This window comes from Lytechinus pictus, chromosome 16, assembly GCF_037042905.1.
Source record: "Lytechinus pictus isolate F3 Inbred chromosome 16, Lp3.0, whole genome shotgun sequence".
NCBI lineage: Eukaryota > Metazoa > Echinodermata > Echinoidea > Temnopleuroida > Toxopneustidae > Lytechinus > Lytechinus pictus.
This window is the reverse complement of record NC_087260.1, coordinates 24,524,682-24,585,629: the sequence shown is the minus strand read 5'-3', so window position 1 is coordinate 24,585,629 and position 60,948 is coordinate 24,524,682. Positions and strand designations below refer to the sequence as shown.

At 36.8% G+C, this 60,948-nt stretch overlaps 2 protein-coding genes across 5 annotated transcripts in view; one reads left to right on the top strand and one right to left on the bottom strand.

Moving 5' to 3' along the window:
* Positions 1-446: 446 nt before the first annotated feature.
* LOC129279321 (G-protein coupled receptor GRL101-like) lies at positions 447-34,395 on the bottom strand. The gene is made up of 14 exons (XM_054915410.2): positions 34,253-34,395; positions 28,683-28,817; positions 25,697-25,814; positions 23,630-23,704; positions 17,958-18,035; positions 12,310-12,384; positions 11,420-11,491; positions 10,540-10,611; positions 8,124-8,195; positions 7,357-7,428; positions 5,604-5,675; positions 5,145-5,216; positions 4,235-4,306; positions 447-3,457 (listed from the first exon to the last, which is right to left on the bottom strand). The coding sequence occupies exons 2-14, from the start codon at positions 28,777-28,779 to the stop codon at positions 2,320-2,322; spliced, it is 2,085 nt and encodes a 694-aa protein (XP_054771385.2). The 5' UTR covers positions 28,780-28,817; positions 34,253-34,395; the 3' UTR covers positions 447-2,319.
* Positions 34,396-54,626: 20,231 nt separating this feature from the next.
* Positions 54,627-60,948, top strand: part of LOC129279322 (leukocyte elastase inhibitor-like) — a 6,467-nt gene continuing 145 nt past the window's right edge. Inside the window, exons 1-3 of one of the 4 annotated variants that reach the window (XR_010296119.1) lie at positions 54,668-54,826; positions 56,960-59,126; positions 59,374-60,948. The exon at positions 59,374-60,948 is cut by the window's right edge and continues 145 nt beyond it. Coding sequence is in view for 2 of the 4 variants with exons in the window: in XM_064111450.1 (XP_063967520.1) it covers positions 54,784-54,826; positions 56,960-58,209 (1,293 nt within the window). In the remaining 2 variants the exon portion in view is untranslated. Of the gene's footprint in view, positions 55,494-56,959 lie in introns of all 4 variants that reach the window. The other 3 variants (XR_010296120.1, XM_064111450.1, XM_054915411.2) reach the window with 3 other exon arrangements.

Here is a 60,948-nt window from a genome sequence, read left to right as displayed (position 1 = left end):
TCCTGAAACCTCTCTTACTACATTCAATATAAAGCTTTGGACCACATTAGCTCAACACTTATTATAATTTCCTCCTTACTGCATGCTCCCCCCCCCCCCCGACATCCCCTATCCCATTTTTTTTTTATTTGTATAAGTTGTAATTTGTAGTCGTAAGTTGTTTTGTATAGGATTGATTTATGTTTTCTTTTCTATAATTATGTATTTGTTTGTATATTGTATGTTTGTATTTTCTAAACGTGTACACTGGACCCCTCAGAAGAACAGCCTGTGGCTGAAGAGGGTCATCCAACCAACGAGTGAAGAATAAATAAATAAATAAATAAATAAATAAATAAATAAAATAAATGATTACCTCTATCATTAATGGTTGTCCGTGTCAGGCTGTATCTATATATGTACTCATCCTAATTGAAACAGTCGTGCATGATTACGAGTTTATCCATGGTCTAGGCTCGCTTTGTTTTTCTTTTAAACATTTCCAAACAATTTTCATTTGCAGAAAGTAAAATTAATCGACTCAGTTCGTCAACAGATGACGTCTATTGACACTCATTAATATGAACCTTTGATGAACCAGCCGGAAAGGTGAGCTTGCTTTAAACTAGGGATAGAATTGGAAATTGGGGAATGGGGTGCTTGATTGGTAAAAGAACAGTTAGGAAGCATTGGAAAATCTACATTACTGTACATTACTTGAAACGTAAATTCAGAAATTATTAGAGAGAGACGCGAGTAGTTGAAGCTATTTATTTTTCCATTAGCTTACCCGGTCATTCTAGAGCGGGTTTAGCTTCCCACCGCTGCTACCATACTTTTAAGTGTCTCTCTCTCCATCTCCTGACCCTCATTCCATTTGGAGCATTTGAGTCTGGCTTGCTTCAATTAAAGTTGGAAACAGGAAAAAAATAGAGCGTGCTGTTTTATTCTAAGGGCATTGCTTTAATGATCTATATACCTGAAATCTGAAAAGGGGTATTTGGGGGCTTTTATTCGAGATTGGAAATTAAAAAAAAATGGTTTCTGCCGCAATATTCTGCAAAAGAATATATATATATTGTGGTGAAGCCAAAGAAAAACCGTAAAAATATGGGTGTTTGGGGCCAATTTTGATTAGTACGCGTCTTTGCAACTGTACTAATGGCGGAAAATGATCGTAAAACACGGCTAAATCGAATCCAAATACTGTTTTCCAAAACGTTAGGCCTATGTCCACATCCGTGGGCAGAGTGACGACACCAGGGGTAGTGGTCGTTTCATATCGGTTCAAGATCTTGCTTAAATAGCCAATTGGTGGATTGGAGTACTGAATATAGTAATGGTGATCACTGAAAGGATATCTCTTTTGATCATAATCTATACTGTTATTATGATATCGAGTAATCTATGTGAACAATATCCTATCGTGCCTATGCTATTTTGCACTAGTATAAGGCCCAATATAAAACCTAACAAATTATGACCCGTTTTCAGGACTCAACTTTTCTTTCACAGTTGTTCAAAAGAATTAAACTTTAAGAAAACCCCACCGTTTACAACAAAAGGGCGAAAGGAAAATGGTGGACACAGAAGCACACAAATATTCTTCTTATAGTTTAAGCGTTATTCAAGAATATCACTATCTATCTAACCACTGAAACAAAGATACTACTTTAATACATGTCACAACGGTAATATTGCATTGATTGCAGCCGGAATGTTAAACGCATTTTTTATTTAAGCATACTTACAAAATACATCCTCATCACAAAGGATGTGTACAGGGTTTTCACATATTTATCACACTCACAAGATTATCGGAAAATAGCATTAAGATATGACATATTAAAGCTTTTCGCAAACGAGTTTGAGTGCAGGGCAAAACGCTTGAATGTGTCCGTTTTTAAAGCCGTTTTCCAATCTTGCAGAACCAAACACTTATTCATTCATCATAATTATTCAGATCTCATTCGTAATGACTGCCACAGTCTTCGTCTCACACAATACATCCAATATGTAGCTAAGATATGCCGTCGTTTCTATGCAGTTTTGTCTTAGTAAGATCACACATATCAATCGTCATAACAAACCAAAGTATTAACGTATTTACACAAACTAAAAATTTGTCACTTTTAAAAACAGGCGACAAGGAGTAGGCCAAAGTTTGTCATTATCAATTAAAATAATTGGTTAAAAATGCACAACCACATGCAGAATGATTAAGAAAACATGCAACAAAATGAAACCATTGAGCGAACACTGTCTTATTTCATATCAGAAAGTATTAGGAATTTACGACTACTCTCTGAATTTTGCTTCAGAGACGATGATATTACAACTTTACATTCTTGATTCGTATTCGCCTTTTCTACTCGAAGCCATTGTACTACTTGTCATCATTGATTTCTGACTCACGTTAGCTCTCCTCCGCTTCTGGCCAATAAACTCTGTAAATGTGTAGAGATATGGATTGAGGGTGGCGTTGATGGGTAAGATGAACACTGCCGACCATGCGTAGAGGGAGACTGGAAGCTCCACCAGTCTTGCTTGGGAGAGGATACCCATGATGATGACTGGCATCCAACACAAGAAATCAGTGCCGACTATGAGAGCCATCTTCATGGCGATCCTCACCTCCTGGGGAGATCCAGTGCTTCGTTCCTTGCCGATATCGTTTGCAGACCGCTTCACCTGGATGAAGATTACGATGTAACAGACGAGGATGAACAAAAAACAGGCGAGGTTGATTCCTAAGAATAGTACGATAGAATAAATCCAAGATGGCTGAAGGCTCCCATCATTGTTGGGCGTAAAGACTGGGATAGCTAGGGTGTAATCGTAGACGAGAATTCCCGTTCCTGTTGAATCCACGCTCAGGGGCAGACCGATACAAACGTCAGACAATCCGTAGAACCCTGGCACGAAAGAGCCGATGACGACGGGCCCCAGACTCAGTATGGTTGTTATAACCCACGTGATGACGACACAAACGCGCGCTGATTGGCTTTGGAGTTTAAATTTGCTGAACGGGAACACTACACTCAGGAAACGATCAACGGTGATGATGGTCAGAAAGAACACAGAACTTTCACTTGATAAGATGGCGATGACACCTGCGAATCTACAGAGTCCGGAGCTTCTCCAGTGTGGCGCGTCAAGGAAGTAATACTCTCCATAGTAGAGATCAGCTGATGCGATGATGATCATGAAGATACCCATGATCCAATCAGCGATGGCTAGATTCGAGATGAAGAATACCTGTTCGCGGTTTCTCGTGTTCGTTGCTCGCTTATTACGACATCGCAAGATGATTACCATGGTGTTGCCGAAGAGGGCGCCCAATCCTAGGACCCACATGGCGACTCGAAGGACAGTATTAGGCATGAGTCTGGTGCAGGAATCTAGAGAGGACATCTGTGCTACAGAGCAGACATCGCTATTATCAAAGAGGCAGCACAGACGATAGTCATCAGTGGATCTAAAGAATTGATTATAAGAAATACCACTTGTTACCTATGCTCTTTAAATTTTAAATCTATATCAGATGTTAATTTGTTTTCATTACTACAACCGGTAGGTGTTTCATAAAGCTCGAGTCAAGTTATGCAAGACTTTACGCACGACTGGTGACTTTTCTTGGGCCAAACTATTACTATGTAGCTCACGTAGCACCTAAGACCCAATCGTGCTAAAAGTTGTGCGTAACTTTACAAACCGCTTTATGAAACACCTCCCAGTTCACGTTTGGGCAGAGGTTCTGGCTAAAGGATCTAAGTGTTTGTGAGGTCACTTCTGATCAATGTTCCTCAATGTTCTTTTATTTAGCAAAGACTGAAGACAAAGTGGCGCTATCGAAATCAGTACGGATGGCAACGCAGACGGAAGGTTCAAACAAAAATCGATTTGCGCATGGTCCAACCTAATTTCTTCCGATTAAGCACGCGCAGATCTTTTTTTTTGTCTGAACCTTCCGCCGTATCTTAGTAATAGCGAAGTCACATTTCCCCTACGGCGGCCGCACAAATAAAAATGAATAAAACGGCTGTCTTCGACTCGCCGTGCGACCGCCGTGGGGGAATGTGACTGCAGCATAAGTGAAGGTTAATCTTTCATGAAATGGTAAAGTCCTATAACACATGCATGAATATGTTATGAATAGAGTGATGGTTTTAAGTACTGTACTTATTAATCATAATGGGCACTGCATTAACAAGTTGCGATCAATAATTGAAACGAACGCGAAGTCATATCTTACAGATATTGGAGATTCTCGATCCCTCTGAACATGTCAGGATCCAGGTGGTTTAGTTGAACTTCCACGAGTAGTCTTGCAAATAAAACAAGATAAATAATTCAAGATGAATATTGCAAATTATTGTTTTGTGTACGAAAAAAACATATCTTCTGTTTCACTTTTACTAGGAAAACTACCTTTTCGTTGGCGGCTGTGTGCTATACCATTTATGCCTATTACAACATGAAATTATGGCTTCAGCAAACAACAGACTGTATTTAAGCTCCACACAGATTTATTCATCAGCAATTTGGGTGCGTTTCCTTCAAACATTCATCAATCATAACTTCTAGTATTACAAGGAATATAACTTTGAGATAAGCCTATAAACTTTTGCTTGTTTATTCACATTGAATCGGAGGATTGTGAAGTGTTATTATTGTTACTGTTGTTTTTTTGGCATCATCTGTGCCTGGGAGGCGAAAAGCGAACTGAATCACTATGACCCGCACGTCTCTCCTCCCGATATGACTGATTGGGCGATTGCAGGTCGACCACTAAACCGGGGTTTCCCCGGTGGGTGAGTGGGTTCTTAACGTGCAAAGGTTGTGACTCTCCTCTACTCGGAGCCTCCACTTAACGTCCTATCCGAGGGTATTTTCAACTGTAACTGTAACATAGCCTGCATCTATGGAACAGGAGAGACGTTTACACACAACGCACTGGCTTCAGTCATCCGCCCGGGGTGGACTCGAACCCACAATCTTTGGTTCGACAGGCAGACGCTTTACCGACTGAGCCAACTTCGTTCTGTGACCCTGCTTTCTCTCTATATTCCTTATGAGATGAACATCAATCTTGCTTTAATAAAATGCGTTAAAGTAAATACCAACCTTACTTCTGTATTCAGCATATCTCTTTGTAAACTTACAAGTATTTGATTTGTGTCGTGTTGTCAAATGTACCAGGCTTTATGTACGACAGCGGATTACGTCTAAATGATCTGAAAACAAATACAAAAAATATGATAATGACCATAATGACACTGCTTTGAAGGGCAATATGCATGGGGTTTGAGGAAGGTACGATCATTGCTCGTCATAAATCATAAATCTAGATTATAAACAAGAAACGCTGGTCATAAAATTAATTAAAGGAAAATTATACCATAGCGCGTAACATTTAGATCAACATATTACTACAGCCTATATAATCCGATACTCAGCACATAATATATACCCCTGCTTTAGATCCGGTAATGCATTCAAGAGGCTACCATATAACTAATTCTGGGTTGAGTAAAGCACAATTCTGATTATCTCTTCCTTAAAATTTTTATTGTGCGATGGAACATAACCAAGTCAAAACAATGATGAGGGTATGAACTTACATCCATTCCACACTTGATAGTCCATCAAGCATTCCTTTATGGAGCTCGTTGATCTTGTTATCTGTAAAAGATCTGCAAATTAAAACAAATTTTGTGAAAGGAATTGGTTAACATTGATTTGACTTTTACAAATCTGAACTGCTCGATCCCATCTGTCACCTGTGTGTGTGATATGTTATAAAAATGAAGCCTTTAATAAATTGCATCAGAAAATCATTATTCGATGCTCCCAAAGTTTTTTTTTAATAAAGTGAGCGAAACATCACCCAAGTTTTCATTATAATAATATTACATCAATCTCCATTTGACATTAATTGATTTTTTTTCAGTCACAGTCTCACAGATATCTTGAAAGTGTCTATACAAATTTGTTTTTTATCATATAAGAACAATATTTAAAAAAAAATCACATCAAAGTTCGGATAATTTAAATCGTAAGACCTTTTGTAAAATGTCTCTTCTGTAGCTACTTTAACTGGAAAATATACATAAGTGCTATTTGATAGATGAGTGCCTATTATTTTCAAGTATTGTTAAACTGAATGAGATAAATAAAACTACACTTAACGTTTAAAGCTGCTTATGTTTGCAGGATACAGCAAAACTGATGGCGTAGATTGTACAAAGACACCAATCGTTTTACTCCGATTATGAATGTTGGTGTTGGTGTTGACCTGCAACACCTATACTACAACACCTTTGGCTGTTACTTTTACACTCATTGGCGTGATGTTCAATCTCTACATCCGATTTAATTTTAACACCTAAGAATATCATCCTCTTATGACACCAATGGGTGTCATTACAACACCTTTGGCTGTTATTTTTACACTCTTTGGCATGATTTCGATGGTGTAATGTTATCACCTCAGGATATGATCCTCTTATGACACAAATGGGTGTCATTATACAACACCTTTGGTTATTACTTTTACACTCTTTGGCATGATTTATAGGGTGTTAGAATGTCTAATCCGGCTGCATCCACACCTGTGATCCCCAATGGGACATCAGCTGGTATCAGATTTAACACCCTAATATTCACACTGTATAATATTCTTATCAAGATACCACAATGATCGCAAAATGCGGTTTAATATTTCCTATTTAGTCTCAAAATTAGGTGTATTATACACATACCTAAAAACAAGATTTTTGTAACTTTTTGCACAACTTACATTTTTTACTGAAAATTTTCACAAAATTCAACAAAAGTATGCAAGAAATCCTTCGATTCCACTTTTAAAGGGGCAAAATCGGCCCAATGACAAGCTCGGTCGCTTCGCTCCCTCGTTTTTTTAAAGTTTTTTTCGAAAAAGTTTACGCGTGCTGCCCTCCCCCCCCCCCCGCAAAAAAATCTGCGTACAGCCATGATTAGCTTATCTAATTTGATGGTAGGGGCAAAAATCTAATAATTACGATTGTTGAATTAATAGTACGAATGTGCAACACTGCAACATCAGCGCGCAAATGGTTAAAGATGACTTTTGCCACTTTTCTTGATAAAATGATATCTTCTAATTTAGATCTTCAGACGTTCATTCAAGATCGATGTGCTACAAGTGACACTTTAAGCTCTGTGGAGTTCCATGGGATATTTAATGAGAGATGTAAAGATCGAAGAAAAAAGTTACATATTAGAGTTTTATGTAAGTAATTAAGGGCATGGCATTCTTCCATTGTCTAACGGCTGATAATTAGGGATATCTTAAATTACATTTTATGAAATATTACGAGGGTTCAAAAGACTTACATTCCGGTAATCTTGTCGAGACCTCTAAAAGCTCCTGTCTCAATCATGCTTATGCAGTTATTCCGAAGTAACCTATTGTGGATTGTGTGACAGAAGATCGATAAAATGTCACTTGATTAAAAATATTCATAGTAATTAATAGGAAGGAGCTTATGAAATTGTGACCTGAGAGAAATTATGTGGACATGAGGGAGAGAGAGAGAGAGAGAGAGGGGATGGAAACGGGAATGGGTGAGATCAGACACATCACACTTAAGGCAAAAGGTTTATCTGTGTGTTTATCTTCCTTTTAATGTTCTATCAATTATTATTATTACAGACCAATTTTGGGTACATGTAGCTTGGTCGGGGAGGGAGACCCTCGGGTCACAGTTATCAAGTTAGCTTTTCCCATACCCAGGCAGCTAAGCTACATGTACCCATCTACGGCTCTGCTTTTATTCATATTTTGTTGAAATTTTATTGTATATTGTAATTGCCGAATTGATAATAAATAAATAAATAAATAAAGGAAAAAAAATATTGTTCTTCGTTATTATTGTACAATTATGAAATAAAATGGCCATGCAAATGACTTATTTTCAAGACGAGTATACAATATTAATAACAGCCTGGAAGCCAGAGATTGTAGCAAAAGTTTGTTTTTAATTCGGATCTGTTGACGTTTCAGAGGATCTTGAAAGGTCATTGAAAACAAGTTTAAATGGTACATGTATATATAATTATTTATTTTAAATAATAATCCGATCGGAAGGGGGTATACTCACAGGTCCGTGATGTTTCCAAGATCTTGAAATGTTCCCGATTCAATCGATTCTATATCATTGTGACCAAGATCTCTGTGAAATAAAACAATTTATTATCACACATCAAACGTATTTCAACTCAATCGAATTCTGTTCTATTCTATTAATGAACGAAAATAAAAAGCATTAAACGTAACATAGTGATCATAATCATATATTACAAACTACCTTGAACAAACAAATCGCACAAAATGTTACGTGCAAAGTGAAATTACGTTTCAGTCTTTTGACGACAGGATTGCTTGGTGACTGTATGGTCCTTGTCGCCCAGAATCGACACCAATGGCGAACTCTTTGAGGATCAATGTCTACATGTGGATGGAACAACTAGGTTTTAAGGATGTTGTGGAACCACTCAGCTGGCGGATCCAGAGGGGGCACAGCCGACCCGTGCCCCCCTTTTGAGTGGCACAATTAATTTTTTTACGTAAAAATGCCGTTGAAACACAAGTATGCCTTTTTTTTCTTCTTTTTTTGTTGTTGCTTGTCAAATGTTTTCGTGGACGAAATTTCCTTCATTTTTGGTTGAAAACTTTTTTCTTTGTTTGTAATTTTTTTTCCTCGGGAAAATGTGACCCCCCCCCCCCTCCTTTGGTCTTGGGAATTATATATTGATTAAATAATTGGCCTAAACCCTCCCCGAAATACTAATGAATAACTAAATAAACGAATGTTTGCAAGCAAGACAATGCCATACTAAATAAGCGAATAACGTTGTTTAAATGCCATAAATTATGTTGGCTATAAGAGATGGTAAGACTGCATAGAAGAGAGAAGCTGATCCATCGGAGAACTATGAGATGGTCAATTTACAGAAAAGCAAAAGAAAAAATATGAAATTTATCTCAGCGTATGCGGTCTCATTTCTTTCTTTTTTTTTTACATTTCGGACGAAAGGTTTAGAAAATATGAACATTTGTTTGATTTAAATTTGTGGAAAATTTTCAAATTTATTATAGGCCTATTGATTTCATGAAAACAAGAACTCATTGAATAAATCCCTTATAGGGTAAACGAATATGTCCTGTTGAATAAGGCTCCATCTTTTATATTATTGTTATTCAAACTAAGGATTGATTGTAATCATTTCTTTATTTCAAAGAAAAGCAGCGTACAAATGAACAAAGTGAAACAATGAAAGAGTAACAAGCGAAACCAAGTCCATGAACCTATACTGGTTCAAGGCAGGTTGAAATGTACGTAAAAAGTAAATTACAAAGACATAAGATGTTGATTGCGAACAAAAAGCAATCATATAATAAAACTGAGTAGGTGAATTTGCATTGACATTTAAAATAATTGCAAAAAAAAAGTGCAAACAGAAAGTACATCAATATAACATGTATAATGTGCCATATAACTATGAAACAAAAATGAAAACATCAATGCAGAGATTAATTAATTGATAGAAATTGAAACAAAGAATAAATAGGCAAAACAGTATAGATGTATTTCCATGAAATAAAAGAGACTTGCGTACGAAAATATAGTGAAAAGAATGAATAAGAATGAAATCCAAAGCAATCTAAGTCAGCACTGTTTCAAGAAGATTATTGTGCTTATCAGCAAATCAAAAGAAATGTTTCTCTGGAATTGACAGTAATGAAATGAAAAATCGGTTATCACGATTTCAAAGGACTGATGCACTTTTATACACAGCTAAAACTGTGGTGTTAACCGGTGTGCATAGGGGACCACACCAGTTATTTTACACCGGTGCTAAATAACAGTGTAAGTTTAACATCTAGAGGTGTTATACAACACATTTGGTTGTTACATTTACACTCTGGTGTTATGTTCACTCTAGGGTGAAATTTTAATACCTCAAGGTGTGGTCCTCTATTAACACCAACTGGTGTCATTTTAACACCACAGTTTTTACAGTGTACAGTTATACTTTGCATTCGATATGGCCATGCTGGTGTCATGGCTTTGGTTATTTTAGTGAGCTATATCGGATCAATAATATGAATACAAATATTGCAGAAGATGTCGCTTTTGGCATCGTACATGCAGGATCGTCATATAATTTTCTACAAATATGTAACATCGAAAGAAGTATACACAAACAAACCAAAAGAAAAAAATATAAAATATGAAAAAGAAAATAAATAAATAAATAAATAAATGAAAAATACATGAACAGAGTAAGAATACATGAATATAGTAAAATATGAATAAATTTAATAAATAAAAATTAAGAATACATGAATGAATTAAGAATAAATGAATAGAGTAAGAATATGTCAATACATAAATAAACATAGGATAAATGAATGAAATTAAGGATACATGAATAAGTCAAGAATATATCAATAAACCAAGAATTAAAAAAAAAAAAATAAAGAATGAATGAATGAATACACAGAATACTTACAACCAAGCAAGATTTTTCAAGTTGCTAAAATAATTTCTGTGAACCACAGTGATCTCATTTCTGTCTAGATATCTGTATTCAATAATACAAGTGAAATTCCAGACAAAAAAAGTTGATGTCGTGCGTCGTGAGAACGCTGTTTTGAGTCCGTCACTCTAATAAAAAGTTGTTTGAACTATCTTTTAAAAGTTTAAACTTGTTTGAAACTTTAAATGATTTCTATAAAATTTTAAAAATATTTGTTAGAGTGACAGGCTTATACAAATGCCAAAATTTGTATCATATATATATATATATATATATATATATGTATGTATACACTGTATTACACTTGCTGGTAAAAGAGGTAAACTATTCTGAGCCCGCATAAAGCAATGAAATCACTGTAATAAAATGTTATCTATAGAAAAGGAAAATATCAAAGACATTTCATGCAATATTGATTTAACTATGAATTTGAAACTGTAATCTAAATGAAAAAGATCGCAAGAATTAAAGAAGAAAGGGTTGAACTTCAAAAGAAAATGTAATCATTAAAATCTACATAGCACTGTACTCTATAGCGACTATTGCACCAACTGATCTGTCTGCACAGATATTCAAATTAAAGAGAGAATTTTTTCACAGAAATCATGCTAAAATAAATCGAATATATATTGAAAGAAAAATCACCAACCAATAAAGGCAATTTGTAAAATCAATATTCTACAAATATTAATACTTTTAAAAGAAATCATGGTAACTGACTTTCCAACTCACAATCGTCGTATATGCTTTTGATAAAAGTGACTTTGATTCTAACCGAACTGAAATTATTTGGAAAATCAATATTCAAATGTAAATAAATATAATATAATCCATTCAGGTTAAACCAACTCACAATCGTTGTAACTTCGGTAGACCAATGAATGATCCATCTTCAATAGATCTCATGTCATTTCTCCTGAGATACCTGAAATTTTAGGGGGACAGAAATAAAATTATATTAAATCACTCGAAAGAACTATACATCAAATGTAGTTGTTTCCAGTGATTTTATTTTATTTATTATATAAACAGATTGTTGCCATTCAAATTTTTTGAATGGTAACAATCTGTGTATATAATTACACATCTGCCATGTCTGCAGTAAACTGAAATTTTGATTTCAGTCTGTTCCTGTATGTGTTATTATATGGATCCGAGTTTGTGCTCGGGGATGTAATAACTATTGAGAACTTTGTAGGTTGAAACCGTTGAATATTATTAAAGGTTGAAACTGTATTTTCCGTCAAATACTCACAAGGAAGTGTAGATTCAGTACTAAAAACAAAGATGGACTAACCAGACCTTTCTCACGTTGGTGCTTCATAATAGAGATGTTATTCCACTTAGAATCAGGTCCTATTTTCTAAGACATTCGAAATCAATGCTAATGGAAATCCTTGCGTTTGTAATCATTTAACTATTCCTTCTACCTTTTACATTCATTTACCGCATGAACATGACTTGTGAGTGTCCGGGTAAAAAAAGGGTGCACATTCTAATCAATATATAAATGAATATAATACTATAAAAAATGAATTATTCTGAAAGGTCTTTTTATTTTATTGTTATCGATGTCTTCTGTATTATAGCAAAGATTTTCTGCAAGGAGTTGATGTTATACCACGTACCAGTGGTGTTACTCACTATTAATTGTACAATAATATTTTAGGTGGTGATTCAATTATGAGGGGCAATTAATAAAACCGATTTTTAGGATATTTAGGCCATATTGTTCTCACTCACAAGTATTGAAGTCTATGCAAGCCTTGGTCAAACGTTCCCCTTTCCAAAGAGGTAATGTTATTCTCGGAGAGATCCCTGAAAGGAAGAAAGAAAGACATAAAATGTTTGAAGGTTTTTTAAACAAAAAATACTAGAAATTGAACATTGTTATCTGAACTTTAAAACTACTAGCACAAGATTTATACGGGTAGGGGCATATTGAGCCCCCCCCCCCCCCAGATAGAATGTCGATGACCCTTTTTTTCGTCAGAAATTTTTTTTTTCTGACGACAAGTTCCAAGTACGTCACTGGAAATTCATATCTAAAAAACAAACAGGCGTAATCTATACAATACACAGCTTTGCACCCGAAAAAATTCAAAAGTGCCTAAATATTATGAACCGTTTTATAAATAATGACTTGTTATTGTTTTTATAAGAGTCAGTTGAAAGTGGCGACACTCAGGAGAGCAGCCAACAGTGCCGAGATATTTTTTCTCTCAAAACAGTTTAAATTGAACAACCTTTACACATTTTAGAAAGCCTGGTTTGAACTGTTTTATTATTCTTTAACATTTCAAACAATTATTTTCACATTTTAGAGAGCAATGTTAGATTTTCAAACAATTAACGTAAGAAGTTGCATTTTACTGTTTTATTTTGTTTTAATGATTTAATGTTCATTTCCTGTTCAAATGAAGAATAAAAAGGAAGTCAGGTTTATATATAATGCAAACCAATTTACAGGTTAAAAAAAAAAGACGGCATGCCGTTTTATTCAATCCAAGTTTCGTTACAGTGCAACAACAACGATGATAGTATAATTGTGATAAAATATCATTAATGAAATGGGGATTGCGATAAAAGACACAAAACTCTTCCCCTATAAAATAAGTGAGACTCAACTGACGCAACAAAATCTAATCTGGGTCCCGTAACACAAAGATTAGCGATTGATCGTACGCTTGATCTTTACGATTGATTGTACATTGTAGTTTATGGAATTAATCGTAGAAAAATTTTCTACGATCATTGCTAAACTTTGTGTTACGGGCCCCTGGTCTCTAAATCACATTCCTCTCAGAGTGAGACGATGGACCAGTCGTATTGGAGTGGCATTTACATATTTTAAGAGTGCATTATAGCTCCAATCTGGAGCGAAAATGTCTAAAAATATACACTTTTCACTCCAGAAGGAGCTGCAATGCACTCTCAAACGATGTAATTCCCACTCCAAGATGACTGGCGATCCCTCATCTCGCTCTGAGAGGAGTTTGATTAGATTAGCTCTTCTGCATTTAGAGTGTAAATAAAAGAAATAACACACATAAGTTTGTCCTTTGACATTCTTATGCGTGATATGAAACACAATGACACACCTATGTGCATCACAATACAACTTACAAATACAAATTACACATCACAAATTTTTAAAATGCCATAAAGACAAATAAATTGATTCACTTGATTCATAATTTGACTCGCATGACTCAAAAGGAGGGTCACCTGGGGGACAAATCATAACTCACATAATTGAGTCACTTGGCAGGTGGGTGGTGATGGTCATAATTATAAGCCACAAAACTATTATTGCAAAATAAAACAATTCATTCATACCAATTTTGACCTTTTGTCTACTTCAAAAGCATTCACAACCGTACGATCTTAGATTTCAATAATCTCTCATTGTAAAAAAAAATGTGTCTGTCCCCGTTTTCAATATACAAGGTATTGAAATTAAAAACCCGCAAGGCTATTGAAAAAAGCAAGGCTAATAACCTATGCACCAGACCGTTTCTTTTGTCCTGTAATTATTGCATTCATCAGCTTTCTTCGCTACATGTCAATTATCTTTAATCATTCCTATCGTATACAATACAAATTATAATTTTAAAGGTCATCAATGAATACAGACAAATTGTAAACTGTTATACACATCGCGCTGATCGGGGGGTGATCATGTGCCCCCTCCATTTACATGAATTTCAAATTTTGCCCTATATGAGGTGCCTTATATAATCGATAATCCAACCCCCTTTCTCTTTTTTTATCTTTCTTATGATTGCTTGTCAGGTTTGGGGACAATATGTATTTCTGTATTCTCTGGTACAAAATAGGCCTACTTGATAAAATCATGATAAAACACACGAATCATGCATGTTTTAAGCTAACATTTTTTTAATCCTTGATATCTGCCCCCCTTCTTTAAAATCCTTGACCCACCCAAGGTTACACAAGATTTTGTTTGTGTGTCTGTTTTAGAAAATTGGTATTCATCTGCCCTCTATCTCTCTCTTTCTCTTTTCACACGTCATTAGGCCAGTAATCAAAATCAGAGCGTACATAATAGGTATCACTTTGCGCTTTATTTGTTGATTTTCGTTATCCAAGGGGACCATTCAACTATATCACCGCATATACACGCCCAAATATAATGAAAATGTGGAAATTATTGAATTCAGAAATGCACTCTTTATAGGAGTAAACAACGTACTGGTAAATATATGTTCCACCATAATTAATGATTAAACTCAACCAAAATAGATCCTAACCAACAATATACTTTCAACTATTAATCTTTTGTCAGCCGTGTATTTAACGACAGATTATCAAATCTAAACGGTTAAACTGAATGCTAAATGCTAACCCCGATATTTAACCAATCCTTTAAAATTGTAGTTTATTTAGCATCCCAACTTAGGGCACTATAAGAAAAACAAACAGTATTTTCCATTCCTTCTTGAAATTAAAACGAAGTAAAAAGTTATTCTAAAATTTGAAAATAATATAAAGATTTCATTGATTACACAATAATCCTGAATCTTTATGACGAATACCATATAACAACTTTTTTGCCGACAGCAAATCTAATTTTGGAAAAAAAAGTTATTTTATAAGACGCCTTTCTCTAATCACTGAATTTAAGATTATTTAAGAAAATGAACGGGTGTTAGCTATTAAAAAAGAAACAAGAACATTAAATGCTTAAAGTTTTTAGTCAAGATCTGTATATATTCTGCTTTGAAAAAAAAGGGCATAAGCAGACATTTTTCAACTCGTGAAGATTAGTTTAGAACTGAAGGCTTTAATGTTAATAATCATCACTGGAATAACCAGTACTATACCCTTGATGACATTTTCATTTTGCTCCAAAACATGTAGCATATTTACTTACATATTGCTTATTCTAACATAATCCTCTTAGAGTGCGTAGTATTTGAGCCAAAATGGAAAGGAAAAGGGAAAAATATTATACAGAATTGTTGAGATTATGTCAAAATCTATCACAAATTTATATTTTTATTTATTTTAAAAGGCTCAAAATTTTTGCTCGCTCGCGGTTCGTTTTTAGAACTTTTTAGCCAATTACGCTCCTGGTTGCAGCTGCGCCCATCTCTGACCACGACCTCATGTACTAGGAAGAACAGGCCTAAATCGTGAATGAAAATTATGGAAATCACAAAAAATGAACGGAATATCAAATTATCTGGGTTTATACCCCATTCACACACCTCATCTACCCATAAAACAAAAAACATACACTTACGGGTCTACTTAGATTTCATTGCAGAAATTTTGATCAAATTATTGTCAGGATCACGAGGCAAGCTATAGGTGAACACCTACTTAAAAAGTCGGTGCGAAAATTAGAGGGTAGCGAACGCGGTGTAAGCTATCAGTATGAAGTGGTAATATAACCTCGCTGGAAGAACACTTATTGGATACCAAATATCAATGCAACCTGTTCTAACTATAGGCCTATATAAAAGAGGTGATGTCTATAAAATATATATTAAAAAAACAGCGGTTGATCCCCAACGTTATGTGAATTTTTTCTTCGATGGATGTGTGTTGAAAGGGGGATGGGTAATCATTTTTTAACATCCTAAACGAGTTGGGCTCTTTAAAAAATACTCTCATGTAGTTTTTCAACGAACAATTACGAGAAATGAATCGAACTACTATGAATTTGATGTTTATCGTGTGTTACACTAAAATTTAAGGTTAATGGTGGAATCATCCTTATTTTTATTAGAAGATTATTTTATTGGAAATGTGACAGAGATGACATTTGCAATGCAATTTTTCTTGTGCCTCAACGGGCTACTCAACTTTTGGACCGAGGAAAAAAGTTATCTAGGTCGATTCAATAAAAGCTCAAAAACGTTAAACGGGGGAGGGTTGGTTCTATGTAGCGTCACCATCCATTAACTGCATTTCGACCGAGAATTATGCCCAACCATTGTTGATCTTGTTGATAAAAAAAAGATTGACCACTGTTTCGTATGTCCAGTACCAACATTAGTCTTTAAAATTCCTTTCTTGGTAGTGAATAAGTATTGCAACATCCCAAAATCGTTCTTAACTAATATTAATTAAAGCAATTTTTATTCTATCAATGTATTAACGCAGGGGCGGATCCAGGGTCTGTGCCCCCCCCCCCCCCCGGCCCGCTGGATCCGCCAGTGATTCGACGTTATTTTCACTTTACGATTGTAAATATGATAAAATCACTTTTAAACGGATGGCTTTTCCGGAGGATGTATAGGCGATAATCGTGCCCTTTATATTATTCCTATCCTTATTAAATTTCTGGTCAATGTGTAAAACTTGACCAAAGCCCATTTTAGGCCTATAACTTATTTCGATATTGATATATTTCTTAAAGCATGCACTTTTGCCCCGTGGTCAATTTGTATGATATTCAATATTTAATCGGTCTGGCTTCGAATAGAAACGCATTTCAGTGGTAATCACATTGTCCAACAGAATATAAAACACTGAACAAAGCGAGTATATTGACAACGCTTGTTCCGCTTATGAATGAATTAAGATAAATGGAAATTCCGTCGCTTTCATCACTTTGCATTAATCTAAGTGCGCCATATGGGCACTTGGTTGTCACTTTGACCGTTAATGCAACTATAATAATTTTATAAACAATTAATGCAATGCGGATGACCGGTGTATAACGTCATTCTATAAGTCAGGCGTAGTTTATTGTTGTGGATTGTGAACCCTTAAATGGAATTCACCATCATAATCCATTTGTTACTTTGCTGTATAAGCGAACCTTTTCATAATGAATTATTCGACGGAGGTGGGGCGGGGGGGGGGTCTTTGCTTTTTCAAAACAATGAAACACAAAGCTAGACTGATCAGTCAGAGTGGGATTAGAACAATGTTATGACCGATCTCATCGGTTGATTCAACGTCGCGACCTTAATCCATTTGAAGTAGAGACTTTAATTCGGAATTTGCTCCACGTCGTAATTATTTGACACATGTAGAAATTCAAACTACGACATGACTAATAACACAATTGACATGTATCCACTCGATTTGCCGCATGCATGGCCTTCGTAACGACATTAATTAATTAACGTCATTAAATTTAATCGTTGCACAGTAATTTTGTTTTAGGTCATGTCGTAATTCGAATAACTACTTGACGTGATTCCGCGTGTGTTTTTGACGAGCCCACCCCTACCACGGATTCGAACCCACAACTCTCGGATTACAATATAGAGTCAAAACTACTACACCACGACACAGCATATCATTATAGGCCTATACCAGTAAATCAAGTCGCTTAATCTGAGGAATATTAATGAAAAGACCGGCAACTCGCTTTGAAGTTAGTATAAACATTGTCTAGATATACTCACAATGTCAGTAGCGACGTCATGTTTTCAAACAAGTTTTGTCTAATGGCGGATAGAGTGATACCATTCCCGGATAAGATTCTGTGGAAAGAGATAATGAAATCATATCAATCAATATAAATCATCGATACATCCACCATCATATGAATACATATATGAGATTGAAAATGAAACAGGATGCGCCTCCCGCTAAAGGTGCCATACAGTTATGGTCATCTTGAGCGTTCTAGACCCGTAGTACTGCAGCAGTACTGCCGTAGTACAACCGTAACACAGTCGTTCACCGTAACACGGTCGTAAAAGACTTGCAACCGAAGAACAACCGATCTGTGTATAAATGATTCCAGGGGTCTGTTCCAAAAATAGATGCAATCAAACAACACAAAATTTCAAACCTAAAATTGTTTTCAACCAATCAGAAATGCGTATTGGGACTTCAGTCATACCAATGAAGCTGATTCCAAACCCATCGAGTGTATGACATTGGGAATAACGTAATAGCTTCGAACGATCAAGTGTCAATGTCGTGCATGACTGTGTGACATAACATGTTTGAAAGCCACCATTTCTGCAACAGCCAACCACAAAGGTCAAGGTGCATGGTCGGTCATCCAATCGTCACGAAGCGTAACTGACCGATTCAGAGAGCACCTAAATACTACATCGTTGTATCTTTTTTTTTTTTAAATACCCATTTAAATGACTTTATGCAAAAGCTGTCATCTTGTTGTACTTGAGTTCAAGTTGGTCTATAGGTCTACTATTTTTAAGGATGTTTTTTTAAAGGAGGCTGCACCAGGCTTGGGCTGCACTCTACAAGCTCTGCTTTCTTGACAACCTCCTTCATTGCTAATCTGTTTTCATTATAATCTTGGTTAATAATATATTATTAATAATATATTGTTAGAAGAATTTGCTATATTCTTTGCTAATTCATATCAAGGAGTACGAAACCAAAATTCCTATTATAATCGTTGGTAATATGTTTTAAAAAACGAAATGGACACATAATATCAAATAGAAATGTATACAAAATAACAGACATAAATATTAGCATTATTAGGGCCTTTGTAGAACAAATGCCTTTAATCAAGGAGATAAGTGCAACAGCGGGACTCAAACCCCGAAAGCCGACTATACACCACCTTTTCACTTCCACATGCTATACCCAATATAATCTGATTATTCCATGCGTTTTCTCTGAAGAATAATCGGCTCAGAGTCGTAATCCGAGTTGTTATGCGATTATCTATTACGATTCAGAGCCGATTCCGCTTTTATTCCGGTTAGAACTGTAAATAATTATATATAGGTTTTGTCTATTTGGAAAATCACTTCGTTATTTTTTATTTTATGGAAGCTAATTCAGTGGCGTAACTACGGGGGGGCATGGGGGGCACGTGCCCCCCCCCCCCCCCATCGGCTGGCCAAAAAAAAAAAAACGGGGAAGAGGAGAAAAAGAGGGAGAAAGGAAGAGAAACGTAGTGGGAATGAAGAAATTATTGTTCATTATAATGTTATTTTATAATAATGTTATGTTATAATACATAAGAAAAATTTTTTCATAACTTTATTTTGCTCAGGCCTAGATGTCTTCATTGTTCCCGGTACTCGCATTGTCTGTTTAACGTTTTTAAGTCAATATACACCAAATATATTTCCTCGCACTTCGACTTATTCCCGACCTTTCGTTTGAGGACGCGCACGCTTATTTACGACGGTAGTTGATTTTGGAAGAGACTTTTTGGGCTTGTCATCATGGTCGTAAAACTCTGTCCTGCAATGCAAATTGTGTGACATGAGATTATTTTTTTCGTTTCGCATCTGCGACGGAATCATTCAATATGCGTTTCGTGTGCAAAATTCTGGTTGCTACTATGGTAACAGCGATATATCCGATTGAGGACGACTTTCCAAAGCCACATTTGACTCCTCCTAGAGCTCGAGAGGCCGCCCGGGGGGCCCACTTCCATTGATTAGTGGATACCAGGAGCGAACACGCGTTAAAGGAGACAGAGTGGGCAGGTACGTTACTTATAGGCCTATGTAACGTAATAAGGGTGTCAAAACGATGTTTAAAATGCTGAAAAAAGGGATATATATCCAATACTTGTAGGGTTTCACAAGCCAAATACTTGTTAAGAGATGCATTTTCATAATCTGGAAAAGAATTGCTTTCCTTGTTTAGGGTACTTTTCGAAACCTCATGGTCGTGCCTGGTATCCACTCATCAATGGAAGTGGTCCCCCCGGAATTTGAATCTAATCCCCCATTTCTGGGGAAGGTAAAACATAATGCCCATTACATCGTGTGCGAGAGGCATATCGTTTGTGTAGAAGGAGTAAACAAAAGAAACAAAAGAAACAAAGAAACAAAAGAAACGAGTTCAAACGTATTGCATATGCTGTGCACATATCAACGCGTGTGAAATTTTCGGCTGGAGAGGTTGATCTGACCCATGAAATCAATTGCCAGTGATCCACCAATAATCCACATTAAATGTAATATCGATTCGATGGACTGTAATGATCTATATCTAAGCCTTCATTCAGTAAGTTTTTCCTCACTCAATATGTACTCAATTTGTTTGAAAAACCACTTTCTTATCCATGTCATAATCTATTTTAGGTCCTGCATTTCGAATATCTCCAGCCATCAGTCGTAATATACATGCATGTATGGTGGGTGTCGCGGAAAAGGATTTTGCACACGAAAAGCAGATCTGTAGGGCCTGTAACCCCCCTGTAACACAAAGCTTAGCATTGATTGTAGAGCAGTTTTCTACGTTTGATTCTATTGACTATAATGCACAATCAATCTTAAAAATCAAGTGTATGATTAAGCGTTAAGTTTTGTGTTAGGGGACCCTAATATTAGCGTCCGTGAGGACTGCGAAAGGTCCCAATTATTGTTTTAGGTAGTGACATATGGTTCTTTTTCATGACTACTTAAAGTGATTGCCCCATTTTAAGGGGTTAATATAAAACATTTCCTGTCCGTGCTTACGTTCGCATTAGTAGATTGGTAAGATATGTCTGCTCTTCATGAATTCCTAAAAATCGGTCCTTAAAATGTCCCTTTTTCTGATCTGAATATCAAAAATTTTCAGCTCGCGCTTCGCGCTCGCATCATTTGCTTAGTGAAATACGTATCGTATGGTCTTAGTGAATTCTTACAAACAGGCCTTAGAATGCCTCTCTTCAGGTCTGAATATCCTAAATTTTCAACTCGCGCTTCGCGCTCGCAATATTTCATGAGTGAGATGCGTATTATCATGATTACAATGACTACAAAAAGTGCTTCATGTGTTTAAATGTAGCAAAATCAGCAAGCGCTTTGCACTCGCATTAGATGACTATGGTGAGATATGTATACTCTTAATGGATTCTTAAAATATAGTCCTTAACATGTCCTTGTTTGGGGTCAATATTTACAAAAATTTCAGCTCGCGCTTCGCGCTTGCATTGTTTGTTTAGCGAGACAGGTATGTATCATGATTACAAAAATTTGCTTATAATGTCCTTTTTTGGTCTGCATATAAAAAATGTTCAGCTCGCGCTTCGCGCTCGCATTATTTGAGCAGTGAGATACATATCCGTTTAATGGCCCTGTCCTTAAAATGTCTCTATTAGGTCAGTATACCTGGCAACTGAGCGCGCTTTGCGCGCTCACTAAGAGGCTGTTCACACCGCAAGGGGGGACCGTGGGCGGACCGTGGATCGCGCTATCGTAGCGCGATCCACGGTCCGCCCATTGTCATTCGCCGGATTCACACCGCAGTGAGATAGCGCGGTCTATCGTAGCACCCCCTTTTTTGAGAGGTCCTGTTGCCATGACGCGTGACGTCATGAGGTCAGAGCGGTCAAAGATTTCGCGCGCTATTACGAACCCGTACTAGTTAGTTGAGAGCTCGATATCGCTGTGCCTATTATGCTAGCCGGTCTACGTTTATTTCATGGCGTTGTATACATTGTGCATGTATTTCTAATTTGATTAATCTAGATTCTAGACTCGTGTAGAACGATGACTTCCGGCGTGCTATCGTAGCTCGGGTTCACACCGGCAGAGATAGCGCGATCTAGCGCGCGCTAGACCGCGCTATCTCTCGTGGACCACCCCCAAGAGGTGCTCCAGTGGCACGCCGTTTTGGCTCGCCGTGGCTCGCTGTTGGGCGGACCGAAACGACGTTGTACCTTCCACACCGCAGAGATAGCGCGATCTAGCGCGCGCTAGATCGCGCTATCTCTGCCGGTCTGAACAGGCTCTAAGTGACTCAAAATTTTTTAGAGATTTGACCATAGGGACCGACTCGACTGAATCATATAGTATTAAACAATGCTAATTCCACATGTTCAGGGAGGAATTTATCACCGTTTCACTTGACATTGAGGAGAAAATTAGAATATTTCATATTTCATATAATAAAATACAAAAGAAATAGTGAGTGGGTGACGTCATCAGTCTCCTCATTTGCATACCAACCAGGATGTGCATATAACTGTTTTGTGAAATTAAGCGAAACTTTTAAATGTCATAACTTTCTTATTTTACATCCGATTTTGATGAAATTTTCAGTGTTATGCTTGTTGGATTTTTCTCTTTTTATTCAAATCAATTTTGTGATGGGGTGGACTTGTCCTTTAAGAAAGAGAAGAGGAGACAAAAGTGAAAAAGTAAAGAGGACTGAGCAGAAGAGAAAGGAAAGAAAGTGTAAATGAAAGAGTGCTTGATCGAGTAACTATGCGATACCCATATTCATTAAATAATCGAAATCACGCTTGGATCATTTTTGCCCCCTCACAACCGGCGCCATCACTGGTGACTGATTTATTTTATCATAATGACTCTCGTTTTATCACGTAATTTTTTTAAAGCAAAAACATATTAAAGCAAGCGATAGAAGACTACACAATGGTGAAAGCATTAGTGAAAGTAATTAAATAGTGTATGCCTTTATATTCCTTTAAGAGATATATTTCTATAGCTTTTTAATTAGACGAGGTATTACGCGGATAAGGGCTATTATTGTATTTTCAATAGAAAGATTTCTGAACTCCATTAGATTAAAAGTATCATCTTAACTCTATTTCCGTCTCTCGATGGCCTTAATGTCACTTTGCTCAAACCATTGTAAACAAATTGAAAAGCTGATGTCTTTTTCACGTGTTCCTCTGTGGTAGCAACTCCATGTTTCAATGAGTTTCCTTTTCTTTTTATAGAGGCGGTTACTTTAAATCGGAGTGATCAAGCAAAGTGCCTTCAATAATTTAGAGCAGCCGCATGGCCCTGTGAAGTGGGGGAGGGGGGCGTGCTGCAACACCTAAAGTCGGAATTGTTAATGTATGATATAACGTATAATCAGAGAGGCTTCGTTTACCAAATTATCATATTGGGCTGAGTCACATATCGATAGGGGGTGGTCGTCCAAATTTTCTTGATTAAAATCGCCTTCATTCAGGAGTGAAGACCCCAACCCCCTCCCCTTATTTATTCATTCAATTTTTATTTTTTATATTTTTTTTTTGCTTCTCATTTTTATTCTTGACACTGATTTCATACACCAGCACCCCTCATAGAAAATAATTCGCGGGGGCCTGCATGGTCAATTTACTTTGAATCCATTCATTATCATGAAATTTGATGAGACGTCGTTTATTATCAGTAGCCATACTTACAATGATGTCAGGAGAGGATAATCTGCTTGGTTGATTGGTAAACCGTTGTGGAAGTCAGAGAAATTTGTAAGTTTCCTGTAAGAAGAGGTTTCAATAAATGAAAATAATGAAAATTTAATGATGCTCAAGATACAGTGCGACTTCGAGTCAGTTTTGTCACTGCCTGGGCAAGGGGGTGGCATGAGACCACACTATCCCAATGGTTGTTGTACATTAAATGTTCAGAGGGGGGAGGGAGCATTTCCCCCTTATCAAGATCACACCCAAACTTACAATATTAAAGTATACATGTCAGAACGATATTAATACTTAGTCGTTCGTCATGGCAAACATGGCAAAAAATAGCCAGAATATTATTAAGTCCCCAGAAAAATAGACGATTCAACGAAATGACCGATTTCTTTTATTTGCCGTAAAGAGAGTAATTATACAACAAATAAACTGTAAGAAAATTAGCTCTCTGTCGTTTTGAGATCAGCACGAAAATGGAGCGAAAATTTGAATTTCTACGTCGCAATCGTGTGTTGATCAAAGATTATCCATCTCCAAACACGGAGAAATATTATTGATGTTAACATTTTTAAATCAAGCGAACATTAGCAAGTCCGACCACTCTCCTCATTTCACAGATTTTATCCATCTGACCAAATTTGATGCCCTTTTTGCCCGTTACATTTAGGATCACGTTCCTCAAATAAAGGGCTTTTTGTCAGATTGCCCGCCAGCCCACACATTCTTGCTCTATTTGGCTTGTCAGTTAGCAAAAGTATTAAATTTGCCAAATAACTAAATGCTAATGTAGTTTATCTGATCTCACGGTGTTATGGGTACATTAAGATTTATCTTGAGCTAATGAGCTATTACACTTGGTTCTCTATTTGCCACCCCCCCCCCCATCACGAAAAAAGAGTGAATTAAACGGAGACAGTCGGCCATATTTCCTATTAAATGATGATGATGTCCACAGAATTTATATATCTTTTGACAACTATATTCATGTTGATTTATGTAGGTTTGCATGGTAGAGTTTATAAGGTTGGGAAGGCTTACGATTCACCATGTATAATATGAAGAAGGGAAGGAAATATAGGCAGAAAGATTGAAATTGAAAGGCGATAAAGGATGCAAAAGAACCTACCCGAAACGTCGAGTAACCTCTCTTCACTTCAACCTCCTACTACTCAGACTATCGCTACTCAAGCCATATTCAGCTCATCTCATCTGGTTAACAGTCCTTTTCAGGACTTCACTCACTTTCAAGAAAAGAATACCTCTAATTTCCGCTTTTGCATCCTTTCTTGTCTTTCCATTTCAATTTTTCCTTCTGTACTTCCATTCCCTTCTTCATATTACGCATGGTGAACCGTAAACCTTCTCCACCTTATATTCATGTTGGGTTTTTTTCTGCGCTCTTTCTTGTATGAAAATAATACAAGGCGCTTAACATGGATCATTATGACGATAAAATCCCGAATAGATAGGCCTTAATATAACATAAAAAAAGAATAAAAGATAAAAGTTATTGAAACTGTCCAGAAAAGAGCATGCAAGATGATATTGTGAACCAAGTATCTATCTTATGACAGATTTCGCTTTAAAGTTAGAAATTAATTATTGTACAAAAACTGGTTACCTCCACTGAAAACAAACGCTTTTAATTTACGACATACGAATAAATATAAGAAGATTCCATGTAAAACAAAAAGATGTCAGAACAGTGCTCTTCCAAGTCTGACAAGATTATTAGATAAGTACCATGGTAAATAAGTTTGCAATTTGTGTAATGAATGTGCAATATTGTATTATCTATAATTTTATTTTTATCTACTTTAATTCCATTTTTAACTGCACATATGTAATTATAATTTGTATATTCATTGTTTATCTTAGTAATTTTGATTATTTTTATATATTGGCATTGTGTAAACATGTACAATTCAGTCTGTGACTGCCAATCATGTTTTTTGTTTTGCAATAAACCTGAATTGCTTGAATTGAATTGAATAAATGAATTTTAGAAAATATATATATAAATATCAACATAGGTGAATGATAGCCCTTTCTTACAAATATCGTATAGTAGAAGGGAGTTTTAAAGATCCGAAGCTGCTGAATGATCCGCCAAGGTCACATGATGCACCTAGTTTAGAACAAAACGAGCATGAACTCCCACAAGCTGATGTCTCTATAATAAAGAAACCAAAAGAGGGAGAAAATGTAAATGCATCCTAAATACAGGGGGACAAATTTTTTATTCAAGTAAAAAACAGCAAAGAGGGAAAAGGAAGAAAAAGTAGAGAAAAGTATTAAAAAGAGATATTTGGGTTTACTTTCGTAACTCTCTTACCCCCATGGGTGTCGATCACGGGGGGGATGGGGGGGATATATCCCCCCAATATTTCAAGTGGGGGGGGATGGCCTGTATTATCATCCCCCCCCCAATAATTTAGGGTAGAAAAATTATAATAATGATGATAAAGAAATGAAAAGTTTGATCATGATGATTATAGTGATGATTATAGTATGCAATCAATCAGTTTGTTTCCCTCGCAATTTGTGTATATTGTTATTAAATAAAAACATTCTTTTTCAGGACTATTAAACAGATGGGTGGAGGTTCAAGATGAAAAAGAATGAAATGTTTATGTATATGATATTTTTTAGCACATAACATAAAGGGACCCCAACGAAAAAATACTTTTGGTGTTCCATCCCACCAATGGTGAATAAATTAATTTTAATAAATCAATTAATTCAAAAGGGTGGAAAAATAAACGGGAGTGAAAGGGTGGCAAGATAAATCGTCTAAGGAATGACCATATAGCTATTACAGTAATAGCTCTATGGAATGACGGTAAGCCCGATGGCGCACGAGAAGCCACAAAGTTTGTAATTTGTGCTAGTCTTAATTGGTCCGAATCTGCATGTTATCATCATGCATTAAGAAAAAATATATTGCCAGTCGGGTTAGATTTAAGAGAGAAGTTGTATACACAGAGGCGTCGATCCGGGGGGGGGCACGGGGGCGATCGCCCCACCAATGAAAATATTTGGGGGGAGGATTATCGTTTTGCGCCCTCCCAATAATTCCGCATGTGCATGTGCAATAAGATTGTAATGCTACACTGAAACCAGCAAGCGAGATTGAGATACCAACTCGATTTTGATTTAAAATCGTGCTCAAAATGTCTGCTTTTCAGATTGGAATATAAAAATTTTCAGCTCGCGCTTCGCGCTCGCATCATTTCTGTACCAAACCCCATACTTTTCATGATTAAATATAGGTGAATAGAATGTCCCGTTTTCAGTTCTATACCTCAAAAGAACTCCCGCTTCGATTTGCAATAATCTTTAGTTGGATATATATCTTGTTCTTTATTAAAAGCGTCCATTAAACTGTCTTTTTTTTCCAGATCGAAATTTTCAGCTCGCGCTTTGCGCTCGCATCTATTGTTCTTCTAGATACCCATCTTAATCATTGGTACCAAAAATGCTTAGAATATCAAGCTTTCACGTCAGAATATAAAGACATTTTAGCTCGCTCTCTAGTGAGATACATGTATCTATGCTCCTCATGAGTTACTACAAACAAACCTAAACAGGTACATTTTTCCTGTTTTCATGTCATACTAAAAAATTTCAGCTCGCGCTTCGCGCTCGCATTGTTGGTGAGGGTGAGATATGTGTCTCTTTCTCATGAGTCATATATATATATATATATATATATATATATATATATATAGGGGTGTATGGGTGAGTTTTTTCGTTTTGTATGATCGAGCGCCTTTGGAACGTTGATTCATGATTTTGCCCCCCCCCCCCCTATCTGAAAAATGGATCGACGCCCATGTGTATACATCATGCTCAATAAACAGATCACTATGGTCCAGACAACTTTTTTCATTTTTTCTTTCGTATGAGTTTAGAATAGGCTTACTTGTAACACAAATTGAATTTTCAAAAAAAAAATTATATAAGTACACTACACTACAACAATGAAGGAATTTCCAAGAACACCATGCATATCAATCACTCCCAAATGTCTTAACTTGTGATTTTAGTGGGGGTAATGTTGAAAGATCCCCATCCACAAGAACTTTTGTGTCAATCATCCCCCCCAACCAGGAATACCGATCGACACCCATGCTTACCCCTGTTATTTAACAGTGAGATAAGAATGACGTCATTTATAAGTCCCCACCCCCTCAGTCAAAATACACTGGTGTCCCCCCCCCCCCCGCCTTAATAATCACATATGTATCATATAACACAGAGAGTGAGAAAGAGAGATAGAGAGATAAAACCGCGGGAAATCATCAAGTATTTATTGATTCATTATCTGATTAACTTGATTGCTTCAAGCGATTTTTTAATTCATTTCTCTGCTATTTAAAACAATTATTGGTTAGATTCATCGATTAATTCATTTACCAATCGTCTCATCCCATCCAGAAGGTCACATCCATTAGGCCTACGTCTAGTTTATGTGGTATGAAAATGATCTTCCATAATTATTGAAAGAATATTTTCTTTCGTGTGATATTGGACCTATCCCTATATTATTTCCATTATAATTTCATATATCACGAAATTTGAGCCAACGCTGATAGCATCATTGGCAGATTAAGAGAATTCAACAAAAACCTAATCGTAATTTTGGCATATCTTACACTGACGCCTCCTCACCCCCCCCTCCCATCTCGTTCTTCCCTATTCATCGTCCCTTAAAATCACTTTCTCAATTTATTATCAATTCAATTCATTAACTCCGTTGATTGATTCATCCATCCATTTAAAGATATCATGATTCATCTGCATTTATTGCTCAGAGAAGGAAAGTAATATAAAGCCAATCACAACGGCTTGGGTCATCTCATCGGGTTGTCGCGTCGGGCGAATCGCGAAACCCGACCATTTGAGGACAGAGCACCCTCATTTCTCAATTTGAGGGGTCTTTTTCTCGAATGGTCGGGTATTAATAGGCCTAAGTATACGCGATTGCCCGACCCAACGCGACAACACGATTGTGATGATACAAGTCATCACAACTCACCACAATATATTTCGTCGCTCCCGTCTGCGCAATCTCTGATTCCGTCACAGACGGCTGTAAACTTGACGCATGTGCTCGACGTGTTGGAGCAGCGCATCTCCTCCGAAGTTCTACATCCTTTGTTGTCGAAATCACCTGAAATATAGTTTAAAAAATAAAAATAATAATTATGATGATGATGGTGATGATGATGATGATGATGATGATGGTGATGATGATGATGATGATGATGGTGATGATGATGATGATGATGATGATGATGATGATGATGATGATGATAATGATGATAATGATGATGATGATGACGACGACGACGATGATGATGATGATGATGATGATGATAATGATGATAATGATGATGATGATGACGACGACGATGATGATGATGATGATGATGATAACAACAATATTAATAATAGTAATTATCATTATTATAAAAATGAAAATAACATTAGTAATAATGATAATAATTATATTAATGAAAATAATAACAATAATAATAATAATAATCAAAATAATATTTTTTTGCAATTATTTGCAGATATACAACACACACTCGAATTCTTCAAATAGACTCCTCAACTGATAGGGGTATTTTTCAATCAATTTATATAAATACTTATACATATTAATGCGTTAGTTCTCATAAGCAAATTTATTGTATACTCTTTCAGTTTATATAGGTACAAGGCTAGTATATGGATGGCACTTTTGTTTTCATTGTTATTGCTAAAAAGGCTCCAATTAACTGACAAGCACACAAAGCAGTCTTACTACACGTTGCTGTTCAAGGGCATTTCTCTCCTTCTGTTTAACAATGCATTTAACAAAATTTCCATCATCAACATGGTCAAAGGCTTAGGCATTTAATACAAGATTTACTGAGATTGTTATTGTGTCCTAATGGGAGCTTCTTCATCCATATTTTGAACTGTTTTATAACTATAGTGTCAGAAAACAAAAAAAAATAAGGAAGAAATCGAGGAACGGCTGCCAAGTAAGTGGTGCTCATCGATGGAACTTATTCATAAAAATACACGAATTCAACCAAAATACTGGAAATAACGAAAGAACGAGGACATTTTCTTAGAATTACTGACTTTTAGAAATCTCCTTCGAATCGATCAATTTATTACTTAGCATTCCTAAATGTCGTTTAATGTAGCTGGTGCTTTTTGAATATTTGAAAAAAAAACCTTATACGTCTTGACTTTTGTATCCATATTTTTCACAAGAGAATATTTTTCTCTATATCAGTCATCAGGTTCTCGTCGAACACGACTTGTCAGAAATTATCAAGGTTAGATATTTGACAATGTGTAGGTCGCCCTTCATTATAAACTCATTCATAGGTTTAAAGAGTGTATACGAAAAGATAAGTAGTTCGTGTGACAAAACTTTTCTTGTCTGGTTTGAGGAATCGCATAAATACATATTATATAATTCTTGACGTCGTGTTTGAAAATATGAAACACGTTAGGAGCTTTAGTTGAACTGAAGTCATGATAAAACTTTGACAAAGAAGAAGTTAAAGGCCTACTAATATTTCAACCCCAAATAAAGTATGTCGAAAGCTTATCGAATCTGTTAAATTTGTGACAGCTGCTTAGTGCCTTCATGAGCATGAGAGAAAAACAACGAATCCTCGAATATAAGTTTTCTTGTAGCTCGGTTGTTTGCATAGGCGTACAGATGAGGGGGGAGCTTGGCGCCTATGGCCCCCAGAAGTTCAACGGCCAAGAAAAAAAATGGAAACAAATAAAAGGAAAGAATAGGGGGATGATAATTATTATGATATAATTCTTCAATATTATGCATGTCAAAATCTACCACAGAATTAAAATTTCGTTATAAGAAAATAAAATGCTCTTTCGCTTCGTTCGCTCGCTCGCAACATTTTATAAATTTTCCGACATTCGCCAAGTTGTGCCCACTCAATTTAGGGCTCATTGCGTCATTGGTTACTTGGAAAGCTAACTTAACCTCTTTTTTAATCCCTGAACATTTAATGAAACTGACATGCGTTATATTACAAACGTTGATGTTTTAAAGGAGATTGTATAATCTAAATTAAGCGACAACCTCACGTGCAAATTAGAAACGTGCAAACGGTGCCGATGTTATGATATTTTTCATTAGTGATTCGACAGATAAAACGGAGCTTTTCTCATAATTTGCACGAAAATAATGTATCCCTCCCTAACGAACACAAACTCATTGAAAAGCCATTAATAATTCCTTTCACCATATCCATTAAAACAATTTCCGATGTGATTGATTGATTTTCTTCCACAATCAGTATCCAGTGTCGGATCGATACCACTCGGCATGTTCAACAGGTTTGTCATGTTTGTAAAGGACACCATAGACAGATAAGAGAGCAAACAAGCATGACGGTGAAAATGATGAAAACAAGAATAATATCGAGGTTTATCATCAGAACAATTTTCGCCTGAGCAAATGTCAAAGAACCCGCCACGACAACCCCACGTCTTGGTGTACTGCCTATATAGATTCACCCATTTGAATCTTTAAAGGAGAATGAAACCCTTGAAACCAGCTGAATCCATATCAAAGAGAAAAATCAAAGAAACATTATTGAAAGTTTGAGGAAGATTGAATGAATAATAAGAAAGTTATGAGCATTTGAATATTGAGATCACTAATGCCATGTAGATCCTCCCATTGGCAATGCGACCAAGATCTGTGATGTCACACACGTACAACTCCCTCAATACTTTAGTACTTATTTCACTTATATTCTCATTTTTATAGAGTCTATCACAAGGTGAGGTGTTCTCTTTATGAGAGGACAAGTACAGAGGTTTTACAACATTATATCATTGATGAATCGTTTGTCATATGATTATAGAATGAGCAAAAAGAGATGTTTTGGGGTATATTTTCAGTGTCCAAAAGGGGAGAGTTGTTCATCTGTGACATCATAGATCTTGGTCGCATTGCCAATGGGAGGATCTCCATAGCATTAGTGATCTCGACATTCAAATGCTCATAACTCTTCTATTGCTATTCCTATTTTACTCAAACTTTTGTTGATCTTATTCTTTGATTTTTCTGCTTTCACAAAAGCTAACTTGCTCCAAGAGTTTCATTTTCCTTTAAGGCCCAAGTGTGTGAAGCCATTCAGAAACAATGAATGCTATATCGTTATGCTTTGATATTACATGCCATTATGGGAAATATCACACAAGGGCCAGCCATTCGCGGCAATGAAACGATTATTACAGGACCGACTTATATTTCACGGTGATGCTATTCAGATACACTTTGGCAGGTGCCAGCTTCCTTGCCAAAGTTGTACATAATACCTTTATTTGCAAGTGACGATATTGTCTTTATATTCGCAATGATTTTGTTGCTATGCTCGTCATATTTTTTCTCAAAGGCAACGAATGTGTTATTTTGTTCAACTACCCCCATAATCCCCTCTTTGTAATGCTTGTCACAGGAAATATTCAATTAGTGCAATATGTATCCTATTCATTAGTCCCTAAATGCACTCCTTAACAGGTTCCTTTTTTGGTCAGTATATTAAAAATTTCAGGGCGCGCTTCGCGCTCACGTTAAAGTTAGATACATATCACTTACATGATAACAAAAGAATGCTCGGAATGTTTAATTTTCATGTCTTATTGCATAAAATTTCAAAAAGTATGAGCTTACGATTCGCGCTCGCAACATCTCGCAAGTATACATTTTAACAGTAATTAGCGCCATAATTGACCAAAAATCGAATTTCACAACTTCAGATTTTAAAAAGGCTACATATACTGTATATCTCATCAATCAGAAATCACTTCAAAAAGGCTTTGCTCAACTTAATTACTACAAAACACACAACTACTTCAGGCAGATGATAATGATGAAAATATCCGTTTGCACCAAAATGCCAATTTTGACATAAAAGTGCCTTTTGGTAGGGTTTGCCCCCCCCCCCCCAACGAAAATACGCTTCGCCGCCCCTGCTTATCCTCATGGCAGGATATATACCGTATGCTGAGTTCGGTTCAATCAAGAGTTCATTTCTTTAAAATGCGGCCAAAATGTCGAGTCCGTCACTCCATTGATGCCCGTTATGATAATTTTCTAGTGGACATTCCGAGATATTGATTGTTTTACGCACGTTGTGACGATATCTTCATTACAAACGCATTTTATAATGTTATTTTTTTAGAAGCTTTCCCTACGGGTAAACTGACAGGACTTCTATCTTCTCGTTCAATCTTAATTGATGAAGTCCCTGGAAACTGATGAAAAATGGAAAGCGATGAACTGAGAGTGAGATGGCAATATCAACTAATTATGAAAGATCGGTTTCATAGGAAGACTGCCTTGTTTTGGAGAAGATGGGCATCATATTTACGAATTATTCAGCTTTCTTATGACTTTCAAAGCAAACTACAATATTACGATAGTCCCCACTTGCAGTTTTGCATTGGTTGCCGTGCTCAGATGATATTGTAAGATAATTATGTTAGTGTTCTGCGAAAACAAAAATAATTAATAAAAGATTTTGATATCAAATTACATATGACGCACTGCTATTTCCGGTATACATGGTATGACTTGACCTTTAGGATAGAAAATAAAAAAAACGAGATAGAATTCTTTAAAATAAAATATTTTATACGATTTTTATATCAAATTGCGGACGCGCAACTATTTTCTAAGAATTCAAAATAATCAACTTTTCGGAAATATCAATGCATATTGTCTTTCAATAGGTGCGGAGAAGCAAATTCCAAGTTGAGTTGAGGAACATTCAAATACTGACCCCATCTATAAATCCATGGCAATCATATCAAATAAAGGGATATCGGCACATACAGTAACTTTTCAGACATTGATGCATTTACTGGACTATGAATCTGAATCAATATTCATTCACAATTGATATCCTGATTCTTAGTTTGTGAAGGAACGAAATACATTCAGCATAACGATTCGAAGACCTTTTCTTCCTGATTTCAGGGGAATAATGCAATATAGTTCCGCCATGCAACACCAACTTAATGCGCTTTTTAAACTCCCTGAAATGACCTATTTACCACGGGAGATGTATAGCATCATGATTATGAGTGTCTATTTACTCTATTAAAAGTCTTCCTACGCCACATTAACTCCATTTCATTCGCATTACAGACTTCCTTCATTTTGTAAAAATTAAGAAATAAAAATATAGAAAATAATTATAATAGTCAAGTGAATGTAAAGCTACGGTACTCAAAAATGGTCGCAATAAGCCGTTGTCAGAGATTTTGCTATTATTCATCTCATTTGCAATATGAAGGTCGGGCAAAATCAAGACATACAAAACGCTCATGACACTGCACAAATCGACTTCTACTTTTAAGTTCATAAGAGAATAAAAATATAACAGGGTGTAATTACAATTTAAAACTTTTAGAATGACAACAAACTTGTGAATTTAAGATCGTTAGAGTTACATTTCTGTGACTCATTGAGTGCAAGTTGCTCTCCCATATTGAAAGTAAAATATCTGAAAATTTATGAAAATTTTGTGAAGCAATATAAAAAAAAAATCTTACCGCATAAAAATTCATCATCTTCTTGGGGACAGTGAGCTCTTCCATCGCAAAGGTGCTCAATGTTGAAGTAGATATCACTTCCGGTGCACTTGAAATTCACTTCCGGTTGCTGCGTCGTTATCAGGCCGAATTCTTCCGCTGTGATGGAAGAGGAAACATGAACCAATTAATGTACATGGGTATATCAAATCGACAGTCAATGCTTTTAACTCTTTGAAATGAAAGTGAAAATTTTATTAAGTTTTATAGAAAACTTTCAGAGAAAACATGGTCATTAACATTCTGAAAAGTAAGAAAGTTAGCCACCCCCACACACAAACACATAGTCATTTTATGTGACGAAAAGTTGAGGTATCGTTGGCTGATATTGTATTGTTGGGTTTTTCTACATCAAAATATGTTTCAATGATTTCCTTAACCCTAAAAGGACTGGGGGCCATGATCCCCCCCCCCCCACTTCTGATCTCGGCCGTCGTTCGCGCGATCGCGCCAAAATTTGGCACGCACATTCTTTACCACATAAACTACAAGCTAGTATTAAATAAAAATCTGAAAATAATTATTTTTTTGTTTATTATGAATAAAATATGCAAATTTATTAATGAAAAACATTATTTGCCTATTTAACACCCACTTTCAATTCAAATTTTCTTCTTTTTTGCAGATGTCATCTTTTCAATCTAATTTAAAGGTTTCCACAGAGAAAATTGCGAAAGCCAATTTTTTTTCCTTATGTATTTCTTTGTTTTTTCATCTTTTGTTTTTCTTTTTATTCACTGAAAATTATTACAGACCATTTAACAACAAATTAAAACCCTAAATTAATTAAGCACACCAATTAGAACGAAAAATAATCACCCTTTTATGAATTTCATCTCCCATAGACTTTGTACAGAAAGTATAAAAATGAGCCATTTTCGGCATGACATTGTCTCGTAAAAAGTCACATGACGTCGCAATGCTATACCCGTATGCCGCGAATTTGGTCTTAAAAGTTGCACTAGAATTTAAGAAAAAAGTCATAAAATTTTACGGCGCTATCTTTTTGAGTTTCGGAAATATCGCGCGAAGCGTCGAGGGGGGGCATGATGCCCCCCCCCCCCCAGTCCTTTTAGGGTTAAATATCGCCCAGGGCCCCATTTTGATAAAGAGTCGCATCTATGAGAACTTTGTCACTAATACCATGAAAACCTTTGATCGGCTGCTGAGCCCTGTTACCATGGTAATTGTAATAATGGCAAAGTTACAATAGTTATAAGTCCTTAAGCCAGGGTTACATCAAAACCGAATTCTCTCGTATAAATTCGAATCGATTCTGCAAGAATATGGCCTGACTCGGACGGGTTCTGTGGATTCTAGAATCTATTTGTATCTGATTTGGGGAGCTCCCCGAATCAGAGTACTCGTATATTCGGGAGGATTCGGGAATATTCTGTTCTCCCTCCCCGACGATGCGAGAAAATACGGGAGGGATTCGGGAACATTCGTGGAGGGATTTAGAAATGTTCAAAACCAGCCCATCCAAGACCATCCAAAAAACTCCCTAATATGGACAAGACAAATTTCATTCGGGACCTATTCCGGAACTATTCGTCTCTGATTCGGGGAACTCCCCGAATAAGATCCGAATCCACCGAATCCATCCGAATCAGGCCATATTCGGGCAGAATCGGTTCGAATTTATTCGGGAGTATTCGGTTTTGGTGTAACCCTGGCTTTGGACAGGCCCCAAATCGTACTTCATTTATTTCAATTGATAAGTTACTAATACCATATGTTTACTTAGCATATTATACAAAGTTATCAAAGACAGACTCATGTGTGATTGTTTTCAGTGAAAATTGATGTGCGTTACTACTTTTACTTGTATTGTATTGATATTGACTAAAATCTCTTTAAAAAATCTTTTAGCTCTCTTATAAAGATTTGAGCTTAGATTAGATTAATTTGTGTAGCATTGAAGAACATCTATATGACTTATATTTGAAATTTATTTGTTAAACAGTGTCCAGGAATTTATTGGCCTATCAAGATCTTCATTACCAGGCACAAAACATAAATGAATATATGAAAGGAGGTGGCAGCCTGGGTAGGGGCGTAATACGGGTACTGAAATAAAAGTTTAATGGTCTTTAAAAGACAATGAGGACACATAAAAATGAGGGTATATACATTGTAATAGATGATATAACGGCACAATTTTTTTCTTTAATGATTTCACGACTTTATGATTTTTAATCAACAACGCCGCCTAAGGCGTTTATGTCATCTCTGGAAGACACTCGGAAATGATTATGGTGGTGGTGATGACGATGATGATGATGGTATAATGATGGTGACGATGATGATGATTATGATGATGGTGATGATGGTGGTGGTGATGATGATGATAATGATGATGGTGAAGATGATGATGAGGATGATGATGTTGGTGGTGGTGGTGATGCTGGTGGTGATGATGATGATGATGATGATGATGATGGTGATGATGATGATGATGAGGATGATGATGTTGGTGGTGGTGGTGATGATGATGATGATGATGATGATGATGGTGATGATGATGATGATGGTGATGATGATGATGATGATGATGATGATGATGATGATGATGATGATGATGATGATTGTGATTGTGATAAACATGATGAGGATAATAATAAAGGTTCTTTGGTTCCGATTGTGTTCCCGTCTGGGCAATGCTTTTTCATACCTCCATCGTCTGTCAAGGTCCATAATTCCAAAGATTTATTATACATGTTATACTCGCTTCTCGCTCTCTCTATCACTCGCACTGAAAAACAATTCTCCATGCTTGGTTGTTGGAAAGCAATTTATATCTGCATACTTTTATGCGATCTGAAACCAATTCTTGTGTATTTCTTTTCATATCTGCCTGTTTGAAAGTTTTAAATGATTTGTCAAATTATAGACCAATTTAAAACCAATGGCAGTCTTGTATACAATTGGGGCAGGGGAACAAGCTTATACAGTCATTTTCGAACAAGACAGTGACCTTCATAAAGGTCAGGTGGCACTGAGTCGGAATCAAGCAGAATCGGTCGGAATAATTGGTGACCACAGCAAGTGGTCAAGCCCCCCCCCCCCCCCCCCCCCACCCGTAGCTTCAGCTCTCAGTCCCAAATGCGTCCAACATACGCGTTCCTTCCCCTTCGAATACACCTCGAAATTTTGAACATGACCAAAACATTCGGGACGGCCACAAGTATTGTTGCCTGAATATTAGAATGCTTTCAGAATTTTTAAACTGCCCCTCGAATGTAGCACTAATTTTCAATCTCACTCAATATTGCAGCTTATTTTACCCGTAGTGTGACTAGATGGGTCGACTTGTCAATTTCATCGTAGTTGAAATCCAGATGTGTGAATTCGGACCCCCCCCCTTATTTTTTTCCTAATTTCTTTTTTCATTCCAGCTGATTCTGCTTGATTCCTGCTAATTTCGAATAAAATAATGTGACGGGACTTTTGTCACACTTTTGATCAAAACAGACGCAAAACGCGTCAGGTGCGATATCGCGGCATAAACCTTCTTCGAATCTGCAAGAAGTGCGTTAACCACGTCGTTCGAAATTAATCAAGACTCAGGCATAATGGTACCTGCAAAATTTCAACAACTAGTACTTTATATTTCCATGGAATAACATAAAGCTGTATAATTAAAGGGGACACCCGGAAGTCATGTTGAATTATATAAAATATGCAGATCAAGGCGAGTTTCGTATTTACAAAGGTTTGGTGAAAATCCATTAAAGTATATAGATCATGGTTATGAATTATTGAAGTTTTCATTTCGTGACGTCACATGCGAGCAACCGCTCGTATACCATGTGAAACATTAAATACATTATTCAACATACAGCTCAAAATATATCATGCATTCAATCATCAATAACCATATTGACAATTCTCGTTCAGCTGCACTCACAAGTTGAAAGATAAAAAATGTATCAAAAAAATCAAAACCAACGTGCAGTCAGGATGAACTTAGCATCTTTAAAACTTCAAACTGATCGCAATACTTCGGTTATGCTTTAATTGGCGTTAAATTACTCTCTGCCCGATGGGTGTTTCATATAGCTGTTCGTAATGTCTTTACTCATGACTGGTGAACCCTTCTTGCACTAACAGATGCCTATTTAGCTGACTTTAGCACAGAAGAACACGTTCCAGTCGTGCGTAGAAACACTTACCGTTGATAATCATTATCACTGGCGGATCCAGGGGGGCACAGCCGGCCCGTGCCCCCCCCCCCTTTGAGAGGCACAATTACAATTTGTAATGTAAAAAACAAAAGTGTGCCCCCCCCCCTTTGAAAGTGAAGACTATTTTTCTTTCTTGTCAAATGTTTCCTCTGGAAAATGAGCCCCCCCCCCCCTTTCGAAAAATCCTGGATCCACCCCTAATCATGATAATGACATACCTGTAAAATGAGTGTTCAGAGACCTCGTTCTGGTGCACTTAGTTATGTTATCATTATAACTGTTATTTAATGGTGTCTCTTTGGCGGTTATCGGAACGCTTAAGTCATGAAAGTATATTATACTCGGTTAAAATTACTAAGGAAACAGGTCACGTTTTATCTATCTTCATGATGAGGGCACCAGGAACTAAATTAACGAGACGATGTGACAATAGATCAGTATGCCGTATGTTATTATGTGAAGTTTTGAAGGAGAGAATTTGTGAGGAATTGATGCCTTTAGTCTGGCATTCTGACTAAAACTTTGGCATAGGTCCAATGATTTGAATTATACAATCTTTGAAAAGTGTAAATACCCGTTATTCTGTATCTTTTTTAAATGTAAATTTGACATCGATCAGATATCAGCACCCTCCCTTGGTAATGGTAATGTATATCATTTACTTCATAAAAATTGTTTTGAATAATCAGCTATCATTAACTGATTGCATAACATAGATATATATAAGAAAATATATGCTAAATTTTTCAGTCAATTTCATGCTCGAGAAAAAGGCAAACAAATATTATCCGCTCTTATTCTTATTGTGGCGGGGATCCCCCATTCATTGTATTCCCTAGGGCGGGACCACCGGTATTATACAATGACTGAGCTGAGCGATCTTGTATGTCATCATTCGAAATCCGAAATATTTTTCCCTTTATGATCAGAGTCAATTCAAGGCAAAGACAGGCAGCATAACTTGCCTCTATGCAGGGTATAGACCCTATAGTATGTAGAACCAGTTTCTATACCATAAAACGATGACGGGGTTACAGAGGTCGTCTGCACTGTCAAGTGCAAGGCGAATAATAATTTATCGAGAATTCCAGGCTCATCCACAAACTTGCCTATATAGGCCTTTCGATATACCAAGGAGCTTATAGAAGACTGCATGCGTCCATCAAGCGCGACAAGGTTAAAAAAGGGGGAGGGTGACAAACAATCAAAGCTGCCGCGCTTCGCGCCTAAGCCCTCCCTGCACACGTTCCATATATTCGTGCCTTATTAAAGTACAAGCCTCCCCCCCCCCCCTCCTACACAACACACACACAAAGAGGATTTTGGTGAATACATAAAAATCAAACAAAATCTTCCCAAATCGAACTTCAGTTATATCAGATATTCTTGCAGTTGATCTCTTTATAAGATAACCCTGTTTGCGAATATGTGGTAACAAATCTAATCTTTCAAAAATGAATTGTTTTGCGAGGAACTCCTAAAAGCCTGACATTGAGATCTTTAAGCAAGGTAAGCCGTGAGAGTGAGAGTCATGATTGATACAATAAAAAGTATGTTATCAATGGAGGTTTTTTTTTCTCGATGGCAGATTTACAAATCGATGTTAATGGGATCATGGGCCCGTTGCAGAAAGAGTTGCGATATCAAACGCAACTGAAAAAATCTTGTGCAACTTGATTTTCAGCCAATTAAGCAACCGTATTCGGGACTTGCGCTTGATATCTTGACTTTCGTTTAAAAGCAACTCATTCTGCAACATGCCTCACGTAGTGTACATTTACACCAAGGAAACCGACTCCAAACCGACCGACGCTATGTCATTATATAATGTAATAGCTTTGATCGGTCTAGAGTCGGTTTCGTTGGTGTGACCGTAACCGAAACCGACTCCAAACCAAACCGATTGATGCTATGTCATTGAAGATAATGTACTAGATTTGATCGGTCTGGAGTCGGTTTCGTTGGTGTGACTGTAACCGAAACCGACTCCAAACCGACCGATGCTATGTCACTGAAGATAATGTACTAGATTTGATCGGTCTGGAGTCGGTTTCGTTGGTGTGACTGTAACCGAAACCGACTCCAAACCGACCGATGATAATGTATTCGATTCGATCGGTCTGGAGTCGGCTTCGTTGGTGTGCCTGATGTGATATAAGGCCAGAGAAGAAAGTAGGTCTATGACGAAGAAAGAAGAGATAGAAAAGAGTGTGAGCAACTTTCGCCGGAGCAGACCGATGAACGACCAGGGCCCTCTCTTAACAAAGAGTTACGATTGATCAATCACAACTATGGACGGCCAGCAACGTCAACATCTAAAATGCATGTTTGTTCAAAATATTTTCCAACTATGATGTACATTCATGCATTCATTGTTTTCTTGAAAATTCACTGTGCTTCTCATTGTTTACAAATGACATTGTGCAAATTTCCTGTAGAAAAAATTATGACACTGATGGATTTCCATAGAGTTATGATTGATTGGATCAATTGTAACTCTTTGTAAGACGGGGGCCTGGAGTTTGTCTTTATCATTAGCACGATTCGGGCCAATCCGTTCTATTATATCCATTTCACCCAATTAGCATGATTACACTCTAAGATCTTGAAATGTTAAACTGCCACTTAAAAGGGCCTCTGACCATTCAAGTAAAGGCTCGTAATGTCTTGCTATTCTTTAGGGTCAGTCAGCGACTAAGATGAAATCGTACTCCATAAAGGGGTACTTCAGCCTAGAAATGATATATAAATAAATATATATTGTAAAAAAAAAAGTAAAACGCTGACAATTTCATTAAAAATGAGAAAATACCAAAAAAAAATTCATTTAGATTTTAACAATATTTTATGAAAGCATGCATGTATGTTATATGCCCGCTGTGGCCGTCATGAACATGATTGTAACAGGTGGGCTAATGAAGTCATAATTATTTCATATTTCCATACATGACATGTCTCCCTTGTAACGAAATGAGTTTGAACGATTGACGATCTTATACATTAAATAAGATTTATTTGGGTCGGCCGTACATAAGGTTAACTTCTTTTTGGCTGCTACCCTTTCAGTATAATACTTTATTTATGTCAATGTCTGATTTATTTCATGTTTGTACTATTTATATTGTTTTTATACTGAGAAAAATAAATTGAATTGAATTGAATTGAATTGAAATCAGTAGCCAAACATGTTCTTGCATTCTTAGATGAAAATGGGTAAATTCACGTAACACATAATTAACACTGTGTGTATATGAATGTAGGTATATGATACTTTCAGTTCATTAATCGCATATGGTTCACCAAAACAAGGCAAACCTTTCAGGTATCGTAACTTTGCTATTCCTCATCCAATTTTGATGAAATTCTCAGTGCTTCATCATTTTTTCTGATTTCATTCTATTTATCTAAATTAAATTGTTAGCTTGTATATAGTGTCCTTTTAACATCCCCTTTCTCTCTCCCTTACTCACTCTCGCCCTCTCTCCACTTTTTCTATCTCACTCTCTGTCTCACACACACCCACACACGTCAGTGCTTAATTTCAACATGCTGAATTGAACAAAAAAATGTTTAATTGAGTGCACTAATGATGGCCCTGGGAAGCGGGACGCTGAAGCACCCAAAAAAATTCAGTGAGGGTGCTGCATGCTCCATAGGCAGCACCCCTGGTATTCTGGAAGATGTGTAAAAATGAAGAAATGTAACAATGACCTTTCAGTTTCAGTTTCAGTTTTATTTTTTCTCATTTCCAACAAAACAGTATACAAAATCCATCATTAATACATTTATAACAATTGAAATGTATAAAGAAACATGTAACACAATATATATATTTATCTAAATTATACATTTGAAACTTAATATGGATCATTAAATATTTGTGGCTGAAAATAACATGCTGGAAATGGAGAGGTCCACTGTGAAGCTGTGCTTGTAAATCGTGGACCCCTCAAAACAAATTATTCATTAATATTAAATTACATTATTAAAATAATTATAGTGGCCAAAAGAGGGGAAGAAAAATGTGAAATAAACAATAACATGATGCATGAAATGAGTAATTTACTAAGAATAACCACAAGGAGAGACGATGAGAAGAATATATCTGCATGTGGACTAAAATAAGAGAATGTTTCACAGGTGATGTATAACGAGTATGAAGTAGACGCGCAAAAGAAACGGATCAAAGTGTGTGCCTGGTTGAGCAATGGTGACGAGTTCTTCGATATCAACAATAATAACAATGATAGTGATAATAGAGATAATAATAATGTTGATGATATTGATAATCACAATAATAATAGTAATCATGATACTTATAACAAAAATAATCATGATAATAGTGATAATCAATAAAAGAAGGGACAATCTACGTACAACAGGGAGAGCTAGGTTTTGTACGTAGCCAATAAAAATGTCTTAAGTTTTCTTTTGAAGACTGCGAGTGAAGGGGAGTTTTTCAAATCTATGCGCAAAGTATTCCAAAATTTAGGACCTTCAAAAATGAATGTATTTTGTGCTGAAAGTGTTTTTAGTAAAGGTAAATGAAATTCTTCAGACTGTCTAGTGGGATATTTATGAATAGTTTGATTCTTTATAAACATATCATGAAAAACTAAGGGAAGGGTACCAGAATTGAATTTATACATAAATTCTCCAAGATGAAACAAGTAGAGATCGTTTACTTTGAGAATATTATGTTCAAGGAAAAGTGGATCTGAGTGGGCACGAAACGGAGCATTGCAGATTATACGAATTACTTTTTTTTGTAACAATATAATTTTTTCTAACAGAGTTTGATGAGTGTTTCCCCAAAGCAAAAGTCCATAATTTAGGTAGGGTAAAACAAGAGAATAATAAAGAGTAAGCAAAGATCGTTGTGGAAGATGTGATTTTAGTCTGTTAATGATACCAATATTTCGAGAGATTGTTTTGCAAATATTTTCGATATGTAATTTCCAGGAGAGCTTGCTATCAACCAAAACACCTAAGAATTTTGTATGAGAAACCTGCTTAATTGGGGTATTGTCAAACATAATTTGAGTCGGTAATGAAGCTAAGGAGTTACTAAATAATATGTAATTCGTCTTCAAAAGGTTTAATGACAGTTTATTTGTTCTTATCCATTCTAAAACATTTCGCAACTCTGCATTGACGACATCAACAATCTCGGTAGGCCCCCCCCCCCATTTTTTTTTTTTTTTTGCTTTACAAATTTCTCTGGACCTATTTAACCTTCATTTTGTAGGGAAAACCCTTTTTCTTTTCATTTTTTGCCTTTCAAATTTCTCGGGACCCAATTTGATCTCCATTTTGTAAATGAAAACTGTGGAAAAGGTAGTCAATCTCAATCTTTCTCCTTTTTTGTCACGCTCTACTGACTCCATTCGTGAGTCTCCTTTAACATGGGGATTTTGACATTTTTATAGTCTTAATATAGAGTACACCTATTTACCCGTTTATTATTATCCACATGCTAATAGAGTAACCACTCAATCATAATACCTCGGTCACATTTGTTCTACGGCGGCCGTACGGCTAGTCGAAAACAGCCGTTTTAACATTTTTTGTACCAGCTAAATATAGGTGGTTTGAATTAAAATGAATAAAACGGCCGTTTTCAACTCGCCGTACGACCGCCGTAGAGCAAATGTGACCTAGGTATAAGTGATACTGGCAAGTTAGATTCACTGTATTATTATGTGGTGTTCTTACTATCACGCACGTACATCATCATTAGGGCATTAGTTACCAATCACTTTGCAGACGCTTTCTATAACACAGAGAATCTTTTGTCAAAACCCCTTCATAACGAAGCAGCCTTTATCGAAAATCGGTGAATCAAAACAGCAGTGTCCTCCGGGACTCTAGACAAACGACATATTTGCAATTTTTGGTCCGGTCCGAATTTTAAGACGATGTGCTGACCTGGTCACCAGCTTTCGACAATGATATCTACTCTGTCCAGTATGATTTGACGGGCATTTTAAATAGATTATGAACGTCCCAAAAAGCGGCTGCGAAGTGGATGCAATAATATTAATCTGAATGGATCTAGATATTTAACTCTGAGTGATTCAAAGTAATGGATGTTTCTTTCCTATTCGAATTACATAGTACCATAATTTCAATTTAGGTAAGTTGGCAAACTATTATTTATTGCTACATAATGATATAGTATAATATAATTTGGAAAATGTTGGTCTGTCTAATAAACGGTCGTGTGGTAAAGTAATAGAGCATTGGACTCAATTGATTGTAAGGTTGTGGTTCGAATCCCTGGTCGGTCATTATCACCATTTTGACCAAAAAGATCCGAGAGTAAGTTCTGTCATCTTTAAGGTCAGCAACTATGATTTATGACTGATTAAATAAGACGTAAAATGTTTCTTATGCTATATACTGATTTACAAGCTTAGTGTTGATGTAGCGGAATGCTTTGCTGATTTCATATCGAAGTTCCTTAATTCAACAGAGAAAGACAGAAACAGAAACTGCATGATAAGCAAGTCCAAACATTTCCTGACGTCAAGAATAACTTTAATTAAAATATATACACATAAAATCAAATATGTTTGTAAAAAGGTTTATCATCAATATATAAAGCATAATTTGCGTAAGAAACAATCAGAAAACATCCATATCATATCATATTTCAAACTGCCTTGTTTTAAAATAGGCACTCATTAATGCCGGTGTTAATAATAGTGAAATACATAGTGCATTTACCCAAAAGATATGAAGTGAAATAACTTCAGTAGGCCCATGTATACTGATTACATGATTGAATAGTATGTTTGACCGGCCTAATACCGTATAGCAGGGGCGGATCCAGCCTTCGTCAATAAGGGGGGGGGGGCCGAATTTTTTTTTCAACCATATTTTCCCCGATCGGCCGCTCGAAGATGATTTTTGGTTTCTTTGAAGGGGTAGTCCTAATAGTCACTTTTTAGCTTTATTCTTATTTAATCAACATAAATATATGATATCATAATCCTTATTTATATAATGCGAGCGCGAAGCGCGAGCTAAATTTTTTGGAAACCTTATGTATTTTTTTCCTAAAATTTTAACATTCTGGGCAATGTTTGTTATCCTGAAAAAAGATGTGTATGCAACTAAAAAAATTACTACGAACCCGAAGCGCGAGCAGAAATGAACTGATGGAAAAGGTATTTGTTAAAGACTGCATAGAGTTAGCCATGAAGAAGTTACATCTTTTAAAAATCAAGTAGTGCGAGCGCGAAGCGCGAGCTGAAACTTTTTGAATTTTTTTTCAAAGAATGGAAATTCTAAGCACTTTTTGTAACTTAAACATGAATTAATAGGTATATAACTAGACAATTGATGCGAGCGCGAAGCGCGAGCAGAAAATTTCGAGATTTAGACCTATACTGAACGAGACACTCTATTTATGTTTTGTAAATCATGAAAAGGATGATTAATTGGGGATCTTCCTTACATTAATAATGCGAGCGCAAGGCGCGAGCAGAAAATTGTCACATGCGTTTTGAACTTATCGAAAAGGTACCTGCTAAGCACTGCCACTTAGCCATGAAGAACTTATTTTTCTTTCTTTCCCCTTTTTTTCTTTTTTTTTTGCTCCGCCAATAGGGGGGGGGCGGGCCCCTCAGCCCCCCCCCCCCTGGATCTGCCTATGGTATAGTACATGGTAATTACGATCATTATGTATTATTATTATTGATCAAGAAATATACTTAGAGACTCACTTGTTACGGAAACATTCATTTGCCCATGTATCCTGACTCCAAACAGCAAGACTCCAAGAAGAAAATCAATCAATACGAAACGAACGAAGTCAAACATGATTCTAACACTAAAACTCGTACTTTTGGAGAAAAAAATCCCATCCAAATCACTGCCTCCAAAAAATGAAAACACAGTTTACCAACACAGCGGATCAGCGAGAAATCAGCTGCTCGGAATTATCCTAGTTTGTTTCACTCTGTGAAACTGCTCGGAAAACTGCTGGTGCTTGAAAGAAACTCGTTAGGGCATAAAATACTTATAGAGCAGAGGGCAGTCGAATTCAATCAAGAGAGGGCGTCCTACGAGATGAATTCTAATGAATTCAACCTGTTCACGCCCTCATTCAGTCATCCTTCCCCTTTCCTCTCAACATTGCCATGTAGATTCTAAAAACATGTTACTGATCAATGCAGTTATGTGATGTGTGTCTCATGCGATGCTTGGAAATTTTTAATGATAATAAGAAATTGCAATCCATCAAACTCAAGATTTCAATAGCAATCGCAAATTATAAATTGGATTGGATTGCAAGTTGATCACAATGACATAACACAAGATGACATTAACACACACCACAACCTATGTATAAAATGAATAGAATAGGAAAATGTGAGTGATTTGTTGGTGTTGTTTTGGGGTTTTTTTAGAACCTGTAAAATATAAAATAAATGCCCCCTTTAAACATGACTTGCTTAAAAGCTAACTTGATGAAACACATGGTTCTCTGAAACACTGGAAACAATCCGTATACCAATTATTTGTACTATGCTATCGGTGTTTTGTCCTTTTTTCTAGTTCAATACCTCACAGAGTTGGTTGCATCAAGGAGTAGGAGAGAGGTTGCATCTAAACAAAGCATGTTTCCACAGTAAGTGACTTTTCACAATCATATCTGAGTTGAAACCAAATCGTTGAGGTTATTGTGAAAAGGCTTTGGAATTTCTTGTTCTCGTCATTGTGTTTTCACTGAACAAAATCCGATTATTTCAGTTCACAATTTGGGGTAGGTCCTACAAGCATTCCTTTTGAAACAGTGGACATATGACGTCATTTTATAACACAATATAATAAACACGATTACACTAACGAGAGAGCATTGATCTAACACTGCATGATTTTGATTTGAAGAATACTTTGTCTAGTAACAAACTGCCTTACTCCAAAGTGAAACCATCGCCTAATCGCGGCGGTTCGAAAAAAAATCGCGAAACCCAACTTTCCGTTAAAAAGCCCACCCCTTAATTCAGAGAAGAGTCTATTATTCTATTCGAAATAAGGGCTTGCATTTTAAAATATTGTTTCATCTGGCATAAAAATTGGATACAGTACGATCTCAACACCCACCCCCCCCCCCCCCCCCCCCCCCCCGTTCACCTACGCTCCCATGTACGTAAGATAAAGATATTAAAAAGGGATTTACAGTTCATATAAGGTTGCACGATTGCTATATAGGAGGCGCCGCGAAGATGCGCGTGATTACACGAATGGGTCAAGTGGCAAAGAAGGATAGTTTGTGAATGAACAGACAAGTTAAACATAGCATGCAAACAACAAAGGCACCATTGGAGAGAGAGAGGGGGTGGGGTGATAGAGCGGAGAGGAGGGTGGAGAGGGGGGAGACAGGCAGAGACACACAGAGAAGGAGAGGGGGAGAGGGGGGGTGAGTAGACAAGTCAATCACTATACGACAGGAAGCATGCAAACAACAAAGGCACCATTGGAGAGAGGGGGAGAGAGGGGTGGGGGGAGAGAGAGAGGAGTGAGGAGAGGGGAAGAGAGAGAGGGAGGGAGGGAGAGAGGGAGAGAGGAGTGGGAGAGGGGAAGAGAGGGAAGGACAGAGAGGAGGAGAGGGGAATAGAGGGAGGGACAGAGAGGAGGAGAGACGGAGAAAGGACAGACAGAGGAGATGGACAGAGAGATATGGGGGAGTGGAGAGCAGTCAAAAGATGTTTATTGTCACCCTAATAAGAAGTTTAATTTATAAAGGTTTGCTTTTCTTTCAGTCAAATAAAGTAGATGAGCGGTGAAGATAAAGGGAAATGCAATTAATCAAAAATCTAAACGAAGGAACAACATCACATTCATTTTGAAATTAACTCAAATTGAGATAAAACGTTTTTAGAATAATATTTCTAATCAAAGTAATATTTCTAATCAAAGATTTTCCCCTTCTGGAAACTTCTCTACCCCTTTGATATGCTTCAGTCTCAAATAATATTACATGCATTAACCCTTTACTCACTACACTCATGTATGTCTCTTTATCAAGTCTGTGCCGTCTTGTGATGGGTGAAGGTTCGTGCCAATTACTTAATTTGAAGGTATTTGTTGCCGACGGCTATCAATATTGCCGAAACGTATGAATAATTCATCGATAGTACTGCGATCTCGTTAACGTCATATTTCCTTACACGTGAATTTTGCTCGATATGCTTTAATGCCAATAGCAATTCAAGATTAAGTCCACTTTGACAAGAAAGTTTATTCCATTCCACCTACAATATACAAAATTCACCTGTTTATGGAACGATCGAAGGGGCTGTCGCATCTGTGGGCCCCGTTTCATAAAGCTTGTTAAATTAGCAAATTTGCAATAGAAAGTATATTAAAGAAGAGAGAGAGATGAATGAGAGAAAAGACGATAAAGAAAATAAGGGGAAAAAAAGAAGGAAATTCATATCGTTGCAAATAAAACAATGATAGATTTTCTAGATTACATTTTTAATTGATTTGAATTCTAACATGTATATTTGTAATTATGATTTGTGATGAAATGAGTACAATCATCGTCTTCGTCATCATCATCAACATGTTTTTCTTAATTGATTGTTCGTCTCTGCTTTCGAGATCACTGATTATCATAGTTTAGAAAGTAGATGACTTTTTATCTTTGACCTTTCCGTGGTCTTTTAAATCTATATCCAATAGGCTTAGATCGCTTGTGAAAAGATATCTGATTTGAATGCTACCGATTTACTCTGTAAAGGTTTTAAATTAGTTTTCACAGATCCCATAAAAAAACACATTCATGTAAATAATTTTGACAGATTTCTAGAAAAAAAAAAGATGCATACCGTATATCTGCGTGTTTGCAGAATTCTACCTCCAAGAATACAAACTCGAACGTCCACAACGATTAGGGAAAATAACTAAGCTGGATAATAAAATTGATAATAATTTTCTTAATGCATCCTATCAGAATGATACCCCCCCCCCATTCCCGTTATAAACAAAATATCGCTCTTGCCCCTAATCGTGGAGACTCATCAAGATATTTGAAGGCGGTGTATTCTAATTCTAACGAGTAACGAATTTTTGCAACTCATCTCATAGAGTCCTTTACACAAAAACGAAAAGGTAATCCACTTTAACGATTAGGTATATGTTTTTTATGATATTCCGCCCTCTTGAGGCTCCGTTGCGTTAATATTTAATTAGATGATAAAATTGAAAGTGGGAATAATGATGATGCATAAAAATGACATGCAAATCTGTTAATTATGCAATTTCTAATCAAGAATTATTTACCCAACGAGCAATCCACAGCAGTACTGTCTATCAGAGTACCGAAGTGTGACGTCATCAATATTCCATTTTGCTTGTTAGCGTTTTTGATACCATATTTTGTTAGAACATGATGAAAAAAAACCTACAAACCAAATTTGGTGGGAATCGGTCAATGGGGCCCCCAAGATATGACCTCATGAATACATAACTAGCCCCATTGAAGTTATTGGCCTGGTTCCTAACATTTTTTTTTGTTCCTAACATTTATAACCAGGCCAATAATAATGTATTCATGAGGTCATATTCTGGGGCTCCATGGACCGATTCCCATCAAATTTGGATCGTGAGGGTTTTTCATCATGCTCTACCAAATTTATCAGAAAGGCTGAAATGCCCCCCCCAAAAAAGGTTTTTGTGACGTCATCACTTCGGTACTCTATCTTTTAGACGTGAGATATTGTGAGAAGTTATACTACCCCCTCTCCCCGCCCCCCCCCCCCCCCTCCCTCTCCCTCTTTCCCTCTCCACTCCCACTCTCTCTTCTCCCCTCTCTCTCTTACAGAGGCTGCCTAAAATAACAACTATTGTCTGACCAAAAAGGACTTGAATTTTCGGTAAACCTAAACAGTTTGGAGGGAGTTAGTTTTGTCATGTTAGTAATAAAATGATTATCGTCAATAAATGAGGCTGACCACTGCAACTATATAAATGGATCCATATTGCCTCTGCGAGAATATACGAAAAAGAAAAAAAAAGAAAAAAGATTTTCAAGTCCGAATGGCTGACATTTTGTAGGCCTATATTTTTGGCAACACTATGCATACTTTACTTACATAATGGTAATATCTTTTTTTATGTAATCTTATTTTTTCTTCATCATCATCTTTTTAGGGGAGGGGAGCTTGTAAGAAATTTTGGAATGGGAAATAGTCTAATATTGCTCGAGATAGTAATGATGTCCTCAGGCGCGGTTCTACGGGGGCCTTCGGGGATCAAGCCAGTGGCGTGCAGATGGGGGCCCTTCCCCAAAAAAAGATGTATTAAAAATAATGATAATAGTAATGTATGAAAAAATATATAAATAAAAATTGACAAAAAAAATCGACCACAAAGAAAAAAGAATATAATATGAAGGCCTTATATGCATATATCAATAATGTATTGAATAATGAAGTACTCCATTCATGTCGTCATATGGTCTAAATTTGCAGAATACATTAAAGCTCTCTTAAAGTGCGAGTAAAGCAAGTCAATGATCCCCTGCAATACAGCAGACTGCCTTGCAACTTTTTCCTTTTCATATCAACCTCCAACTCTTATCAGTATACAAGCAGCAATTGAAAAATGGCGTCAGTTGCCACTAGGAAACGCCATGTCTGCTCTGATCACGTGATGGAGAACCTCCAATCTTGTCTTGACTGCAGCACGAATTGGAATGCCCTACTGGATTGAATCGGATACGCTTCATGAACCATAGACGTCGCCACTGATTATATACGCTTCAATGTTGACGCGAATCCCTGCAAGTCAGCGAAAATATATCTGAACAAAACAAGAACCGAGAGACTATATGAACTTTAAGAATGATGCACTAGGCTCCGGTAATCGGGTTGAGGTAAAGATTATCCAAAAACTAATCAAAGAAATGGTCAAGTCGTGCGAAAGTATGTAAGATCGTAGAAAGTTTCAAGGATGATGACCCGAAAATTACATCATCATGGAAAACCCCTACAAAATGTAACTAACTACAAAACAAAACAAAAACAGAGGTATCAAAAAAACTGAATGCCAATCTTTCGTACAATCTAAATGAATTTTGTAGATTCGATAGGGAAGATTTTTCGTTGAGAACCACTAGCGTACCTAAGGGGGGGGCAGGGGGGCAGACTGCCCCCCTGACGAGTCACAAGCAAAAAAAAAAGGAAGCGAAAAAAGGGAAAGAAAAAAGAAAAGAGGAAAAAAGAAAGAGAGAAAGAAGGGGAAAAAGAAGAATGAGTTTAAGAGAAAGGGAAAACAAAAACTGGACTGCGGACTGTCGGAAAAAATGATAAACTGTAGGGCACACGGGGCTGTTCCAACTGATTCGGTTTTTTAGTTCCACCATCTTTGTCGGTAAATGTCAATTAAACTGTACACTTTTAGCGGTAAATGTGATTTTTACGCAATGCTACTTTTAGAGCTCTCTGTACCGATCATGCCGATAATGAGGACGGACTGGGCTGACCAGGGACAGGAAAAATGTAGAGAACATGAACTTTTAGGTAATATAATTATAACGATAAAAATTTCGCTCGCGCTAATTATATCAAAAATTTTCAGCTCGCAAATTGATTAATTAGAAACCATTTTGTTCACGATTACAAAAAGTGCTTATAATATCCAGTTCTTAGGCCTGAATATCAAAATTTTAGCTCTCGCTTCGTGCTCACATATAACTGTTTAGGTATATCCATCCTGCTCATAGTTAAATGAAGTGCTTAAAATGTCCGGTTTTCAGGTCGGAATATAAAAATCAAAAATATATCATTAGAAACCAATTTGTTCACGGTTACAGAAATTGCATATCAAGTTTTTAGATTGGAATATAAAAAAATTCAGCTCGAGCGTCGCACTCGCATAAAATTCCATCCTGTTCATAAATAAATGAAGTGCTTAGAATGTAAATTTTTCAGGTCGAAATATCAAAAAAAAATCAGCTCGCACTTCGCGATCGCGATCACACCAATTAATTGTTTTTAACTACCATCTTGTTCATAGTTAGAAAAAAAGTGCTTAGAATGTCTACTTTTTAGGGGGGAATATCTCAAATTTTCAGCTCGCTCTTCGTGCTCGCATCAATTAATTATTCAGTTAAAAACCAATTTGTTCATGATTACTAAAAGTGCTTAGAATATCCAGTTCTTAAGTCGGAATATCAAAAGTTTTAGCTCGCGCTTCGCGCCCGCACGACTGTTTAGATACCCATCCTGTAAAACTTCTTAGAATGTCTAGTGTCCACTTAGCAATATCAAGATTTTTAGCTCGCGCTTCGCGCTCGCATAATTTGTTAAGGAAGATACCCATCCTATTCAGAATTAAGTGCACAAAATGTATCGTTTTAGTTCTAAATTTTCAGAAATTATTCAGCTCTTGCTTCGCGCTCGCAATTATCAATTTCATTTTATTTTATTGTAAATTGTTAGGCACGTGCCAGTGAAAGTGAAGACTTTTTTGGGGGTGGGGCTTGTCAAATTTCTTGTAAACAAAAATGTCCCCCTTGAAAATCATGGATCTGCCCCTGGGTTGGATATAGATGAGTATTGGTCGTCGGATGTCGGTAATCGGTACTAATATCTGTCGGTAATCAAGGTCCTCCATCCCCCCCCCCCCCACCACTGGAAAAGGCCTAGCTATACCCCTGCTTAGTGACATTCCTCTGGTTATTACCATCCCCCTTTCTATGCTATGTATCCAATCCCTTCGTCCGCCTATCTATCTTCTCCACTTTCAATTCCCTCAACCTTCTGACATTCCTGCCAGTGAGTGATTTTCCCCATATCTAGTGATATATCATGTTACTGTCGCATATATTTTCACGTTCATATTTATTTTTTATGAGTGAATGGATGCATTTTTTTAACTGTGTATATGGAAATAATGCAAAATCAATACATGAATACAACTGATTTCAATGTCAAATACCTCTTTTATAACGTCTCCAAATGAGCAGAATTGGGAACATAATGTAAACACTTTCAAAGAGGAATAAAAGAAGTATATTAATATAAACATTGCATTTACCACTTGATTATAAATATATCGATCACGATCCAATACATTTCATTTCTGGAATGATATACCAAAAAAGAATTAATTTCGACAATAAAGGGCAATCGCCCGATAGCAAATATCAGTAGTAGCAAGATCCCAACTGTTTTATTGGGCACCCCCTGGGTAACTTTTCCCACCTTCAGTGCCACTTCCAGACCTACACATCCAAACGTGTATGGGGGGGGGCTGCAAAATGCAGGGCAACGAGGACTGTGAGGTGCCCAAATATCCTCATGTATTGGTAATTTTATGACTGAATGTATAATTTCTGCACGTTTCACATCATGTAAAAAGGCTAAATGATTATTGAAAAAAAATGTTCGCTCGAAAATTAAAAACTGTGAAGTTGATATTTGGGCATTAATTATCAGCCCCCTTGAAAAAATTGTGCCTATACATCCATGCCTACTACCCCCCCCCCCCCACCTTGCTCATCCTTGTTGCTTGCCCGGCCCCCCCCCCCCCCCTGACGAAATATGCCAGGTACGCCCCCGGGGTACGCCACTGTTGAGAACAATGAAACAGCTAGGAAATTAAAAGGAAAGAAGGATGAATGCGATAGTAATAAGATTGCTTTGGCGAAACTTGACGTAAGAATATTCAATTGTTAGGTCAAGTAAAAACCAACAATTCATCCGGTTCAGAATGAAGCTCGAATAAAGTTTTGAAAAAAAGATCAGCTAGCTGGTATGTTCAGACAACTATTTCAAATCGCCCCGGCGATTGTGGAATCATTTTGGAACTTTGGAAAACTTCATCCATTCCTATTCCAATTTCCAAATGTCAAGAACCCGGTTGATAATCGAATGCGTCAACAAGTAGTATTTTCAATGTTTCGAGAAACTCTTTTTAAACAGATGCTCACTTAGATCCTTTACAGTTTGCTTATAATCATGTCCTCATTCTGATCTTTTACGTCTTCTCTTTTTCTTCCTTTCCATTTTTTCTTCTTGTCATGATATTTTGCTCGGAAATGATGCTGTGATGAGAGATCCCGAGAAAACCCCTATCAAAGGGGGTGGGGAAGGAATACTGATCGCTGATTGGCTCATGATGAAAGTGAAATACATCGGAAGGGACTTTCCCTAGTTGCATCCGCCGCGCGGATGCCATCTGTATGAAACCCTCGACCCTCGACGGATGCTGAGCTGAGCTTGTTTTGCATCGCATAAACTTCGTCTTCGTACAGTTGTCGATGACTGGTCGTCTATTCAAAAGATGAACAAACGGTTATTTCGTAGACATATGATTCTTTTAAAAGGTGAGTTTTTACCCACAAATTATCATAAATAAACATGAAATAAACTAAAGAACCAAAATAGCGCTGGGCTCGTTCCTGTCGTGAAAATATCAACGCAGATGTTGACAAGGCAAAGTGGACCTGGGTCAAGGAAGGAAGGAAACGAAAAGACACTGTCACTGGTGTTGCATGTTGATCCCCGACTCAATGGAAGGTGTGCCGTATAAAGTATTCGATTTGTTGGACTCCTCCGATTCTTCAATAGAATTGTTTCTTCCTGAACAGCGTGGCAGTGAACACGTATCATAGAATGACACGGACACAGTAGACTAATCATGAACAATACACCGCCCAACCTTTGACTGTTGCTGCGTGTAGAATGAAAGGGGTTGGACCAGCCTTCATCTCTGAGGGTGCTACACGTGTACAAATGTGACTGAAATATGAATATAATAGAGCAGTTTAGGTGGGCTGGGTCGTGTTTGTGTGGGGAGGCATTGCAGTGTGTTGTGTTGATATAAAGATCTAGTCCAGTCCATCGAGATTGCCTTTTATTTTAGCCTTGAACATTGACATGAAATGATTCATGTTGAGTATTTAATTTACCTTCATCATTGATTGTTTTATGTCTGCTACTGCTACTCAATTTCTCTGAAGATGCAGCCAGTATTGGCTTGTATTATCAAAGGTAATTATGATTTCTTTAATTAAACAGAATTAAGATTAGGTGTATGTGTATTGGATGTCAACCCAGAGATGCCAAGTTCAAAGACAGAGTTGTGATTGATCTGATCAATCGCAACTATGGAAAGCCAGCAAAGTCCCCATATACAATGCATGATTGCTCAATTTTTTTTTAGATATGAATGTATATCCATAAAGTTCATTGATTTCTTGACAGTTCGGTGTGTTCGCCTTTGTTTACAAGGACATTTTGCACATTTCCTGTAGAAAAAATTATGACACTGATGGTATTCCATGATAGAGTTACGATTGATTGGATCAATCATAACTCTTTGTAAGACGGGGCCTGTTATGCATGAGATTTTCTGTGACTGGGCATGGGATCACATGTAAGCTGTGATACAGGCGTGAGAAAGATCTTTGGGGGGGGGGGGTGAGAGTTCCAAAGGTAGGAGTCTCGCCCCTATCTGTATCTGGTATTTGGGGGTGTGGAGATGACAACTTGCTTTATAAGTCTGAACTCTCGCAATCAGCAACAAAACGAAACAACCAAAAAATAGGGACGAGTTTCTCTTAGTTTTGGTTGTAAATAAGTAAAAGATAATTTTTCACTTAAAAAAGTGCCTGAACATGTTATGGTGTACAGTTTTTTATTAAGAATATGGTAACATGTGAACCCTCTTTCTCACTCAGTTTTTATAATTTCTGTCTGCTTTTTGTACTGAGAAGTTTATATCAGAATGTCGTGAAATTTATTTTTGTTCAGTGCATTGTGTTTTATTCACATTGTTCACCATATCTTTATCTCATCCATAATCCAACTAATCAATGAGAGCATGACAGCTTGTCTGGTTATTAACCTTTGAATGTTGTTCATCTGCATATATGCTGATTGCAGAGCAGGGGTGTACAACATAATCAGGGGGCAGGAGGGGGGGGCTCAAATTTCCTGACAACTAAAAAAATAGAGGTCAAAGGTCTCCATCATTTACAGAAGAACAGGACTGTTAAATCTTTTCTGACCCCCCCCCCCAACAAAAAAACACTTTAAAATTCTGTCATTCGGGGCACTCCGCCCTCTGCTAGCCCACCTGTCAGATACCGTAGTATTGCAGACTTCATTTTGTGCTTTACTAATGCTTGTTGAACATGCTTATTTCTATCTGTCTGTTTACGAGAGTTGAAGAAGGTATCATGATTTGTTTCCTCCATATCCATAGTCGCATATTAGACCACTAAATACTTCAAATTTACTTCAGTACTTCAAATTGTTACAAATTTAATGCAGATTGTCACAAATTTTTACCTCTATTTTTTTTTCTTTATAATTTTTTTTTATTTAACGGTAACATAATTGCTTGGATCATGAATAAATTTTCATCATAATTTAAAAAGTTCAAAACTATAGAGATGTTCCCATGTGATAACTTAGCTTTACACACTCTTTCATTCATTTGTCTTTCTTTTCAGGTATGGGCAACCGGTACTTTCATATTGCCACAGCCATACTACTTAGCCTTGTGATGATGGGGTCTCGGGTTAACTCAACAGAAGTAAGCGAACACACCATGAAACTTGCCAGGGCCAATAATGAATTTGCCGTCAATCTGTACAAAGCTCTCAGTGAAACCCATCCAGACCAAAATCTCTTCTTCTCTCCGCTTAGTGTCTCTACCGCTCTAGGAATGACCCATCTAGGAGCCAGAGGAACATCCTCAAAGCAGATGAGGGAGGTGCTTCGCTTTGATCTCCTAGAAGAAGAGCATCTCCATGCCTCTTTTAAGCAACTCAATGCTCTTCTTTATGAATCTTCAAGCAAGTACACACTGAAATCTGCCAACAAGCTCTTTGGAAAAGCTGGCGCTGAATTCCTTCAAGAGTTCCTGGACAATACTAGCAATTTCTACAACTCTGCATTGGAAGCAGTGAAAGATTTTGCAGCTCCAGAGGCGAGGAAAGGAATTAATGATTGGGTGGCCAAGGAGACAGAGAATAAGATCCAGAATCTCATACCAGATGGGATTCTAAACTCTCTCACCGAGCTAGTCCTGGTAAATGCCATTTACTTTAAGAGCACCTGGGATCAGGCCTTCGACAATGAAAGCACCAAGTCAGGAGTTTTCAAGATGGAGCAAGAAACTGCACATCTTCGAATGATGCAGAAAGAAGGAGAGCCCATGATGACAGATGACAAGACTAGGAGATGTTTTGTCTTGGAGATGCCCTATGATGGCAATGACCTGAGTATGTTGGCCATCCTACCTTGGGATGATGATGGCTTAGAACGAGTGGAGGAACAATTGACCATGGAGGCTCTAGACTTCTGGGACAGTGACCTTGAGCCAGAGCAAGCAATGTACTGGTTTCCAAGATTTAAGCTAGAGGACACCTTCAGTCTGTCTTCCATTCTTCAATCGATGGGCATGACTGACCCTTTTGAAGGTGGCAAAGCCGATTTCTCTGGCATCACAGGGGACCAGTCTCTCCATATCTCTGAAGTAATCCACAAAGCTTTTGTGGAGGTGAACGAAGAAGGCACGGAAGCAGCGGCTGCTACGGGAGTCACCATGATGAAAAGGTCGTTGGGTAAGCGATACAGGCTGAGGTTTGATCATCCATTCCTGTTCCTGATCAGAGATCGTAGGACCAAGGCAGTCCTGTTCCTGGGACGACTGGTTGACCCCCCTCATGAAACAAGGGTTCCTCATGAGGAGTTGTGAAGAAACTATAAGTTTTAAATCAAAGGAAAACATCGAATGGGCTTTCATGAAATGATTAGATGTCTTGGGAACAAATGTTAAACATTTTCATGCCAGAGTGAGACCAGGGACCTGTTACACAAACAGTTGCAATCAAACACAACTCTAAAATCATGCTCAACTTGATAATTTAACCAATCAAAAGCATGCATTTTGGATTTGCGCTTGATTTTCTTGACTCGCACTTAAACGCAACTATATCTGCAACAGGACCCAGTCCGATCTATTTTTTAAATATGTATGTATATTACAGACCACCGCTGGCATATGTACTGTATCAGGAACTTGAGTACGTAGCTTTGTGATTGATTGTAGCATTGATTTGTATATTTGGTCTCTCATCATCATCAAGCGTAAAAATCAGGGTCGTTTCATAAAGCTGTTCATAAGTTCAGAGTGACTTTAAAACGACTGGTGATCCTTTCTTGTGGTAAATGATATTCACCATTATATGTTCATTGTTGATTATTTAGAAAGGTTTTTAGCAAGGTTCACCAGTCATTCGTAAAGTCGCTCTTAACTTATGAAAGGTTTATTAAACACCCACCTGGATACAGTATGGACTTATTTTCATATCAATTTTATGTTGAAAATTTGAAATAAAAATAAATGTTTAATAAGAGTTCCATGAAATAAATCATTAATACTTTACTGGATATGGGGTATACTTCAAAAAATCTCCATGAGATATCTGTAATCAATTTTATGTTGAAAAATATTTTTTAAATGTAAAATAAAAAAAGAAATGTTTAAAGGGCAATAAAAAACTTTGGAATATGTGGGCTTGTGTGGAAACAGAAAAATCAAAGAATAAGATCATAGAAAATTTGAGAAAGTCGGACAAATAATGAGAAAGTTATCAGCATTTAAATATTGCAATCACTAATGCTATGGAGATCCTCCCATTGTCAATGCGGCAAAGATGTGTGATGTCACATGTGAACAACTTTTTGCTCTTTCTTATGGTGATACAAACTATTTATCCCTAATGCATTCTTTGAAAATCTATACTACATGCCCTCCTATTAAAAGAATACATGATCTACTAATAGATGTGAGAAAAGAGGCAGTTTAAGTGAAACATAGACAAAAGTAGGCCTAATGGCAAAGTTGTTCGCATGTGACATCACACATCTTTGTCGCATTGCCAATGGATGGATCTACATTACAGTAATGATCTAAACTTCAAATGCTCATAACTTTCTTATTATTTATTAAATTTTCCTCAAACTTTCATTGATCAATTTGTTTCTTTGATTTTTCTGTTTTTGCACAAGCTATCTTATTCCGAAGGTTTTATTTTCCTTTTAAGAGTTGCATAATCACAATCATAAATCATAAATATTGGACATGCTTCCAACGATCTCCTTGAGATATCTATAGGCCGACATATCCAGGGGCAGAGGGCCACCGCCTATCCTCATGAGTCTAAACCCCCAAATTGCTAACCCACCTTTGTACCAAGTGCCCCCACCTTCCCCTGTAGGTATATTTTTCAGAATTCATTTTTTCATAATCTCATTGGCAAACTTTTTGGTATTAAAGTAATACCTAAGGAATTTCATTTTTTTCTATGCTTCATCTTTTCTTGAATCCCTGAACCCTCCTTTGCTTCGAGCATTACTGGTTGATGCTTAGATGCAATATCAGAGTGCTCTTTTAGATAATATCATTCAGTGATATGAAATAATCGCTTAGATAAATCAGAATAATGTATATTTTTATGATTGTAATGCCTGGTTATTTCTGCGTTACAGGTTTCATGGATTAGATATTGTATTAGTAACAGTGTAGTAATGGTATTACATTTGGAAGGCTGATTATATAACATATGAAGTAGTGTCGAAGTGGACGCCTTTTATGAATTCATCCTCAAATGGTCCTGACAGAATAACGCAGCTTGAAAATAAAACTTTAGAAAGTGTAGAAATAGTCTGCATTATTAGTTTTATGAGTTCAGCAAGGAGAAACTATCGCTTATCGTCATGAAAAGTCAGTGTAGTGCATGTGCATGGGAAACCAGACCTTTGACCGCAATTAAGCTGCACTTTTCGAGAATTCCATTAATGAATTTACAAATTGGATTGGATTCAAATCGAGTGTGGCTCAAATTCTCAAAGGCGAACTCAAATATGGTTTATTCCGGTGCTCAATCTTACATGGATGGAAATAATCTGCAGATGAACTGGTGATGAGACGTAGTGATGATTAGACCAAATGGATATTGGACCAAATAGTTGTTAGACAGAGTGGACGAGTTGGAAGTAGATGAATTCGCAATTTACCCATGTAAATCCTGGGTTTATGTGCCTTCTAGATTAGGGGTAAAGTAAACAGACTTGAACAGCTGGGAATGGAGTATTATTATATCATTTTTAGTTGGCAATTTTTTTTATATTAATTTTGAACTTTATTGGGAGGCTGGCGTCTGGAAAACCATACATTCAGACTTCGGAATTTCAAATGAAAAAAAATCCACAATAAATAATATTTGAAGATAATTATGTGATATGTATTATATTACTAGTATTGAAGTTGAGTAGCAGAAAAGTTCAAAGCTTGTAAAGGATTACTTAGTTTGGAAAATGATGTGACACCTATTGTTTCATGAAGACATACTGTACAATCATGATAATGTTGTCATTGTGGTAAATACCATGGAAACCTCAATTTTGATTGGCTGCAGAGCCCTGTTACCAT

What these genes read in the sequence shown, in the direction of transcription:
- LOC129279321 (XM_054915410.2), bottom strand. Translation starts at nt 28,779, where the DNA reads ATGCGCTGCTCCAACACGTCGAGCACATGCGTCAAGTTTACAGCCGTC. An exon ending in TTGCATAGACTTCAATACTT is followed by an intron (nt 11,492 to 12,309) that starts GTGAGTGAGAAC and finishes CTAAAATTTCAG; the next exon opens with GTATCTCAGGAGAAATGACA. An exon ending in ACGACACAAATCAAATACTT is followed by an intron (nt 4,307 to 5,144) that starts GTAAGTTTACAA and finishes TTTATTTGCAAG; the next exon opens with ACTACTCGTGGAAGTTCAAC.